Source organism: Neoarius graeffei, chromosome 6, assembly GCF_027579695.1.
Source record: "Neoarius graeffei isolate fNeoGra1 chromosome 6, fNeoGra1.pri, whole genome shotgun sequence".
Classification (NCBI taxonomy): domain Eukaryota; kingdom Metazoa; phylum Chordata; class Actinopteri; order Siluriformes; family Ariidae; genus Neoarius; species Neoarius graeffei.
Genome location: NC_083574.1, coordinates 49,753,063 through 49,825,151, shown reverse-complemented (window position 1 = coordinate 49,825,151; position 72,089 = coordinate 49,753,063). Strand labels below are relative to the sequence as shown.

At 43.0% G+C, this 72,089-nt stretch overlaps 1 protein-coding gene and 1 pseudogene across 2 annotated transcripts; both read left to right on the top strand.

Annotated features, from left to right (window-relative positions):
• Nucleotides 1–6,463: 6,463 nt before the first annotated feature.
• LOC132888286 (uncharacterized protein K02A2.6-like) lies at nucleotides 6,464–7,645 on the top strand (annotated as a pseudogene).
• Nucleotides 7,646–37,182: 29,537 nt separating this feature from the next.
• On the top strand, nucleotides 37,183–61,912 carry mgat4c (mgat4 family member C). 2 transcript variants are annotated; one of them, XM_060922942.1, is made up of 4 exons: nucleotides 37,183–37,203; nucleotides 41,352–41,480; nucleotides 57,910–58,057; nucleotides 60,756–61,912. In XM_060922942.1, the coding sequence occupies exons 2-4, from the start codon at nucleotides 41,352–41,354 to the stop codon at nucleotides 61,910–61,912; spliced, it is 1,434 nt and encodes a 477-aa protein (XP_060778925.1). In that variant the 5' UTR covers nucleotides 37,183–37,203. The 2 variants fall into 2 exon arrangements, with proteins under 2 accessions (XP_060778925.1, XP_060778924.1); XM_060922941.1 differs by lacking the exon at nucleotides 37,183–37,203 and having other exon boundaries at nucleotides 41,337–41,480.
• Nucleotides 61,913–72,089: the final 10,177 nt, after the last annotated feature.

Genomic DNA, 72,089 nt, shown 5'->3' with positions numbered 1-72,089 from the left:
TGGGGAACAGGGAAGGTTGGTAGCCATACACGCAGTGGAATGGGGACAGCCCAGTGGCTGAGCTGGTGAGGGAGTTGTGAGAGTATTCCACCCACAGCAGGTGCTCACACCAGGCCCTAGGGTTGCGTGATGCCATGCACCAAAGTGCCTTCTCCAACTCCTGGTTAGTCCACTCTGACTGGCCGTTGGACTGGGGTCGGAATCCGGAGGTGAGGCTGGCGGTGGCCCCGAGTAGGTGACAGAACTCCTTCCAGAAAGAGGAGGTGAATTGCGGCCCCCGGTCCAAAACGATGTCCTTGGGCAGCCCATGGACGCGGAAGACATGCTGCAGGACGATCTGGGCGGTCTCTTTGGCTGACGGTAGTTTTGGGAGGGGAACAAAGTGTGCCATCTTGCTAAAGCGGTCCACGATGGTGAGTATGACCATCATCCCATTAGAAGGGGGCAGACCCATAACAACATCCAGGGAAATGTGGGACCAGGGTTGCATAGGCACGGGCAGAGGCTGGAGCAAACCGGCAGGAGGCCGGCTGGAGGACTTATTTTGATTACAGGTAGGGCAGGCTCGGATGAAGTCTCGCACATCCCTGCTCATAGTAGGCCACCAGAACCGTTGGGCGAGCAGGTGGTAGGTGCGAGTGGAACCAGGGTGGCAGGCAAGACGGGAGTCGTGTCCCCATTGTATAACCTGGGATCGCAGGTCTTCAGGAACAAAGAGGCGACTTGCGGGGCATGCACTGGGGCTGGGTTGGTCACGGAGGGCTTCCCACACTCGTTCTTCGATGTCCCAGGTCAGAGCAGCAACGATACAGGGGTCAGGTAGGATGGGAGCCAGATCCTTGGAGGGGGCATCATCCTTCTGGAACTGGCGGGAGAGTGTGTCAGGCTTGGTGTTGTGAGATCCAGGCTGGTATGAAAGGGTGAAATTGAATCTGGTGAAAAAGAGAGCCCAGCGGGCCTGTCTGGGGTTGAGTCGTTTGGCGGTGTGGATGTATTCCAGATTCTTATGGTCTGTCCAGACCAGGAATGGGACTATGCACCCCTCCAGCCAGTGACACCATTCCTCCAGGGCGAGCTTGACTGCCAGCAATTCCCGGTTGCCAATGTCGTAATTGCGTTCGGCCGGCGATAGCCGGCGGGAGAAGAACGCACAGGGGTGGAGTTTGTTGTCATCCGCTGACCTCTGTGAGAGCACTGCCCCGACTCCCACATCTGAGGCGTCCACCTCTACGATGAATTGCCGCTCCACATCTGGCATCTGGAGGATGGGAGCAGTGGTGAACCAAGCCTTGAGGGTGGCAAAGGCTTCATTGGCAGCTGGAGTCCAGGCGAAGGGCTGTTTGGTGCTGGTCAAGGCAGTGAGGGGTGACGCAATGGTGCTGTAATTATGAATGAATTTCCTGTAGAAATTTGCGAAGCCCAGGAACTGCTGAAGCTTCTTCCTGCTCTCTGGTACTGGCCATGAAGTCACTGCTGAGACCTTGGCAGGGTCCATCTGGATGCTCCCTTCTGCCACGATGTACCCCAGGAACCCCACAGACTTGGCATGAAACTCACACTTCTCTGCCTTGACGAAGAGGTAGTTTTCAAGGAGACGACGGAGCACTTGCTGGACATGCTGGGAGTGTTCGGACAGGGTTCGGGAGAAGATCAGGATGTTGTTGAGGAAAACAAACACGAACTTGTTCAACATATCTCGCAGGACATCATTCACCAGAGCCTGGACTACTGCTGGCGCGTTGGTAAGGCCAAACGGCATCACCCGGTATTCATAATGACCGGTGGGGGTGTTGAACACGGTCTTCCACTCGTCTCCCTCCCTTATCCGAACCAGGTGGTAGGCATTCCGGAGATCGAGTTTGGTGAAGACCGTGGCTCCCTGGAGCAGCTCGAAGGCAGAGGTAAGCAGTGGGAGAGGGTATTGGTTCTTGATGGTGATGTCGTTGAGACCCCTGTAATCGATGCAGCGCTGGGATCCATCCTTCTTTCCCACGAAGAAGAACCCAGCGCTGGCGGGAGAGGAGGATGGGCGGATGAGGCTGGCAGCCAGAGAGTCACTGATGTAGTACTCCATCGCCTTCCTTTCTGGGGCGGACAAAGAGTAGAGACGGCCCTTGGGTGGTGCAGTGCCTGGGAGGAGATCAATGGCGCAGTCGTAGGGCCGGTGAGGAGGCAAGGAAGTGGCCTTGGCTTTGCTGAATACCTCCCGAAGGCTGTGATAACACACTGGGACATTAGTGAGGTCGGAGGCAGAGCTGGCAGGTGGAGTACGGGGTTTTAGAGTGGCGGCTCGTAAGCAGGTCCGGTGGCAGTCCTTGCCCCATTCTCTTATTGCTCCAGTGGCCCAGTCGAGGTGAGGACTGTGCTGGCGGAGCCATGGATAGCCCAGGATGAGAGGTTGGCCGGGGGAACGGAGCAGGTGAAACTGGATGGTTTCGTGGTGGTTGCCTGACAGTCATCGGAACAGGGGCAGTGGGGTGGGTGACGGTGCCAAGGAGATGGCCATCCAGCGCCCTGGCTGGAACGGGAGAGGATAAGTGATGGCTTTGCAGACCCAACTGGCGCGCAAGCTCAGTGTCCATGATGTTTGCCTCGGCGCCAGAGTCAACCAGGGCAGCCAGGGTGTGGGTGGAATCCAACAGACGAAGACAAACTTGGAGCATAGGTTTCTGGCTGGTGGAGGAATGGATGGTCATTGAGCTCAGCTGGGTCCCTCCTATGTCCGGTGAGCTCGGGCTTTTACTGGGCAGGAGGCAGCACGGTGACTGTCACCCCCACAGTACAGGCACAGATTGGAGGTGATCCGACGCTGGCGCTCTGCCGGGCTGAGGGAAGCACGGCCGATCTCCATGAGCTCTGACTGGTCCAGAAGGCTCGGCGGAGAAACAGCAGGAGACGTAGAAGGGGCTGGGTTACTCCGTGCACTGGTGACTGACTGAGTCTGGCGGGCCCTCTCTCGTCGACGGGTCTGGACCCGGCGGTCAATGCGGACGGCCAGGGCAATGGCCTCATCGAGTGTCGATGGTTGTTCGTACGAGACCGATTCGTCCTTCATGTAGTCGGCCAGGCTGTGCAGAAAGGCGTCCACCAGCGCCTGCACGTTCCACTTGCTGCGCCGGGCCAAGGTCCGGAAATCGATCGAGTAGTCAGCCACTGTTCGTCTGCCTTGGCGAATACTCATCAGTCCTCCGGATGCCTCTACTGACGATGAGCCCAGGTCGAAGACCTTAGTCATCTCCGCTGCAAACAGGGAGAAGGAGGCACACGCCGGTGTCCAGCGTTCATACTCAGCAGTCCCCCACAGGCAGGCGCGGCCAGTCAGACGAGTGATGACGAAGGCCACCTTTGCGAAGGTTCTGGGCTGCAGGTCGAACAGCAACCGGCAGCTGGTCAGGAAAGCACGGACTTGGCATCAAGTGCAGCAGGAGCACCTCCTGGAGCTGGCATGTCAGCGGCAGGTATGACAGGGGCTGATACAACGAGGGGCGGTGGTGGTTGACTCAGAGGAGCAGGCGGTGCTAGGGCGGTGAGCAGCTGGAGTGCTTGGTCCAGTCGTTGTTGCCCAAGCTGGATCAGGGCTGCAATGTCAGCAGACATCCGACTGACATCTCCCTTGGTGCGCTGAAGCCGGTCTAGGGCAGAGGGTTCAGGCACTGACTCCATGTCATGGCCAGATCGTTCTGTCAAGGAACGGACAGGAGAGGAGATCAAATGCACTCGAACCACAGTTTATTAATAACAGGGGAAAAGGGAGTTGGGAGTGTGTGTGAAGTTCAGTGGCAGGAGGACTGAGAGGCAGGGATGGCTGGTGGGAGCATGGTGGTGACATCTGAGATCTCCCATCCAAGTACTGACCAGGCCCGACCCTGCTTAGCTTCTGAGATCAGATGGGATCAGGCATTGTCAGAGAGGTGTGGCTGTAGGCTGATACCACTTGGGTTTCAGGCAGTCTCCCAGCAAGCAGTCCCTCAGCAGGCAGGAGATAGAGAGCAGGCTGGAACACAGAGTCACAAAACAGGTAGCAAGATAGGGGACAGAAATGCAGGGTCAGGTTACCAGGGCAGAAGAGTAGGGCTCCAGGCAGGGCTGCTCACACCAGGCAGATGGAGAGGCAGGCGAGCAGCAGGGCTGAGCGAGCTGGAGATCAGGCGAAGGTACAGGAGAGGCAGGCAAGAGGCAGAGTCGACAGGACAGAAGGCAGATCAGGTTACCGGGGCTGGAGAGCAGACAGAGTCAGACGGAACAGAATATCTTCAGGAGTCAGAGTAGTAGGAACACAGAGCAGGTTATCACGCTGAGAGTTGCAGATGATCTGACACAGAAGCTTGGGAGGACTGCAGTATAAATACACACGGGGGGAAGCAGGTGATCGGCAACAGCCAATGACAGTCACTGAAAGTTAATAAGAGGAAGTGAGTGCGGGCGTGGCCGGTAATGCTGAGTGGAGATGTTACCTGAAGAGAGAAGCCCACAGGTAGGACCATGACAGGTGCAAGAGGGTAGGTCACACGAAAAGGATGTACACGAGCAAGGACCAAAGCAACCAAGACAGATGGAAACACAAAGAAGAAAAATCTGAGCAGAAAGGTAATGCAATCAAACGCAGTGTTAAAAGCAGAAAGAAGAGAACTCATCATGTGGATGCAAGAGTAAATGAAAGTGAAAGCGAGGAAACTAAATCTGATACTTATTCTGATTTGGGACTGTATGCATTGTCTGAAAAGGGGAAATATTCACGAATCTCTGTGCTGCCTATAGTAAATGGAAAGAAGATGGAGATGGAATTGGATACAGGTGCCGCTGTGTCTTTGATTCCTTGGGAACAGTACAAAAGCACGCTCAGCCAACTGCCTTTACAACCCACTGATGTCATGCTAAGGACATACACAGGAGAACCTCTCACACCTGAAGGGGTCATCAAGGTGCAAGTAAAGTTGAACAAGCAGTGTGCTGAGTTACCCTTGTACGTTGTGAAAATAGATGCACCACCACTTTTTGGTAGAGAATGGCTGAGAGCTATTAAATTGAACTGGAGAGATTTAAAGACTGTGTATGCCATTGAGCAAAAAGAGAAAGACACCTTGGAGGCTGTGTTAGAGACACTCCGCTGTTTTCTCTAAAGGGCTTGGAACAATGAAAGGGATTAAAGCCACATTGACACTTAAACCCAATAGTGTTCCAAAATTCCATCCTCCACGCAATGTGCCCTATGCCCTGCTACCACAAGTGGAGGCCGAGTTAAAACGTCTGACAGAACTGGGAGTGATATCACCCATAGATCACAGTGATTGGGGTACACCCATAGTGCCAGTGATTAAACAAGATAATGCAGTGAGTCTGTGTGGGGATTTCAAGGTCACCCTCAACCCAGTCCTCTGTGTGGATAAGTACCCAATTCCACGCATTGAGGACCTCTTTGCATCTCTAGCAGGAGGTCAACGCTTCGGTAAGTTGGACTTATCAAATGCTTATCTACAGATGGAGGTGGAAGAACAATCAAAAGAGCTGTTGACTATCACAACACAGAATGGACTGTTTCATTTCAACCGCTTACCATTTGGCATAGCGTCATTGCTTGCTTTATTCCAAAGGACGGTGAACAAAGTGCTTTGTGGACTGCCATACACTCATTGCTACCTGGACAACATTCTTGTCAGTGGTCCTGATGAGCAGTCTCACCTCAAAACTCTGGATGCAGTCTTGGGCAGGCTAGAAGATCAGGGCCTGCATCTCAAGCAAGAGAAGTGCCTGTTTATCCAGGAGTCTGTGGAATATTTAGGCCACATCATCGATGCAGCTGGGCTCCACAAATCACCAGAGAAGGTATGTGCCATTGTGGAAGCCCCAGCATGTTCATTTCTAAGAATGCTGAACTACTATGGACGTTTCATTCCAAACTTGGCCACTGTTCTGAGACAACTCAATGAACTGCTTATTAAAGCAAAGAAATGGCAGTGGACCTCAACCTGTGAGTCAGCGTTTCAGAAAGCTAAAGCACTCCTTGTATTACAGGAAGTACTCACCCACTACAATCCAGAGCTGCCGCTCTACCTTGCATGCGATACTTCACCGTATGGGGTGGGAGCAGTGCTCTCGCATGTCATGCCTAACAGTGAAGAAAGACCCATCGCCTATGCATCACGCACGCTCAGCAAAGCAGAGCAGAACTATGCTCAGATCCAGAAGGAGGCATTGGCAATAGTCTTTGGAGTACGTAAGTTTCACCAGTACCTCTATGGTAACAAGTTCACCCTACTCACTGACCATCTCCCGCTGACCTCCATCCTGAGTCCAGTGAAAAGTACTCTGTCCATGGCTGCAGCCCGAATGCAGCGTTGGACACTACTCCTGTTTGCACATGATTACACCATTCAATATTGAAAAGGTGCATTACATGTAAATGCTGATGGACTGTCGAGGCTACCACTCACACACACCCATAAGGAGAAGTTGAGTGCAGTAGATGTATTCTGCACCTCGCAGTTGGACACCTTACCAGTTAGTAACACCAAGATCAGACATAACACCATATCTGATCCCATCTTGTCACATGTCCTGGAAATGACCTCCAACTGGTCATTTTCCAGCTGCAAAGGATGCTGGTGAAGAGCTTTCATCCTACCTGCTGTGCTGGCAAGATCTCACTATACAACAGGGATGCCTCATGTGGGGTGTGAGAGTCATTGTGCCGCCCAAACTGTGCCCCCGGGTGCTCAAAGAACTTCACACTGCACACCCAGGTGTAGTGAGGATGAAGAGCCTGGCACACAGTTATGTTTGGTGGCCCGGCATTGATTCTCAAATCAAGCTCCAGGCTAAATCCTGCCACTCCTGTCAGAGGGTACGAAAAGAGCCTGGGCTAGCACCTCTACACCCATGGATGTGGCTCTCCAGTCCTTAGGAAAGGATACATGTGGACTTTGCTGGTCCATTTGAAGGACACATGTACCTGGGCACTGTGGATGCTCATTCAAAGTGGCCTGAGGTACATATTATGGATAGCACCACATCTACTAAGACCATTCAAGTGCTCAAAGGACTGTTTAGTCGCTATGGCATTCCCCATATCCTTGTGAGTGACAATGGACCCCAGTTTTGCTCTGAAGAATTCAGTGCATTTCTGAAGTCCAATGGAGTCCAACACATTTGCTCCGCGACGTACCATTCTTCCACCAGTGGCTTGGTGGAACACTTTGTGCAAACGTTTAAACAAGCTTTAAAGTCCTCGAAAGGCACAGCACAAGTGCAACAATGCCATGATACTTTTCTGTTGACATACAGGAACACTCCCCATGCGACAACTAAAGAAATGCCAGCAATGCTGTTCCTTGGATGCAGGCTGCATTCATGGTTGGATTTCCTGAAACCCAGCGTGACGGAAGCAGTGCAAAGGTCACAGGATGCTCAACGGCAATGCCACCAACTACGCTCTAAGGACAGACAGTTTGATGTTGGAGAGTCAGTCCTTGTGCATGACTATGGAAAGGGGGAGGAGAAGTGGGCACAGGGTGCTGTCATGGAAAAGACTGGACCTGTGTCATACAAAGTAAATGTGGGAACACAAGGCACATGGAAGTGCCATGTGGATCAAATGCTGATGCGTCCGGATCCTTCAGTGTCAGCAGACTGCTGTGAACCCTTGTGACAGTCCTCCAGTGTTACTGAATGAGAGTTGCACCACACTTCCACCTAGTGCACCTCACCAAGAGCAAAAACATGATCGAGTCTCTGACACCATTGAACCATCAAAAACAAAGCAGTCCACTGAACCACCGCAGACTGGACTTACACAAGTGACAGAGACTGAGACGTTATCCCGTGATTATTATCAAACCACCAGTTTGCTACCGTGATGAGTGAACACTTTGCCTAGTTGAAAGAATATGAGACTGTCTGGTTCTGAGACATTGTCTGCAGCATACAAGTTGATTTGACAGAATTAAGATCATTCTCCATTTTGAGCATTGTCTCATCTCATTATCTCTAGCCGCTTTATCCTGTTCTACAGGGTCGCAGGCAAGCTGGAGCCTATCCCAGCTGACTACGGGCGAAAGGCGGGGTACACCCTGGACAAGTCGCCAGGTCATCACAGGGCTGACACATAGACACAGACATCCATTCACACCTACGGTCCATTTAGAGTCACCAGTTAACCTAACCTGCATGTCTTTGGACTGTGGGGGAAACCGGAGCACCTGGAGGAAATCCACGTGGACACGGGGAGAACATGCAAACTCCACACAGAAAGGCCCTTGCTGGCCACAGGGCTCGAACCCGGACCTTCTTGCTGTGAGGCGACAGCGCTAACCACTACACCACTGTGCCGCCCTATTTTGAGCATTGTGTTGCTGTAAAAAAAAAAAAGGAAAAAGAACGTATTGTTGTGCAAAAGAAAAGCAACCTTCATTGTACAAAATAAATACCCATGTGTTGATGGACAACATAGCTTAGTGGTAGGGTTGCCACCATTCAGAAATGAAAATAAGGGACGCCCACCATGGCTTCTTGGGGCCATGACCACCACGGGCACGACTCCCATGGGGTGGGGTGCCCGCAGCAGTGGTATGTTTTATTTTGTAGGTGTTTTTAGTAAAGGGGTGATCAAGAAAGCAATTACTCATACTTAAAGCTTGAAATGCTTTATTGCCAATGCTGTAAAAATGTATAATGTACAAGTGGGCAACAATGAACTTTTATAATATAATCTAAATATATTGAGAACTTAATATCACTGTAAATGTAAGTGCATAACTGTTCTTGGTGTAGGGACTCTTTGTGAACTTTGGGGACATTTTTACTTAGAGAGGAAAAAAGAAAACAAAAAACAACAAAAACACAACAAACATGTATGTCTGCTTATTCAAGAATGCAGAAAACAAGAAAGTGCAAAACATTACTCCTTCCCTCAACAGTCCTGAGTTAATCAGGAACTGCTGTGTTTCTCTTGTCTGTGGAGTAGACCAGATTTAAGCAGTCAACAGATTTCCCTCACTTCTTGGTGGTGGAGTCCCGGGTGCAGCAGACATTTTTAAAAGGCCCGGGTTTTTTGAGCAGCGCCGGTGTGTGTTGTCTGTCTCTAGGCAACCGTGACAGCGCCACACGCAGTGATGCAGGCAGCCAGGCACAGACGCACAGAGCGTGACACAGAGTGGAGGGGTTTGAGTCCTGGGTAGATCCCGCAACGTAGTATTTACTGTTTTATTTTGTTCATTATTGTTGGATTTAGTGTTGATATGTGTGAGACAGACATGTGTATCGGACATTTATGAAAATACGGAACAAATCGCGTCCCGTATCGGTTCAATACGGGACACAAGATTTAATTGCCAAATAAAGGACGATTCCATATTTTACGGGACGGGTGGCAACCCTACTTAGTGGGGAGGAGATGTTATGTATAAGCCAAAGTTTGCACCGTATTAACTGTTACCAGCAGGTGGCGCTGATGTTCTGTACTACTGGTTGGAATGTGCATGTAATAAACATGACGAGAAGATGTGAACCAGCCACAAGTGTGTCCATGTTGCTCTAGCTGAAGTGTAGAATTGTTTGCATATAGAGATATTTGGAAGCAAAATAACATTCACGATTGCTGTTGGATGTTGTAGTCTTCAGTGGCCATGTTTGTAGGCCACTCTGGGTTCTGGGAGTTGTAGTCAGCGGCTATGTTTGTAGGCTGCGCTGTGTGAAACAACACTGATTCCAACATTGATGTGATATTAACATAACTATCTGAAGGTGAGGCTGGAAAAGGCAACTCATCTCCACTGTATATCTATTTCCATATTCCATTGGATGCTCTTTCTTTCAGTATAACAAAATAATAATGTTACATATATATAGCACCTTTCTCATACCCAAGGTCGCTTTACAATTACAGTTAGGTCCATATATATTTGGACACTGACACAAATTTTTTTTTTTACCTGTTTACTGAAACATTCAAGTTATAGTTATATAATGGACATGGACATAAAGTCCAGACTTTCAGCTTTCATTTGAGGGTATCCACATTAAAATTGGATGAAGGGTTTAGGAGTTTCAGCTCCTTAACATGTGCCACCCTGTTTTTAAAGGGACCAAAAGTAATTGGACAATTGACTCAAAGGCTATTTCATGGGCAGGTATGGGAAATTCCTTCGTTATGTCATTCTCAATTAAGCAGATAAAAGGCTGGAGTTGATTTGAGGTGTGGTGCTTGCATTTGGAAGATTTTGCTGTGAAGAAAACATGCGGTCAAAGGAGCTCTCCATGCAGGTGAAACAAGCCATCCTTAAGCTGCGAAAACAGAAAAAAACCCATCTGAGAAATTGCTACAATATTAGGAGTGGCAAAATCTACAGTTTGGTACATCCTGAGAAAGAAAGAATGCACTGGTGAACTCATCAATGCAAAAAGACCTGGACACTCACAGAAGACAACAGTAGTGGATGATCACAGAATAATTTCCATGGTGAAGAGAAACCCCTTCACAACAGCCAACCAAGTGAACAACACTCTCCAGGAGGTAGGCGTATCAATAACCAAATCTACCATAAAGAGAAGACTGCATGAAAGTAAATACAGAGGGTTCACTGCACGGTGCACACCACTCATAAGCCTCAAGAATAAAAAGGCTAGATTGGACTTTGCTAAAAAACATCTAAAAAAGCCAGCACAGTTCTGGAAGAACATTCTTTGGACAGATGAAACCAAGATCAACCTCTACCAGAATGATGGAAAGAAAAAAGTATGGTGAAGGCGTGGTACAGCTCATGATCCAAAGCATACCACATCATCTGTAAAACACAGCGGAGGCAGTGTGATGGCTTGGGCATGCATGGCTGCCAGTGGCACTGGGTCACTAGTGTTTATTGATGATGTGACACAGGACAGAAGCAGCCAGATGAATTCTGAGGTATTCAGAGACATACTGTGTGCTCAAATGCAGCCAAACTGATTGGTTGGCGTTTCATAATACAGATGGACAATGACCCAAAACATAAAGCCAAAGCAACCCAGGAGTTTATTAAAGCAAAGAAGTGGAATATTCTTGAATGGCCAAGTCAGTCACCTGATCTCAACCCAATTGAGCATGCATTTCACTTGTTAAAGACTAAACTTCAGACAGAAAGGCCCACAAACAAACAGCAACTGAAAACCGCTGCAGTAAAGGCCTGGCAGAGCATTAAAAAGGAGGAAACACAGCGTCTGGTGATGTCCATGAGTTCAAGACTTCAGGCAGTCATTGCCAACAAAGGGTTTTCAACCAAGTATTAGAAATGAACATTTTATTTACAATTATTTAATTTGTCCAATTACTTTTGAGCCCCTGAAATGAAGGGATTGTGTTTAAAAAATGCTTTAGTTCCTCACATTCTTATGCAATCATTTTGTTCAACCCACTGAATTAAAGCTGAAAGTCTGAACTTCAAGTGCATCTGAATTGTTTTGTTCACAATTCATTGTGGTAATGTACAGAACCAAAATTAGAAAAATGTTGTCTCTGTCCAAATATTTATGGACCTAACTGTATAAGGAAAAGGGGGAAAAAAGTCCACCAAATAAAGGTCAGGATGTCATTCCAATGGTGTAGCAGCCACAGTCCCACCAAAAGGTGCACAAAAACAATTCCCACACCGCCTGCACAGCCGCCATGCTGCCGCCGGGCAACACTACCCAGAACACCGTGCCATGGAGCCACAAAGCGAGCACAGAAGCACCGCCACGCAGAACACTGGTATGTCCCAAACTGCCTGCAAAGCCACCGCGACGCCACTGAGCAACATCGCTCGGAACACCACACCAAGCACAAAAGCACTGCCGCACAGAGCACTGGAGAACCCTGTTAAAATGACCAACGAGCTCACTGCAGTCCATAGCGAGGAGAACAGGCATCACCCACAGCAAACCAAGGCCTGGAGGGAACCAATGCCCAAAACTGGGTCCTGAACTACACCACAACCAGCAGACAAAACACTCAAACAAAAACAAAAAACAAACATCAAACTACACAAACACAAAAAAGAAAAACAAAAGGGAAAATAAAATAAAAAACTCCAGTGAGAAGTGACAGGCAGAATGTGCACGGTGTACTCTCAACTGGAAACGGAAACAAAAAAACATTATATCACAGAAAATATCACAGTACATACATAAATTAGTGCATGTTTCCGGTAAATTAGATATTTATGAGGTAAATTAGGTATATATGAGTGAAACATCGCACAACTTATGCCTCACTCACTTCTTCCAGCTTGTCCCACTTATGTGTGTGGGGTCATTGTCATGTGGACCCTATTGATCCACGTCATATTAATTAGAGAGTAGTTTTGCATTGGATGCCCTTCCTGCCGTAACCCTCCCATTTCCAGGCTTGGGAAACAACCATTCACGCCTACGTATGGACAATTTAGAGTAGCCGGTTAACCTGACTGCATGTCTTTGGACTGTGGGGAAACCGGAGCACCCAGAGAAAACCCATGCAGACACGGAGAGAACATGCAAACTCCACACCGAAAGGCCCCACCCTTGGCCACTGGGCTCGAACCCAGAACCTTCTTGCTGTGAGGCAACAGTATTAACCACTGCACCACCGTGCCGCCCATAAATCTTATGCCTATAACACATAAATAAGGGATTCCTCATTTTTATCCAAAACGCGATACATTTTGATGTTACATAATTATTTCATAAATCAGATTCTATTTTGGGCGGCACGGTGGTGTAGTGGTTAGCGCTGTCGCCTCACAGCAAGAAGGTCTGGGTTCGAGCCCTGTGGCTGGCGAGGGCCTTTCTGTGCGGAGTTTGCATGTTCTCCCTGTGTCCGCATGGGTTTCCTCCAGGTGCTCCGGTTTCCCCCAAAGTCCCTACTAGCAAATCATGGGTATCTGTGAGGTCATGTATGCAGAAGAGGGTCAATAGCTTTTCCTTTACATTGCTTTGTGATGCAGCACAAACAGCAGTTTGAAAATGTCTGGTAACAGAAACTGAAGGAACACATGGTATTTTTCATCCTCCATTTTTTTTTTTTTTTGCAGGTGTCCAAGGCTGTGCATAGGGATGGTTTACAATGAATGTGTATTGTTCCATGAACAAACTCTTTTAATTTGTGATGCTGTCAGGCTTTTGGGTTGTTGTGTCTGTGGCTCATTTCAACAATCTGAAAAGTGGTCTCTTATGTAATATGCTGCACAGATACAGACATTTTTTTTTCTCTAAGATTTAATTTTGTGCTGGAAAATGAACGTTTGGAACTCTAAAATGTTTTTGTACTGACTCGATCATGTAGAACTCATAAAATAGAAATCTATAACAAAGTTTGTATGAAAAAAGTGACTTTTGCACAGTAGTTTGTGTGTGTGTGTGTGTGTGTGTGTATATGTATGTGATATATACTGTATATATATATATACACACACACACACACACACACACACACACACACATACATATCGCATCTTTGTAGTCAGCATCAAGGCAATGTTTCGTCGAGGCAGCTTTCCCCTGTGCAGCTGGATCTTGCTGCAGGCTGGACTGCACCCAGATCTCCAGCAGCAGGATGGAGTGGCTCATACATCAAAAAAAAAGTTCTTTCTCATAATCACTCACTATCAGAGGGAAAATAGGCTAAGGCCAAGTGCAGACAAAGAAAATCTTCATATTAGTCATCACTGTAAAATAGAGCTTCATTTAAATGTCTATTCAGTCATAAGGCAGATTTTTGGTGAGTGGGCACCATAAAGAAGCTCTTCATTCCTTTCAGCATTGAATTAACAGATACATTGCATCAGGAAAAAAAAAAACATGACGTGGTGTGCCGTTATAGCAAAATAATCAAGTTGAAGTTGATTATTTTCCAATAACAGCATGGCTTGAAAGTGTTTTTTTCCCTCTTATACGGTACCACAACAAATTGCCAATGTTAAACTAAACAAAATTTATTAAATTTTGTTTATTACAGGACAACATGTTTATAGCTGGTGTGAATGTGTGTGTGAATGGTTGTCTGTGTCATCTGTGTTTATGTGTCAGCCCTGTGATGACCTGGCGATTTGTCCAGGGTGTACCCCGCCTTTCGCCCGTAGTCAGCTGGGATAGGCTCCAGCTTGCCTGCGACCCTGTTGAACAGGATAAAGCGGCTAGAGATAATGAGATGAGATGTTTATAGCTATAAAGTAATTCCCCTCAGTAGCCCCTCTGAGAGAGAAAAAATGCACCTTGTCATGTTACTAAAACACTGCCAAGCCCACCATACTGAAGGTTTTTTTTTCCCACGTTAGAAAACTTAACTTTACCTCTAACGGTTACAAAGCACTGACACTGGAGACTCTTTCCAAAAATACTAAATAAAAGTCTCCCCACATGAATCGTCACCATATCAGCAATTACATGTTTCTTTTTTTAAGCTGTTCATATGGAGCATCCACCTTACAATTACCAGGCTAATGTATTATTAATATTAGTACAGTTGCATTAAAATATACCTGTTATTTCCTTGCAGGCAGAACTATTTTCAGAGCTGCTGTTTCAGAAAAACACCTTTGATATTAGGAACACCCATCCACCTGCTGGTTTATGCAGTTCTCTAATCAGCCAATCCCTTGACAGCAGCACAATGCATAAAATCATGCAGATACAAATCAAGAGTTTCAGTTAATTTCCACTTCAAATATCAGAATGTGAAAAATTGTCATCTTTGTGACTTTCACTGGCGCATGGGTGTTGGTGCCAGATGGACTGGTTTGAGACTGAGCTTGAGATCAAACAGTAAATAATAAATAATAAAAATACAGTAAATAGCCCTATTCCACAACTGTAGTAATCCAGATTGTCAAGAACTAATCATCTAAGTAAAGAGAAATGACAGTCCATTACTTTCAGACATGAAGTGTATGTGTTCAGTACATAGCATTTTCCCCATCTAATGCCTTGTTGCTGTGCAGTTGCATGAGGTCAAAGGGAACTAAGGAAGACAACATACATTTAGACAAACAGGCCAGTTGCTATCAGTTTATCACAGTGGTATCTGATATTTGGGGTCATGTTGAAAATTATTAAAACCATTCCATTAAATTTCTTCTCAAAGTGAATAACAACAGTCTTACATACAGTACATTGCATAATTTGGGTGGCATGGCTTGTTGCCTCACAGCAAGAAGGTTCTGGGTTCGAGCCCAGCGGCCAATGGGGACCTTTCTGTGTGGAGTTTGCATGTTCTCCCTGTGTCTGCGTGGGTTTCCTCCGGGTGCTCCGGTTTCCCCCACAGTCCAAAGACATGCGGTTAGGTTAACATGAGGCAGCCTTGGGCTGAAATGCCCTTGAGCAAGGCACCTAACCCCCAACTGCTCCCTGTGCACTGTAGCATGGCTGCCCACTGCTCTGGGTATGTATGTGTGTGCTCATTGCTCACTTGTGTGTGTGCATGCGTGTGTTCACTGCTTCAGACGGGTTAAATGCAGAGGATGAATTTCACTGTGCTTGAGTGTGCACGTGACAAATAAAGGTGGCTTCTTCTTAATTTAAAATGAACAAACATTTCATTCAGATTTGATCACTTTCTTAAAGCGGCTACTCAAGAAATTTACTTCAGGAAAGCTCTTCAGTGTCTCTTATATCCTTATGCTGCTTTTTGCTACATGCTATCAACTGAAACAAGAATTTACAAAACTTTACATAAAAATTTGGTATTAGTTGATGGATACAGTCTCCTCCAAATGTATGGCATGGCCAATTCTTTTTTTTTTTTGCTGTACACTGAAGATAATTAGGAACACATGAACATGAGATGATAGCTCAGCATTTCAGATTTCATTTCCTGATATTTACATCTAAATGCCGTAAGCAAATAGAGGATATTACACAGTTCTGTGAAGATATGAAGTTTATCTTTGAGTGGTGAATGTATCTATCATGAATGAGCGAGCAATCAAAGTGAAAATATTTTCAACATGAGAAAATAAACTTCATATCTTTGCATGTCTATTATATAGACACATCCACAAAAAATATGCAGGTTAATCAAAAGAATTTTAATTTTGAACCAGATCACCATTTTGACAACATGCATCTAGTCACTGGGAAAACACTGGGAGTGACATCATCGGAGTGAAATATCAGAAAGTATGTCACTCAGATCTGTGATGTATTTCTAATGAAAAATGCAAGTTTTTCAATACAAGAAGATAAACTTCATATGGTCAAGCCAACGTATGTATATATATATATATATATATATATATATATATATATATATATATATGTGTGTGTGTGTGTGTGTGTTATATATATATATATATATCTTTTTATTATATAGACACATTCACAAACAAAGTACCCAAATTTATCAAAACAATTCATCGATTTCCTCATGGATGACATATAGAGATTTATGTCATGGTTTTGGTTCTTCATGTCCCGGATGGAGCTCAAAGGAAAAATATGAGTGGTGTATTTTCCAGTAAAATACTCATGTTTGTTTGTTTGTTTATATATATATATATATATATATATATATATATATATATATATATATATATATATATAAAATATGGCACTCAAATTTTAGCTGAGTAAAATCATGTAAGGAAAAAAAAAATAACTGTAGTTCCTACACAGGTGCCATGTCTGTTTTCATCAAATTCTCACCTTTTACCTGAATGAGATTTCTCAGTGTTCTGTGCCTGTGGTTATGAGAATATGCTTTGAACTCACATAATAAAGCATAACTGAAAGCGCATGCAGTTCATACCGCTGCTGGTGCTGTTCAACTCGCTGGCAGTAAGAGTGGGCAGAAGCACTGACACACACACACAGCAAGAGCTGCTGATAATGTTTACATATGTGTGAATGTTTACGTATGTGAGGCACACAGCTCGAGTTGAGTGTATTTCTCCAGAGAATCTATAGAGCATTCTTGTGCCTGAAAATATGACAATGAGTAAAACTCATAGTTCCAGGAGATACAGTGTCAGTACATTGAAACAAACACACACACACACACACACAGAAAGAGAGAGAGAGAAAGCATTTGTGGTGAAATAAAAATCTCTTTATTGGTTTCTGGATTTCTATTGATTTCTTTTCTATTCTATTCTTGCTATCATTTTGAATGCCTTCTGTTGACATCATTATTAATGCAGATAATTAATGCTATAATGAATACAACTACTGTAAATCTAACCCTAACTTTAAACTCAGTAGTCAGACAAAAAGATTTTGTATATGTTTTTTAATCATTGTTTGTAATACATACATACATACATACATACATTTTCCTTGTATCCCTATTATTGCAGGGACATTTCTTCCCCACCAAAAAAAAAGAAAACGTGAAGTTTGAAATGTTTATGGTGAAAGAAAATCAGTTTCTCTATTTCGATTGATTTCTATTTAACTTTTCTGAAAGTTATGGTTCCAGGAGTTTTTGGTTCAAAGAACTTTCAGTCTGTCACATGTTCAGGGTGTTCATGGAATGTTTTAAAATCACATTTACAAATGTTCTTACACATTCCTTCAACATTTTAGTTTTAGCTTCATTAACATTAATGTTTCCATAATGTTTGTGTGTGTCTGCATTTACCATGTGAAGTAAAGCCTTACAGCAAATGTTTTGCAATACAAAGATGACACCTTAGCAAGGTAAATCGCTTGAATACAGTCATATGTATCTAATATTTCATTTTATAAGATTACAATAATCAACATGTATGATTATTAACCCTATTTTATAGCCTGAAATAGTGTTGTCCTAAGTTTAAATATTTATTTCCCAAAATAACTGAAATTACCTGGCTGAACATTCTATAACCCTCACCCACCCCCTGCACCGCCCACCACCAGCTGAGCTTCAACATCTGTGTGGTTAATGGGTTAACAGTAGAAAGCAGTGAAATATAATTAAAGCATGAATAATTAATGGTATTGTTAGTCACTTCCTGAGGTAATTGCAAATGATTAATCAATAGCCTGATATGAGCAATGACTATTATATTACTCACAAATTACAGCATTTTTGTTGTGCCTACAGTGAACGCAATGAATGCCAAACACCACTTTTTCACATCCACTATGCCAGTGGTTTTCAAAGTGGGGGCCGCGGCCCCCTGGGGGGCCACCAGGGGGCACTAGGGGGCCCTCAGAAAGTTGGAGGGACGATAACAAAAAATTGCGAAAATATATATACTTTTTTAAATAATTATTATCAAATATATTGTAATTAGTTTTTTAATCATTATTATAAAATATAATTATTAATAATAATACATCATATCGAAACGTTGTTTGCCATGCTCATCTCTCCGATTACCTGTGACGTTGTGACGTTGCGGTTTGCGCCATTTATCAAGCTGCTTTGCTCCTCAAGCTAGCGTATTGCTAGCGCAAAATGGACAGGTTTTTGAAGAAGAGACCGAAGGAACAAACCAACAGCCCTGCTGTGGAGGACACTGCTGCGAAAAAAACTAAGAAGTCCTGGCCAACTAAAATCCGAAAATATGAGGCAGCATACATGAAGTATGGCTTTACAGCCATACAGAAAAATGGCCATGATTGCCCGAAATGCGTCCTCTGTCTGGAGACCCTGTCAAACGAGTGCTTAAAACCTTCAAAACTTCAGCGTCACTTGGTACAAAAACATCCGACAGATGCCGAAAAAAACGTAGATTTCTTCAGACGCAAAGAAGAGCATTTGGTCAGGCAATCTGCTGCATTCACCCAGCAAGCTACTGTCCCCGAGTGGGCCCTGAAGGCATCATTTTTAGCCTCATACCACATTGCTCGTGCTAAAAAACCTCACTCAATTGGAGAAGATTTGATTTTACCAGCCACCAAAGACATTGTCCGAGAATTGCTTGGTGAGGATGCTGCCAAAAAAATCGATGCTGTCCCAATCTCTGATAACACCGTAAGCCGACGGATTGGTGACATGGCTCAAGACGTATCTGCTCAGCTGTTGGAGAAGGTGAGAGCCAGCGAATACTTCGCACTTCAGCTGGATGAGAGCACAGGTTTATCCAATGAGGCCCAACTGCTTGTGTACATCAGATTTATTTCACAGGAAAGATTTGTGGAGGAAATACTATTTTGTAAAGCACTTGAAAGAAGAACTACTGGGAAAGACATTTTTCAACTTTTGGACGATTACATCGAGTCTAACGGATTGGACTGGACCCGTTGTGTGGGGGTGTGTTTGGACGGAGCCGCGGCAATGACCAGGAAGATCAGTGGAGTGACCACTCTCATTAAGCAGAAGGCCCTGCATGTAGTGGCCACACACTGCATGCTCCATCGCGAGGCACTGGTCGCAAAAAGGATGGATAACGAGTTGAATCAGGTACCACAGGAGGTTATACAGTTTATTGTTCAGTGCGAAAATATTTGTGTTGAAAACATCTCATCTCATCTCATTATCTCAAGCCGCTTTATCCTTCTACAGGGTCGCAGGCAAGCTGGAGCCTATCCCAGCTGACTACGGGCGAAAGGCGGGGTACACCCTGGACAAGTCGCCAGGTCATCACAGGGCTGTGTTGAAAACATGTTAGTTAATAATATTCTTATGCTAAACAAATGTAACAATTATTGACTATTGAATAAAAGTAAGAGAAAACATTCTAAAAGTTGATGTTTCTTTACATATTTTGTAGCATTGTCTGTGGGTTTGCAAAGGGGGTCCCCGGCCAGAAGCTAATGCTGTTTGGGGGGCCTTGGCATGGAAAAGTTTGGGAACCCCTGCACTATGCATCATGATATTGATTGAATTTGACTTTTTTTTATAGACATAATGTATATATCTCCTACTTTTGCTGTATATGACATTTTAATATTTTCTATAAAGGCCACAAGGGAGGTTTTTAATATCCACCAAAAAAAAAAAAAAACCAAAACTTTATTTTCATTATGATTTTTCACATTATTCCTTTCCTTCCAGAATGTTCTCTTATTTCAAATGTAATCAGGTCCATAAATATTTGGACACAACACAGTTTTCATAATTTTGCCCCAGTACACTGCCACAATGGATTTGAAATGAAGCTGTCAATATGTGATTGAAGTGTAGACTATCAGCTTTAATTCAAGGCATTTAACAAAAAATATTGCATTAGGAATTACAGCCATTTTTATATCGTCCCTCCATTTTCACAGGCTCAAAAGTAATTGGACAAATAAATATATTTTATAAATATAAGGATTATTTTTAATATTTGGAAGGAAATCCTTTGTAGTTTATGACTGCATGAAGTCTGGAACCCATGGACATCAACAAATGCTGAGTTTTCACCTTTGGGATGCTTTGCCAGGCCTTTACTGCAAGGGCATTCGGTTACTGCTTGTTTGGGGGTCTTTTTGCCTTCTGTTTTGTCTTCATTATCGTACCGTATGTGAAAAGCATGCTTGACTGGGTTGAGATCAGATGGCTGACTCTACTGTTTAAGAACATTCCATTTCTTTGCCTTAAGAAGCTCTTGGTTTCCTAAATGGTTAATGCAATATTTTTTGCATTGAAACCCCTTGAATTAAAGCTGAAAGTCTACACGTCAATAACTTGCTTCATTTCAAATCCGTTGTGGTGGTGTACAGAGACTAAATTACAGAAATTGTGTCGCTGTCCAAATACTTATGGACACAACTGGATATTTCTGTGTTGAAACATTCTTATCTCATACACCACACAGCATTTATTGCTATTTTTCAGCTCTTTTTTTTTTGGTGAAGAAAACCCTATTTAACTGGCAGGAGCTGTGATACAAAGAGAGTGAGGGCTGCAGGCTTAATTGATTATTTGCGCAGAGCTGTGTATCAGCGAGGTGCAGCACACCCAGGGGAAATAATGTAAAACAGATAACAAGATCAAATGCTGGAGAATTGCTTTCTCTTGCCAGCTTTATTAATCTCTTTCTTTCTTTCTCAGTCATACTGGGTTTTTTCCCTCTCACTCTCTCCAGGTTTTTATATTAAGGCACAGTATGCCTTTGTATCCTAATTAATAGAACCTCTCACCTGACACAGGTTTCATCAGTCACCTTAGAGAGAAAGTGTGTGACACAAGATTTTTTGAAATGCCTAAAAGTTAATATAATAATCTTCAGAAGTTTCTTTAAAAATCCATTTCTATGCTGATTTGTATCTTAGAAACATTGATTACAATCACTTACAATTTATTTGCTTGTAAAGCCTTATGCTGGGCGGCATGGTGGTGTAGTGGTTAGCGCTGTCGCCTCACAGCAAGAAGGTCCGGGTTCGAGCCCCGTGGCCGATGAGGGCCTTTCTGTGCGGAGTTTGCATGTTCTCTCCGTGTCCGTGTGGGTTTCCTCCAGGTGGTCCGGTTTCCCCCACAGTCCAAAGACATGCAGGTTAGGCTAACTGGTGACTCTAAATTAACCGTAGGTGTGAGTGTGAATGGTTGTCTGTGTCTATGTGTCAGCCCTGTGATGACCTAGCGACTTGTCCAGGGTGTACCCCGCCTTTCGCCCGTAGTCAGCTGGGATAGGCTCCAGCTTGCCTGCGACCCTGTAGAACAAGATAAAGCGGCTAGAGATAATGAGATGAGATGAGCCTTAAGCTTGTAAAGTTTTATGCTGTTTTATTAATAGTTTGTTAGTTGAAATGAGGAAAGGTTAAAGTAATAATAATTTCAACTTATATAGTGCCTTTTTCACACCCAAGGTCACTTTACAATTACAAAAAAAAAAGAAGAAGAAGAAAAAATCCACCAAAAGAGATCAGGATGTAACTCCAGTGGTGTAGCTGGCCACAATCCCACCAAAAGGTGCACGAAGGTAAATGCCACACTACCTGCACAGCTGCCACGACGCCACCGGGCTATGCCTCTAGACTAGGAATTACATTGGTTTCATACACACAGCATGAACTTTTTTTTTTTTTACCTTACAGTAAGATATAGAATTTCTTTTAGTCAACTGTAATGGGACTCCAAGAACAATGGTGATGATGGTGTATCAAGTGAGGCAAGATAGCTATTTATTCTTACACTTGAGGTCAAAACTTTTACAGACACCTAGGCTGCACGTTTTATGTTACTAAAAATTTCCTGTCTTAAGTCAGTTAGGGTATATGCTTTATTTCCATAAGAGGTCATTTCCAGAGGTGGACAATAACGAAGTACATTTACTTGAGTACTGTACTTAAGTACACTTTTTGAGTATCTGAACTTTACTTGAGTATTATTTTTTTGGCAACTTATGACTTTAACTTCACTACATTTGAAAGACAAATATCGTACTTTTTACTCCACTACATTTCTGTCAAGGTCCTCGTTACTTGTTACTATGAAGCAGCTTTGAAAGTGGATGTTTTTCCTTTCTTTTCTAAAACATGATGGTTTTATCGCAGGTGACACTGAGACAGCCGATCAGTAATCATAGGGTCATGTCATGTCCATAGACTGTATAAAATCAAGTTCAGTGATTTCTCCATGGCATTATTTGAACACGATCAGTTGATGGCAAAATGGAAGGAGGCAGTTCTTCTGGGGAATGCACGCACCTATGGCTTTACCTAGAACCCATGTTTCAGTTTTCTGAAAGGATTAAAGAATCGTTTAGTTTTAAATGTTTGCTTTGTTTGCCTAAAACGAACCACATCACGGCCTACAAAAACTCGCTGTCCAATCTGCGGAAGCATATTGAGGTATATAAACATTTTATTCCAAGAGAAAGCTTGTAATGAAGTTGTCTGTGCTTTTAGAGCTAGCAATAACATTGCAATAGCGATGCAGTCTGGTTAGTCAAATGACTTTCTATGGATTTGCCCGCCAAGTTGCCATAGCCTTGTTCACAGCTAACATTAACACATAGCCAGTTAACTTGGACACTGTTAGTTAGCATGTAAAAATGGAGTTACGCTAACATGAATAATGTTAACTTATCTGAAGTACTTTCAGAATGTTTTAGCATGATCTTGCCAAATAAACAAAATGTAAATATCTTTCTGTTCTAGTAAAATTAGCTACCCAATATGATTTCGAGTTTGAAAAGATTTTGCTAGCATGTCAGGTGGAATGTTACTGACTAGCTAGCTTAATGTTAAACCACCATGATTCCACAGGCAGATTCATATGTGCATGCATGCACACACATGCGCACGTGAGACCTGTGAGATGGACAGTATTGTACCAGTCAGTCACAACAAATTGTTGGTGTTTTTTGTTTTGATGTCAGATGATGGTCTTGATTTTTTTGTCTTGCTTAAAGCAGTGTTGCTGTTGGGCATTTATTAAGCTGGAGGTGTGGACCTGGGTTTTGAGCAGGTTGGATTGTCATTTTTATTTTCTGAGCAAGCTGCATTTACAGCTATTCCACTGTCTTCCTGATTAACATACACATACATGTGTGCACGCACTGCTAGAGCTGGATCAGAACACTACCATGCTGCTTTGTGGGGGTGGGGAGGAGTGTTACAATTTAAAAAAAATGAAAATGACAATGGTTCTTTTTCAGTTCAGTTGTGTTTCATTTTGTAACATTCTACCAGGTGTTTATTCTACAGGTTCTACAAGCGAGTCAGTAAATCCAGTTGGTTGCTTCAGAGGCATGAGGTATTATAGAGATCTTGCAGTCACGTGACCGGAAAGTGCACAACCCCCATCTTGTCGGTCAAAAACACCGCTGAATACTGCTGCACTCGTGTACAGAATGGATCAATTTCAACCGACGGACTACACGGCTCATTTTTCTAATGAACAGATAACTAGATATATGTCTAAAATAAACGATCTACAGATTTGTGACCCTTATGGCTTTCCGGACGGAGTTTTCACGACCGGATTTTGAACTGCCAGCGGAATACCCGGACGTGTATGATTACCTCATTAACTTTCCCTCGCTGTTCAGTGGTGAAGCACTGCGTGCTTATAAATCTCTGGACAGTTTTCTTTACAGAAATTCAGGATTTGTCAGCGACTCAGATGTGGCATCTTGTAAACAAGAAAATAATCCTCATTGGATGGGTAAGTCACTTAAGTATTGAGTATAGCACTGACCAGCCGATTATAGAATAGAATAAGGTCATTCCAAATCGTCCGTCTTGTTTACATGGATCTGGCGTTGGAGAGGTAGAGGCTTGGCAGTGGAGGTTTGAGTAGCTGTTTTCTGAGCTTAGTCAACAGGCTGGCTCTGCCTGTAGCCTCGCTTTTGCTTCTGCTCCCGGCGCCGCCTCCTTCACTTTGCTTCCAATAACAATCCACGGAGACCCCGCTGGTCTTGCTGTCTCGTCCGGAATTTTTTTTTTTTCTCGTCCGGAATGTTGTGCATGCGATGGAAATCGCTACAAACCGTCATTTTCTGCTGGAAACCCATGTCCAGTAAGTCCATACGGTTGTAGTGGATATTGAAGTCCGGTACAGACGAACAACACGCAAAAATACACACAAAAAACATAAAAAACGTGCACAGGTAGGGAGAGCTTGTAGCCGCAGCCGTTGTAGTAGAATTGTATATAGTAGGGTTTTCCAGAAGAAAAGGTAGAAGTAAAAGCAGAAGTAGAACCAGAAGTAGAAGTAGAAGGCGGAATATGGCGTTTGACCGACACGATGGCGTCTGTCACAATCTGGATCGGCTGTGACGTCACATGTAAGTGCTCCATACTGTAAGTGTTGTGACAATAATACAACAACGTGTTGACAGAAAATGTACTTTTAATATTTAAGTATTTTTAAAAGCAAATACTTCAGTACTTTAACTTGAGTAAAAATTTGACTGTACAACTTTCACATGTATTGGAGTAACATTTGACCAGTGGGGTCTGTACTTTGACTTAAGTAATGAACTTGGGTACTTTGTCCACCTCTGGTCATTTCACTATAGATAATAGACAAAAAGGGACTGAAGCTCATTCATGGCTGAGTGTTCATTTGTGTTCTTTCCTGAACAATGCAATGTCTGCGTGATCCTAAGATTTTTATATTTCCATAAAGTTGTTTGCACAGATGCTCATGGTACCTTCAGTTGTTGGGAAATTACTCCTGAAGGAATCAGATTTTTTTTTCTTCCTGATGTATAGGCAGAGTTACTTTGATTGATCCCAAAATATCAAGGGCAAAAAGACATTGAATACAAAGTTCAACTGTTTTACCACCACAGGTACACTGTCAGTTAATTCCTAATTATGACAGTTGGCCAATCAGAAGATTCTGAAAGTCATTACATCAATTTCTAGAATCTTCCAGACTGTTTAATGGAGACAGTCAACTTGGGGTATATAAACTTTTAACCCACTTGAATTCTGATATAGTGAATTAAAACTAGAACTGTAATTGATTGTTTTAAAATTACAAGTAGCTTTGATGTGAAAAGTAGGTGCCGTAATTGATTTGCCAAAAGCAATGTATAATAACATGAAATGTATGGCATTGTAAAAAACTGAGACTGAATATCTTTAGCTGAGGCATAGGTAAACCTTTGGCATCAACTGTATACCACAGTGCTGTTGAATTCTTGATTCTGATTGGGCAGAAGGTTTGCTCTAATTTTCATAACATTATGTACAAACATATATTATTAAACTTTGAATATACTTGTGTAAATTGGTTCATGTCTAAAAGTATCAAAAAATGAAGTCTGCACACATTTAGCTTAGTGATTTTATATAACAGTATTAACTGGAAAACACCATATGCTGTGCTTAACAGGGCACTCTTTTGCTACTTAACAAGACTGCAAAACACCATATGACAAGCTCAGCAGAACAGTAAACAGCAGTGGGCTTTTCTGAAGATATATACAATGTGAATCAATGTTAATCATATTGAACACATAGGTAAATACAACCCTGATTCCAAAAAAGTTGGGACAAAGTACAAATTGTAAATAAAAACGAAATGCAATAATTTACAATCTCAAAAACTGATATTGTATTCACAATAGAACACAGACAACATATCAAATGTCGAAAGTGAGACATTTTGAAATTTCATGCCAAATATTGGCTCATTTGAAATTTCATGACAGCAACACATCTCAAAAAAGTTGGGACAGGGGCAATAAGAGGCTGGAAAAGTTAAAGGTACAAAAAAGGAACAGCTGGAGGACCAAATTGCAACTCATTAGGTCAATTGGCAATAGGTCATTAACATGACTGGGTATAAAAAAAAGCATCTTGGAGTGGCAGCGGCTCTCAGAAGTAAAGATGGGAAGAGGATCACCAATCCCCCTAATTCTGTGCCGACAAATAGTGGAGCAATATCAGAAAGGAGTTCGACAGTGTAAAATTGCAAAGAGTTTGAACATATCATCATCTACAGTGCATAATATCATCAAAAGATTCAGAGAATCTGGAAGAATAGGACAATAAAATGTTTCAGGATGTGCTGTTGGGCAGCACGGTGGTGTAGTGGTTAGCGCTGTCGCCTCACAGCAAGAAGGTCTGGGTTCGAGCCCCGTGGCTGGCGAGGGCCTTTCTGTGCGGGGTTTGCATGTTCTCCCCGTGTCCGCGTGGGTTTCCTCCGGGTGCTCCGGTTTCCCCCACAGTCCAAAGACATGCAGGGTAGGTTAACTGGTGACTCTAAATTGACCGTAGGTGTGAATGCGAGTGTGAATGGTTGTCTGTGTCTATGTGTCGGCCCTGTGATGACCTGGCGACTTGTCCAGGGTGTACCCTGCATTTCGCCCGTAGTCAGCTGGGATAGGCTCCAGCTTGCCTGCGACCCTGTAGAAGAGGATAAAGCGGCTAATGAGAATGAGATGAGGATGTGCTGTTTTAGGAAAATAATTAGCTTCATGTTGTCATTGATTTTTTTATTTTTAGAACAGCACACCCTGTCATGTTTTATTCCTTTAATTATTTATACAGGCTTGTTGCAGTTGTTTTTTCATGTCATAAAAATGAAGATGAGCATGAAAATTGTTCTGTCACCTGTATACGAGTTCAGATTAATGCCATAATGTGCAGATGAGGCAGTACTTGAACAAGCCATGTGGATTTACTATGATCTTGTGTGATTTAAATGAACAGTGTCCAGATGAGTTAACTCTCTCTGTAGTGTACATGCTTAATTTACCATTGTAATGTTTCATCTGTGGTAGGTGATGAGTGGTTGAGTGGTCATTACCATCAAAACACCTCTTCAGAAGAAGTGAGGTCCTTGGCAGACAACAAGGAGATGTAAGCAGGGCTTTCCTCCTCAATCTGGCCCCTGTCAGAATCAATTAACTGTTTAATTGTACAATATCTTTTAAAAAAAGCTTGTATCAGAGGATTTATTTGTTCAAAATTGTTGTATTTATGGGTAGTAGAGTTCAGCTCTTTTGAGTTTAGTGATGGGTGATATCAGCACAGCTTAATACATTTCTAATAGACATTTTGCAGTCAGCCAGAGGGCAAGTCTAATGAGGATGGAGTTTGTAAAAGGCGATCTGAGGGGGTGAGAAAGCTTGACACGCATAATGTATTTAAAAATGATCTCCTTTCAAAAATAAAGAAATGCCTTTCTTTCTGAAATTAACAAACCATTTATCTCCCTTGCTCATGATCTATTGCAGTTCTACATGCTGGATCTCTGTGTTATTCAGGAGTATGTCACCCTGTTGTATTCTCTGCTGTATGCATCATATTCTGAAAGGTCTGTGTAGATTCCTGCCCCAGTTTCTCTCACTGCATCAGCAGTAAAGTGTGAAGTAGCTTCCCTGAGTGACCTCCCATGGCAAAGCCGAGTCCACCTGCAGCCTAAACAGCTGAAAGGATCCAGACCCACCATTAATCTGCATTATCATGACATAACCTCAGTGCCACTCAGATGCAAAACAGCATGAACTAGAAAATTTAAAAACCATCCAATTGTGTAATTGTACAGTAAACCTCCACTGGTCTGGCAAAGTGATTTTTTTTCTCTATTTATTAACAATAGTGCAGTTGGGGCAAGGAGGGAAAGACAAGTTCAAGGGCATAGCACTCAAGAATGTGTCCATACATCCATAAGGCACTGGGTTGTAGAAATTTTCTGAAGATTTAATATTGTAATCTGAATACATTCATGTGGAGTCTATACTGAAGTACACATTCGAAATAAAGTTGAATTTGTACCTATTTTTGCAATCATCCATCCATTATCTGTAGCCGCATATCCTGTACAGGGTCACAGGCAAGCTGGAGCCTATCCCAGTTGACTATGGGCGAGAGGTGGGGTACACCCTGGACAAGTCGCCAGATCATCGCAGCGCTGACACATAGAGACAAACAACCATTCACACTCACACTTACGGTCAATTTAGAGCCACCAATTAGCCTAACCTGCATGTCTTTGGACTGTGGAGGAAACCGGAGCACCTGGAGGAATGGGGAGAACATGCAAACTCCACACAGAAAGGCCCTCATCAGCTGCTGGGCTCAAACCCAGAACCTTCTTGCTGTGAGACGACAGTGCTAACCACTATACCATCGTGCCGCCATTTTTGCAATCAGTGATGAGGAATTTTAAAATGGCATGCTGGTATAGTAAAATAATCAAGGGTGGTGTGAAACAGCCCGACTTCTTCTTTTGGCTGCTCCTGATTAGGGGTCGCCACAGCGGATCTTTTGTCTCCATTGCTCCTTGTCTTCCGCATCCTTCTCTACCACACCTGCCACTTTCATGTCCTCTCTCACCACATCCATGTATCTCCTCTTTGGCCTTCCTTGTTTTTGTTTGCCTGGCAGCTCCATCCTCAACATTCCCCTTCCCACATGCTCTGCATCTCTTCTCAGGATGTGCCCATACCATCTCAGTCTCATCTCTCTTAGCTTAATTCCCAAGCTCTCCACATGTGCTGTCCCTCTGATGTGCTCGTTCCTTATCCTGTCCAACCTTGTCACTCCCATCGCAAACCTTAACATCCTCAACTCCGCCACCTCCAACTTTGCCTCCTGTCTCTTCGTTAAGGGTACTGTTAGGACTGGGACTGTTTTGGCCTCTAGAGGCCGCTGTTATTTCCTTTTCTGGTCATGTTTGTTTTTGGCCTCTAGAGGTCACCACTGTGTTCTATGTTTTCTTTTTGTCTTATTGCCTGTTTCCTGCCCCGCCCTGTCCTTAATTAGTTTGTGTATTTATACCCCTGAGTTCAGTCCTCTTGTCACGGAATCTTTGTGCTGTTATGTTTAGCTCCAGTTTCCTCTGTACCGTGTTCCTTGCCTTTGTCTTTTTGGTTTTGCACTTTGCTTTGGTTTTTGGACTTTTTGGACCTAGTATTTACTGTTTTTTGGATCTTCTGAGCATTGGTATTTTTGCCTTTTCTTTTCTGTTTTTTTTGGCTTTTGTTTTGACTTTTGTACTTTGGATAGTTCTTATTTTTCCCTTCATCTTCTGAGCGTTTTTGATTATTTCTTTTGGACTGTATATATTGTAAATAAACCTTTTGATACTTTTTCTACTTCCGCCTCACGCCTCTGCATTTGAGTCATCCCCCTGGTGGCCTAGTGGGGGTTTGCTGGATTATCACACTAGCGAACCAGGTTCGAATCCCAGCAAAACCCTAACAGAAAGACTCCGTCATGACCAACTCAGCAGAGGCTTCTTCAACTGTCTACCCGGCCAACCTTCAGGGAATTATGGCAGCTTTGACATGCTTCAGAGCGACCATGGACGCTCATGGACGAACGCTCACCAGCCAACGTGAGGCCCTTGCTCGCCACGAGGTACTGCTTCAGCAAATTGGGAAAACCCTGGCACAGCTGACACCTCTGCCTGCATCTCCTGATCCGGCTCCTGCTCCTGCTCCAGTGCCTCCTGCCACACTGTCTCCTTCACCTCGCGAACCCAGCCTTCCTGCACCACAGAGGTATGACGGCAAGCACGGTGAGTGCTGGGAGTTCCTTACCCAGTGCCAACTCACCTTTGAGCTCCAGCCTACCACCTACACTATGGATCGCCACAAGATTGCCTTTGTGATAACCTTGTTAGCTGGTAAGGCACGAGCTTGGGCAACGGCCATCTGACAAAGACAGGGACCCGAGTGTTCTGACTTCAAGCTATTTATGGAGGCGATGCTTCGGGTCTTCGATCAGGCAGACATCAGTAAAGATGCAGCCAGGAAGCTCATGTCTGTCCAACAGGAGGGAAGCGTTGCAGACTACGCCATCTCGTTCCGGACCCTCGCAGCAGTAAGTGGATGGAACGAGACTGCCCTGGTGTCAGCCTTCCACCATGGTCTGTCTGACCCCATCAAGGATGGTCTGGCTTCTATCGGATGCCCAAGTGACCTCGAAACTCTGATCTCACATTCTACTCACCTTGACAACAGGATGAGAGAACGCCGCCAAGTCCTGAGCCTCCCCGGCCTCCCTGCCTCCACCTGGAGCCCGTCTACCTCCTCCAGTAACTGTCCAGAGCCCATGCAAGTTGGCCGTACTCGTCTCTCCATAGCCGAGAGGGAGCGCAGAAGGAGGGACAAGTGCTGCATCTACTGTGGCAAGCCTGGTCACTTCCGAGCATCATGTCCCGAGCTCTTGGGAAAAGGACCGCCCCGTCCAGCCGAGGGAGGGTTGTGACGGGGCCTTCCCGGACTCCCTGGCCAAGGTATCTACATCCCGGTCTCCATCTCCTGGGGTGAGTCCGTTCACTCTTGTCAAGCCTTGTTAGACTCAGGGGCGGCTGGAAACTTTATGGATATCCACTTTGCCCAAAGCATCAATGTCCCGACTGCACCTCTTGAAGTCCCACTGTCTGTGTCTGCCCTCGATGGCCAAGCGTTAGGTGATGGAAGAGTCACCCAAGTTACTTCTCCAGTCTTCCTCCAGTCTCAAGGTCACAAGGAAGAAATATCCCTGCACCTGATTCCTTCACCTGAGTTCCCAGTTATTCTAGGTCTCCCTTGGCTTACCCACCACAACCCTCATATAGACTGGGTCACTAGTCAGATTGTGGAGTGGGGTCCTGCTTGCTATGCCTCTTGTCTGCTCTCTAGCTCTCCTGTGTCTCCTGCCAAGCCTCCTGATCTCACCGAGTTATCTCAAGTTCCCACAGAGTACTGGGATCTCAAGGAAGTTTTCAGTAAGAGCAGGGCCACTGTTCTCCCTCTGCACCGTGCCTACGACTGTGCCATCGACTTGCTCCCTGGGACTACCCCTCCTCGTGGCAGACTGTTTTCCCTCTCTGAGCCAGAACGCAAGGCCACGGAGGAGTACATCAAGGAGGCCTTGGCCTCTGGGTTCATTCGACCCTCCACCTCACCCGCTGGTGCCGGCTTCTTCTTTGTCGGCAAGAAGGATGGGGGGCTCCGGCCATGTATTGATTATAGGGGCCTGAACAAGATCACCGTGCGCAACTGCTATCCCCTTCCGCTGATGTCCACAGCATTCGACCTGCTCCAAGGCGCCACCATCTTCACCAAGTTGGACTTATGGAACGCATACCATCTCGTCCATATCCGACAGGGAGACGAGTGGAAGACTGCCTTTAACACCCCGTCAGGGCACTACGAGTACCAGGTGATGCCCTTCGGACTCACCAATGCACCAGCTGTTTTTCAGGCCCTTATCAACGACATCTTGAGGGATATGATTAATTAATACGTTTTCGTCTACCTCGACGACATCCTGATATTCTCCAAGACCTTACAGGAGCACCGCCACCATGTCCGCCAAGTCCTCCAGAGACTTTTACAGAATAATCTGTTTGCTAAAGCCCAGAAATGCGAGTTTCATGTCCCTGAGGTCTCCTTCTTGGGATTTATCGTACGAACGGGACAACTCCAAATGGACCCAGCCAAGACCCTGGCCGTCCGGGACTGGCCTACTCCCAAGTCTGTTAAGGAGGTTCAGCGGTTCTTAGGATTTGCTAACTTCTACCGCAAGTTCATCAGGAACTTCAGCTCCGTAGCAGCACCTATGTCGGACCTCACCAAAAGGACTGGTGGTTCCTATGTCTGGTCCCCTCAGGTGGAAAAGGCGTTTAATGACCTCAAACACCGCTTTTGCACGGCACCTATTCTGGTTCTCCTGGACACCTCCCAACCATTCATCGTGGAGGTGGACGCCTCGGACAGTGGTGTTGGCGCGGTGCTCTCTCAATGCTCGGAAAGGAAGCTGCACCCCTGCGCTTACTGCTCCCACCACCTGAGCCCTGCGGAGTCCCACTATGATGTGGGGGATCGGGAACTGCTAGCGGTTAAACGAGCCCTTGAGGAGTGGAGGCACTGGCTGGAGGGAGCACAACATCCATTCCTGGTGTGGACAGACCATAAGAACCTGGAGTACCTCCAGCAAGCCAAGAGGCTGAACCCACGACAGGCTAGGTGGGCTTTGTTTTTCAGCCGTTTCAATTTCACCCTATCATACCACCCGGGCTCTAAGAACACCAAACCGGACGCGTTCTCCAGGTTGTTCTCACCCAACAACAGGGAGAGTGAAGTTGGGCCTATCATCCCTGTATCCCAGATTGTGGCTCCTGTCCGCTGGGGTATTGAGGATACCATTGGACAAGCTCAACGCCGGGACCCTGATCCTGGGACGGGGCCACCGGGCCTCCTGTACGTCACTTGTCAAGCCTGGGCCAAGGTTCTCCAGTGGGGTCACTCTTCCCCTCTCACCGCCCACCCGGGAGCTCAGAGGACCCTGGACTTCCTGAAAAGACACTTCTGGTGGCCTAACATGGAGAAGGAAGTAAGGTCATTTGTCCTGTCCTGTGAGGTCTGCACCAGAACCAAGAACCTGCGACAGCATCCCCAGGGTCTCCTGCATCCTCTGCCTATTACCCGGCGTCCCTGGTCCCATGTGGCGGTCGACTTCATCACGGGTCTCCCTGAGTCTCAAGGTAACACTGTCATTTTGGTCATTGTGGACAGATTCTCCAAGGCCTGCCACTTTATACCACTGTGCAAACTCCCTTCTGCCCTTGACACTGCTAAATTGCTATTTAATCACGTCTTCTGAGTCTTTGGTCTTCCACAGGACATCGTCTCTGACCGGGGGCCCCAGTTCTCCTCCCGAGTGTGGCACGGCTTCTGCAAGCTCATCGGGGCCACTGCCAGCCTCTCCTCTGGGTTCCACCCTCAGTCCAATGGCCAGACGGAGAGGCTCAACCAAGACCTGGAAACCACCCTGTGAGGCCTGGCTATGGATAACCCGACATCGTGGAGCACCTGGCTGCCATGGGCTGAGTATGCCCACAACACCCTGCAGTCATTGGCCACCAAGATGTTGCCGTTCCAGTGCCAATTCGGGTTCCAGCCACCTCTGTTCCCGGACCAGGAGGAGGACGCTGGAGTGCCCTCGGTCAACCAATACGTGAGACGGTGTCGCAAGACCTGGAGCAAGGTCAGGAGGACACTCATCCAGATCTCCAGTACCAACCAGACTCAGGCCAACCGCCATAGGAGACCTGCCCACACTTTCCGCCCTGGGCAGCGGGTTTGGATGTCCACCAAGGACCTTCCGCTGCAGGTGGAGAACCGCAAGCTTGCTCCTCGCTACATTGGCCCCTTCAAGGTTGTACGCAGAGTTAACCCTGTCTCCTACCGGCTCCAGTTACCACGTACACTAAGGATTAACCCCACATTCCATGTTTCCCTGTTGCAGCCCGTACTGACGTCCACGTATGCCCCTGCCCCTAGGAACCCCCCGCCCCCCCGCATCTTCCAGGGTCAGACTGTTTTCACCATGCGCCGCCTGCTGGACTCCCGCTGGGTTCGCGGGGGTCTCCAATATCTTGTGGACTGGGAGAGCTATGGCCCTGAGGAGCGCTGCTGGGTCCCAGCTCGGGACATACTAAACAAAGAACTTTGTCGGGACTTCCATTCGGCCCATCCTGATCGTCCTAGGAACGTCAGGAGACGCTCCTAGAGGGGGGGGTCCTGTTAAGACTGGGACTGTTTTGGCCTCTAGAGGCCACTGTTATTTCCTTTTCTGGTCATGTTTGTTTTGGCCTCTAGAGATCACCACTTTGTTCTGTGTTTTGTTTTTGTCTTATTGCCTGTTTCCTGCCCCGCCCTGTCCTTAATTAGTTTGTGTATTTATACCCCTGAGTTCAGTCCTCTTGTCACGGAGTCTTTGTGCTGTTATGTTTAGCTCCAGTTTCCTCTGTACCGTGTTCCTTGCCTTTGTCTTTTTGGTTTTGCACTTTGTTTTGGTTTTTGGACTTTTTGGACCTAGTATTTACTGTTTTTTGGATCTTCTGAGCGTTGGTATTTTTGCCTTTTCTTTTCTGGTTTTCTGGCTTTTGTTTTGACTTTTGTACTTTGGATATTTCTTATTTTTCCCTTCATCTTCTGAGCGTTTTTGATTATTTCTTTTGGACTGTATATATTGTAAATAAACCTTTTGATACTTTTTCTACTTCCGCCTCACGCCTCTGCATTTGAGTCATCCCCCTGGTGGCCTAGTGGGGGTTTGCTGGATTATCACACTAACGAACCAGGTTTGAATCCCAGCAAAACCCTAACAGGGATAGTCTCCAATCCATACATCACAGCTGGTCTCACTACTCTCTTATACATCTTACCTTTCACTTTTGCTGGGACTTTCCTATCACAAATGACTCCTGAAATCCTTCTCCAACTGCTCCACCCTGCCTGCACTTTCTTTCTCACCTCACTATCGCAGCCCCCATTTTCCTGCACAGTTGACCCCAGGTACTTGAATTCACCAACTTTCTTTATTCAAGTACCTGGGGTCAACTGTGCAGGAAAATGGGGGCTGCGATAGTGAGGTGAGAAAGAGAGTGCAGGAAGGGTGGAGCAGTTGGAGAAGGATTTCGGGAGTCATTTGTGATAGGAAAGTCCCAGCCACTGGGGGTGCATAAGTGTATTCTTGGTGCCGGTCCCAAGGCTGGATAAATTGGAGAGGGTTGTGTCAGGAAGGGCATCCGGCATAAAACTGTGCCAAATTTAACATGCGGAATGGTGTGAAATAGCCCGACACAAAGCGGAATTACTGCTAACACCCCAAAGTTGATTATTTTCTTATAATAGTGCGCCCTAAAGTGTGTTATTCCTCTTATAGCAAAGCAATTTTTTAACAATTATCAATATTCATTTAAAGAGCAGTACATCGTTCTGTTTTATAGTTATGTTTAATGTTGTGGAGCAGCTGTGAAACAAATGTTTATTAATATCCCTGCTTGGGGGAGGAGGACAGTTAGACAGAGTTGCTAGATTGGGTTGCAAAGGCTTTCCACTAGTATTTATAGTAAACAATAAATTAACTCTAATAAATTTCAAAAAACCAAACCAAACAAACAAACAAACAAAAAACCACTTGCAAAGTGTAAGTGCAGACACTGTGTCTGTAATGTACATAACTATTTAAGATGTAAGATATATTGCAAAAATTGGGAGAAGGAGTGGGGATTATGGAATGGATAAAGTCTGTCCATCAGGAATGCATGAGCATCAGATTGACCTTGTTTCTTGCACAAAGGCTGAGGAAAAAAAATAAAGCTCTACTTCATTTGCTTTATTTTTAATTTTGGGGCTACAGCTTAAAGTCTTTTGTGTGTTTTTTGAAATATAGTTTGGTTGTAAATTTTGTGAAAACTGGTGACCCTTGTTAATTATATTATCTCTTCTGTTCTCTTCTAGACATAAACAAAATTATGTTTAAAGCTGCTCAAGATTAGCTGTTAGAATGTATGTTGCATGTTTTGGGGCGCCGAAGTTTGCATGATTTAAAGTGTGTGTGCGTGTATTCAAAGTAGCCGCCGTTCACCTTGATAACGCTTTACACACTATTGGCATTATCTTAACCTTAACGGCACGGTGGTGTAGTGGTTAGCGCTGTCGCCTCACAGCAAGAAGGTCTGGGTTCGAGCCCCGTGGCCAGCAAGGGCCTTTCTGTGTGGAGTTTGCATGTTCTCCCCGTGTCTGCGTGGGTTTCCTCCGGGTGCTCCGGTTTCCCCCACAGTCCAAAGACATGCAGGTTAGGTTAACTGGTGACTCTAAATTGACCGTGAGTGTGAATGGTTGTCTGTGTCTATGTGTCAGCCCTGTGATGACCTGGCGGCTTGTCCAGGGTGTACCCCGCCTTTTGCCCGTAGTCAGCTGGGATAGGCTCCAGCTTGCCTGCGACCCTGTAGAACAAGATAAAGCGGCTAGAGATAATGAGATGAGATGAGATGAGATGAGCTTCATGAGGTAGTCACCTGGGATGCTTTTCAGTTAACAGGTTTGTCTCGTCAAAAGTTAATTAGTGCAATTTCTTGCCTTCTTAATGTATTTGAAATCAAACAGTAAATAATAAATTTAAAAATATAGTAAATAGTCCTATTCCACAACTGTAGCAATGCATATTTCATCAAGAACTGCTCAGCTACGCAAAGAGAAACGACATCCATCATTACTTCAAGACATGAAGTACCTTTTAATTAATAAAAATAAAGAAAAACCACTGAATTAGGTGTGTCCAAATGTTTGACTGGTACTGCATGTGTGTGTGTGTGTGTGTGTGTGTGTGTGTGTGTGTGTGTGTGTGTGTAAAAGGATACTCATTCCACCACCACAGTGTGACGTATACAATACACTTAGTGTTACCTGTTATTACCAAGCCTTTATTTTGCCATCGTGTTTTCTGGTTACGATTCCTGTTCTGGTTATGTGATTTATGTCTTTTGTCTTTTGCGCTGGTTACTCTGATTGCACATTACCTGACTACTGCCTGTATCCGGACTTTGATCTTGCCTTATGTTTTGGATTTGTTTGCCTGTTGTTTTAAGAAAACTCTGAACCTGTCAACATTTCCACTGCCTGACAACTAATATGACTGAGGTTGGGCTGGGAGCAGTAAAGTCTGGCATAGGACCTCCAAAGGTTCAGAAACACCCTCGATTGTGATTCCACCCAGCAGACATTTGTTTTGATGACAGATGACAATGTCTGTCTTGCCCTGTGAATATTTAATGCCTAATTCACACCATCTATAAAAATTTAAAAGTATAATGCGAGCAAGAGCAAAGGGCAAAGGAGCAGGGATAATGGAATGGGTGCTGGTAATAGAATATCCTGTTGTAGTAATAACAGGTATCCAATATCTTTTCAAGTAAAAAAAGCTCCATAAAAGATCATGAACCAGTGATTTGTGATATTTCTATAGCTGTTGAAATGGACAGTTCTTTGGGCTGAGCATGTTAACTGCTGTTAGTGCAGGCAGCAAATGACTGTCCTATTCCCTGGTGAAGCAGACTGGTGCTCAGCCAGATCAATACCTATCTGGTCATGGAATCGAGCATAGAGCTGTTTTGTATTCCATTAGTGGTCCCTGGTGGTTAACAAGAGTCATAGAAAAAGGCTATACTGACGCTTTCACAAGACTTCAATAGGTCCTTTTAATATATATATATATATATATATATATATATATATATATATATATATATAAAACACATACACACAGGGTGTTTCAAAACATTTGATATCATTTCCCAACCTAATAATTTTGCCAATTCTTGTTCAATTGACCTCAAATTTTAACAGCATGTGTGGAAACAGGTCAAAATTTTATGTTTAATGTTTTTTGTTTGTATCTTTTTACAAACAAGATACAAACTAATGTATTATGATTACTTTCACCTGGTTACAGTTTGCCCCTTCATTAGTCTTTGTATTTAAACTCTTGTATTTCTTTGTCCTGTGTGAATTAATGCTCAGTGTGCATTACATGAACTTTCCAAGCCTCTGAGTCTGTGTGTTTATATTCTGGTTTTGATCTTTCCTTACTATCTGGCTTTTGCATTTTTTTTGGATTTAGCCCTTATATTATTGTTTGCAGATTGCCTGACCTTTTGCCTGTCCCTGACTACAAGACATGCTTCACATTTAAGATTTGTACTGTATGCCAATTTTTGAATACAATTTTAAACCTGCATTTGCATCTATCTCTGACTTTGCTGCATGACAACCTTGCACTGTTACAGGCAATATGGACCACATTAAACTATGTGTGTGTAAAAAAACAGATCCGAATAAGAAGCTATTCTAAATGCTAAAATAAATATGATGTTTTTAAATCCAGAATGCTAACAAGTGTTAGCTTGTGAACCTGTGTAAGATTGCACATAATATGCTAGATACAGTATTAGTCTTGCATGTGTCAGTGCAAAGTATTGGAAGATTCTGTAAAGTTTATTAAGACTAAAGTCTTTGGTATGTTGTTCATGCTGAACATTAAATTCCTTAAAGTGGACTTTAATGTTCATTTTTATTGACATTTGAGGGGGTATATCAATTTTCTGATGACTGGGGCTGATGACATATTTACATTGTTCTGTCTCAGAGGTGTTCATGGGTATGCTGGGTTTGGACTGACCTTGTACCAGTATATTCAAAAGTTTCTGTCATGACTTGGGCTTGAACAGCATGTTTTCTGGCTGTAATCAGGGCACATGCAATATTTCAAACCCAGTTAGCCCTGGAATGATCTTATGTAAATCACCAAAAAGTGTTTCTTAAATGAAATGAGGTGGACAATCTCTCCTGATCTAGTTAATGTTGTCATTTAATGTAAAAGCTTCCTCTATTTTGAGCTACATTATATCGGCAAAAGTATGTGGACACCTGACTATCACAGCCATATGTCAGCTTCCCCAAACTGTTACCACAAAGATGGAAGCACACATTTGTCTAGAATATATTTGTATCCTGTAGCATTACAGTTTTCCTTCATTGGATCTACATGGCCCAGAAAGGTTTATAAAGACATGATTTGCCACGGTTGTAGTGGAAGAACTCAAGTGGCCTACACAAAGACCTAACCTCAATCCCACTGAACAACTTTGGGAAGCGGGGCCAGGCCTTTTTGCCAGACATCAACACCCAACCTCACTAATGCTGTTGGGGCTGAAGAGGTACAAATCCCCACAGCCATGCTCCAACATCTACAACCCCGATTCCAAAAAAGTTGGGACAAAGTACAAATTGTAAATAAAAATGGAATGCAATGATGTGGAAGTTTCAAAATTCCATATTTTATTCAGAATAGAACATAGATGGCATATCAAATGTTTAAACTGAGAAAATGTATCATTTAAAGAGAAAAATTAGGTGATTTTAAATTTCATGACAACAACACATCTCAAAAAAGTTGGGACAAGGCCATGTTTACCACTGTGAGACATCCCCTTTTTTCTTTACAACAGTCTGTAAACGTCTGGGGACTGAGGAGACAAGTTGCTCATGTTTAGGGATAGGAATGTTAACCCATTCTTGTCTAATGTAGGATTCTAGTTGCTCAACTGTCTTAGGTCTTTTTTGTCCTATCTTCTGTTTTATGATGCGCCAAATGTTTTCTATGGATGAAAGATCTGGACTGCAGGCTGGCCAGTTTAGTATCTGGACCCTTCTTCTATGCAGCCATGATGCTGTAATCGATGCAGTATGTGGTTTGGCATTGTCATGTTGGAAAATGCAAGGTCTTCCCTGAAAGAGACATCATCTTGATGGGAGCATATGTTGTTCTAGAACCTGGATATACCTTTCAGCATTGATGGTGTCTTTCCAGCTGTGTAAGCTGCCCATGCCACACGCACTAATGCAACCCCATACCATCAGAGATGCAGGCTTCTGAAGTGAGTGCTGATAACAACTTGGGTCATCCTTCTCCTCTTTAGTCCGAATGACACGGCGTCCCTGATTTCCATAAAGAACTTCAAATTTTGATTCGTCTGACCACAGAACAGTTTTCCACTTTGCCACAGTCCATTTTAAATGAGCCTTGGCCCAGAGAAGACGTCTGCGCTTCTGGATTATGTTTAGATACGGCTTCTTCTTTGAACTATAGAGTTTTAGCTGGCAACGGCGGATGGCACGGTGAATTGTGTTCACAGATAATGTTCTCTGGAAATATTCCTGAGCCCATTTTGTGATTTCCAATACAGAAGCATGACTGTATGTGATACAGTGCCATCTAAGGGCCCGAAGATTACGGGCACCCAGTATGGTTTTCCGGCCTTGACCCTTACGCACAGAGATTCTTCCAGATTCTCTGAATCTTTTGATGATATTATGCACTGTAGATGATATGTTCAAACTCTTTGCAATTTTACACTGTCGAACTCCTTTCTGATATTGTTCCACTATTTGTCGGCACAGAATTAGGGGGATTGGTGATCCTCTTCCCATCTTTACTTCTGAGAGCCGCTGCCACTCCAAGATGCTTTTTTATACCCAGTCATGTTAATGACCTATTGCCAGTTGACCTAATGAGTTGCAATTTGGTCCTCCAGCTGTTCCTTTTTTGTACCTTTAACTTTTCCAGCCTTTTATTGCCCTTGTCCCAACTTTTTTGAGATGTGTTGCTGTCATGAAATTTCAAATGAGCCCATATTTGGCATGAAATTTCAAAATGTCTCACTTTCGACATTTGATATGTTGTCTATGTTCTATTGTGAATACAATATCAGTTTTTGATATTTGTAAATTATTGCATTCTGTTTTTATTTACAATTTGTACTTTGTCCCAACTTTTTTGGAATCGGGGTTGTATGTATGTATGTATGTATGTATGTATGTATGTGTATAGATAGATAGATTTTTTTTAATTTCTATTTCTGGCTTGTTTAGTGTAATTTAATATTGGAAAGGACATCCCAAGCCTGCATATTGCAAATAATGGAGTACTTTTAGGGGGGTTTTTTTCAAGCAAAAAGATGATAATGATTGCATCCACGCTTCCTCAGATGAAGGCTACTGAGAACAAAATGGCCTTCTGCTGCTCGGGAAATAACCAGGCATTTTATCCTATCTTAGTTCATTGTCAACCTATTTTGCCATTTCTTCCTGTCCTGGATGGATATAAACGCTTTTCTTTTTATGGATTTTCAGGAAAATACTTTGTAAATACTTAGTCGGTGCACAGGCTATAATAAGCATGAATAATAGATGCTTAGTGTCAAGTTTGTTAATACTAACTGGGTCTTAATATTAATCCCATCATTTTTTCTCTTTTAAAATCAGTAAACATTGTTGTCAGGTTAATTCCTGAATGTAGTGCCTGGGAAAGTGGCTTTATATTCAGACTGAACTTCTAACTGGTGCATTGCATTACAAACAAATAGATTATACTCTGTTTTCTGTACAGATATGCAGTTTGAGCCTGGGGATAATTCTCTGAAGACATGATTGTACAAGTGTTCTGCAACAATGAGCTAAGCCGCTTTTCATGACAGAATTTGCTTCTGCCATTCCCATCTTAGACCTTTCTTAGCCAAGACAGCATTGGGCAATCCACTTTTCAGAGAACTGCTGATTAACACAGAGCCTGATTTTTTCACCCAGAACTAATCAGTATTATTCAACGCCAAGTTTCATACTGGTGTAAAGCAAGAATTTAGTCGATGCCATTTTCCTACACTTAAAATGTGACATTCTAGAGGCATGTTATCTTCAGTATTATGGTAATTCAGCACTGATGTAGCTTTGTCTCTCTGTCTTTTGGCAGGTCTGAGTGATAGTGTCTCCATCATGAGGCTTCTACTGAAGAACCTGGATAAAATGAGATGCTTACGTAAGCGCTCCACCATCCCCTTTTTGGTGATTCTCATCACCTTTCTGCTCTTCATGAACCTTTACATGGAGGATGGCTATGTGCTGGTGAGTGATCTAACCTTTTTTAAACACAAGCTAATACCAAAAAGGTTGTGAAAATGTCTTTGTGGTTTTGTGAGATAATTAGTTTTATCTCACATGGAAAATATGAAAAATTGTAGATACTTCATAGATTAAATATAGAAATCTAAACTTTAGTTGAATTTCATTTTATTGTCAGGAAAATAATTAAAAATCTCTTTCTCTCTCTCACACACACACACGCATATATATATATATATATATATATATATATATATATATATATATATATATATATATATATGAGAGACAGACAGACAGATAGACAAAACAATGTCAAAATCAGAAAGGCGATGCACTGATACAAGGCTTGATAATGTGAGATACTAGGTACAGTGTGTATACTTCACCAAGTCTCTGTGTTTAGAGGGTCTTTATATGTGTATGCTATGACTGCGCTGTAACCTGGAACAGGTGCATCGTACTGTAATTAGTCCTTATGGTGTTGCACACTGTGCACTTCGACCATCAATGTGCTTGGACATGACACAGTGATTTTTTTTAAGACTCTGACTCATTGCCATTAAACGTGGGGAACACAAACTTTGTTCATTATATGTGAAATTTTGTAGTAAAAGAGTTCGTTATAGTGAGGTTGCAGTGAATAGATAATAGTTTTTATTTTATTAGAATAAATATATTTCAGTGATGGGTTTAAGATAACTAACCACAAGGCCATTTTTCGTTAACTTTTTATTCTTCTTTACCAAGGGTGCCAGTAATTCTGGAGCTGACCATACATTTTTCAGTACAAAGCTAACTTGATATGTCATGTTTTCTAAATATTGTGTGTGACACAATTACTGAATGATTGTGCCATTTTTAAAGGGCAATTCTGTCATTTATAAATTATGACCTCCAGTGTAGTAGTAGTCAGAAAAGTTAGAGTCAGCTCCAGGATTATTGAAAAGAAAATGGGCAGAAGTGGTTGTATAAAATTAATAGTACACAGAAGCAGCTACTTTGCTGTAATTACAGTGGTGCTTGAAAGTTTGTGAACCCTTTCTATATTTCTGCATAAATATGACCTAAAACATCATCAGATTTTCACACAAGTCCTAAAAGTAGATAAAGAGAACCCAGTTAAACAAATGAAACAAAAATATTATACTTAGTCATTTATTTATTGAGGAAAATGATCCAATATTACATATCTGTGAGTGGCAAAAGTATGTGAACCTTTGCTTTCAGTATCTGGTGTGACACCCCCCGTGCAGCAATAACTGCAACTAAACGTTTCCGGTAACCGTTAATCAGTCCTGCACACCAGCTTGGAGGAATTTTAGCCCATTCCTCCGTACAGAACAACTTCAACTCTGGGATGTTGGTGGGTTTCCTCACATGAACTGCTCGCTTTGGGTCCTTCCACAACATTTCGATTGGATTAAGGTCAGGACTTTGGCTTGGCCATTCCAAAACATTAACTTTATTCTTCTTTAACCATTTTTTGGTAGAACGACTTGTGTGCTTAGGGTCGTTGTCTTGCTGCATGGCCCACCTTCTCTTGAGATTCAGTTCATGGACAGATGTCCTGACATTTTCCTTTAGAATTTGCTGGTATAATTCAGAATTCATTGTTCCATCAATGATGGCAAGCTGTCCTGGCCCAGATGCAGCAAAACAGGCCAAAACCATGACACTACCACCACCATGTTTCACAGATGGGATAAGGTTCTTATGCTGGAATGCAGTGTTTCCTTTCTCCAAACATAACACTTCTCATTTAAACCAATAAGTTCTATTTTGGTCTCATCCATCCACAAAACATTTTTCCAATAGCCTTCTGGCTTGTCCACATGATCTTTAGCAAACTGCAGACGAGCAGCAATGTTCTTTTTGGAGAGCAGTGGCTTTCTCCTTGCAACCCTGCCATGCACACACCATTGTTGTTCCGTGTTCTCCAGATGGTGGATTCATGAACATTAGCATTTGCCAATGTGAGAAAGGCCTTCAGTTGCTTAGAAGTTTCCCTGGGGTCCTTTGTGACCTCGCCAACTATTACACGCCTTGCTCTTGGAGTGATCTTTGTTGGTTGACCACTCCTGGGGAGGGTAACAATAGTCTTGAATTTCCTCCATTGGTACACAATCTGTCTGACTGTGGATTGGTGGAGTCCAAACTCTTTAGAGATGGTTTTGTAACCTTTTTCAGCCTGATGAGCATCAACAATGCTTTTTCTGAGGTCCTAAGAAATCTTCTTTGTTCGTGCCATGATACACTTCCACAAACATGTGTTGTAAAGATCAGACTTTGATAGATCCCTGTTCTTTAAATAAAACAGGGTGCCCACTCACACCTGATTGTCATCCCATTGATTGAAAACACCTGACTCTAATTTCACCTTCAAATGAACTGCTAATCCTAGAGGTTCACATACTTTTGCCACTCACAGATATGTAATATTGGATCATTTTCCTCAATAAATAAATGACCAAGTATAATATTGTCACAGCCCGGTCCAGTCAATCCATGCCTGAGTTTGTGGGACTTCCATGCCAGCTCCAGGCCGGATCCGGGACAGGAATTCAGTCCTGCCCTCCTGCAGGCCATCTTCCCTGAAGCGGCACTACCACACCTGCTACCACTCCTCTCCCATCAGCCAGGGCCTACTTAAGACTTGTTTGGAGCTACTCCTGTTGCCAGACTGTCTCTTGCAGACTTTCCTCGCCTCACTACAGCCCTTTGGTATTGTGACTGCTAGAGTCCCCCTGCCTGTATTGTCTTGTGTTTTTGTCTAGTTTTCTGTCCAGTTTTTTGCTCCTGTTTTACCTGCCTGTTCCTCTGGATTGTGTTTTTGTTCCCTTTGCCTGGGTTTTCCTTGTCCCTGTTTTCTTCAGTTTTTGTGAAGATTTTTCTGTCCTGTTTTTGTCCCTGACAAAGCCTGCCTGCTCTTCTGTGTTTTGACCTCTTGGCCTGTTCTTTGACCACTGATTTTGCCTGAGCCCTATTGTACCTCTGCCCTGCACTTCATTAAAGAAGTTTCTTTTGTACACTGCCTGTCTTGAGTCTGCTCTTGGGTCCTCACTTCCTCAGCTCGCCACTTCTGACAAATATTTTTGTCCCATTTGTTTAACTGGGTTCTCTTTATCTACTTGTGTGAAAATCTGATGTTTTAGATCATATTTATGCAGAAATATAGAAAATTCTAAAGGGTTCACAAACTTTCAAGCACCACTGTAAATATATTGCATTTAAGAAGTTCTTTTTAAATAACTTATATTTTCTCTCAAAAACATTTGTGGTAAAACAAGACAGCTCTATTTCCCCCACCCTATATACCAACTATATATCAAGTTTCAAGATATTATTTGTCACATTTTTCAAGTTCTGCTGCAGGAAACCAACCCTACCTCTTTACACTGACCTCAGCAGCCCATAGCATAAGCCCACCAGACCTTTGGTCCAGGTGAGCTAAAGATTAAAATTTTCCACATTTTCTTAGTATCAAAAGGCACATATACAGTACTTAACACATATACCAACTTTCAAGACCATACCACTCATAGTTTTCAAGTTCTGCTCTGGAAACAAAACCTACCCCAAGACTAACCTGAGAGACTAAGTCTGAAATTGTTTCCATGGAAACATGAAAAATTAAAATTTCTCAAATTTCTTAGTATGAAGAGGCACATCTACATCACCTTGTTAACATGTATACCAAGTTTCAAATCTGTATCATGAATAGTTTTGGGTATATGCTCCGGAAACGAACATTACTAAGAAACTAAGTCAAAATCTATTTTTTTGGTGAAAATTTGAAAAATACTTTTTTCAAAAATCCAAAATAACAAAAGGCACCATTTCACATACTGCTTGATATGTATACAGAGTTTCATGAAAATATCTTCAGTAGTTTTAAAGATATGTCCCGGAAACGAAAACGTGACTGAATGGACGGACAGCTGGATGGATAGACGGACAGAACCTGTTTTTATATCCACTGCCAAACTTCATTTGGGTGGGGGATAATTATTGACATAATATTTAACGCTTTAAAATAATTCTTTATTTTGTAAGCTACTCTCAGACTCCAGAAACTGCATTAAATAAATGGTTGCCTCTGTCATGAAGATAAGGTCATGACTTATCCAAATCAACTCGGACAAGGTTGACATAAAATCACTATATTGCAATGGTAATTGTAGTTTCTAGATTTGAACTTTATCTGATTTTTTTTATTTAGGGTTTTTTTTTTTTTTTTGAGGACAGTGCACATACGTACACAAACCTAAAAAATATCAAGGAGCTAGAAATAATCTGCATGGAACAGAGCCCAAGAGCCATCTAAAAGGGTAATCCAATATGTTTAGATTGTACACAGAGATTTACGTTTGGATCACCTTCAGAGGAAGCCTCACAAAAATATTAATTGTAAAGGGGATGAATAATTTTAAAATCAGTGCTGGCATGTGCATTTGAATTTTCACCATCCAAAGTTTCTAGATTTACTTGTTGTTTATGGGTTAGGTGTTTAATTTCTTATCATTCGAAGCATTGATATTGATGTGTTGTACACATAATTATGGGGCTCAAAATGCATCATGGTTAAATTTTCATGATGCATTCCAAATGCAAGAGACCTATTTACTATTTATGAGACTGAGTTAATGATCAAAACTTTGTGGTCATAACATGTCATGTGTATTTGTCTTTTGATTTATTTAAGAGATGTTTATAACGTTTTTGACAAAACGGGGTTTCTGAATTTTATGAGCTATCATATATGGGCTGTCTCACAGTCATGGGTGTCTTTTTGATTAACACCAAATATATATATATATATATATATATATATATATATATATATATATATATACGGTATATATGCTGGAGTTTCTTATACCTTATTTTACCGGGACACACTAGCCCTACCCACAGTAGTAATGTCTCTTATAAGTTCAGATAACCCCTTTGGATATAATGTGTACAGTTGTACACATGAAGTTCCATAATATTTTTCCTTGTGGTCAAAGGGGATAAATATGTTTGTAAGAGTCAAATGCGGCCTCAGTTTTGACCTTGTGGTCATTTAATTTAATTCTACCCTAGTTATTGCACTGAGATTTTACGAGTTAAATTCCATGTAGAACCAGAGCAGGTGGGTGGAGCACAGAAGCAAGGCAGGCCAGAACTGAGTTCTCAGAAACTTTAATTTTTTCCGTTGTATGTGTGGCTTTTCAGCTCATTCACTCTCTCACACGCGCACACACACATGCATTCTGGTTGGGAGAGAGCTCCCTTTCTCTGCTCTCTCTCTCTCCTTTTATAGGGCACGGTCACTGGGGAAGACACACAAACACAGGTTAATTCACGTCAGATGCAGCGATTCTGCCACTTACCTTCCCTGACTCTGCCCTCCATTCACAGACTGACGCTTGACCACTCCCCCGCTGCCACATACCCCCACCGCCCGACTCAGGCTGGGGAGCTGTCCAGCCTGCAGCTGACTCCCCCCCCCCCCCCCCCCCCCCCCTTGACAGGAGAGGAATTCCGCCACGACCATCTGCACCCCCGGCCTGTGGACCACCTCGAACTTAAACGGCTGGAGTGCCAGATACCAACGGGTAATCCACGCGTTGGCATCCTTCATGCGGTGGAGCCACTGGAGGGGCGCATGGTCCGAACAGAGGGTGAAAGGGCATCCCAGTAGGTAGTAGCGGAGGACCGCCCACTTGATGGCGAGGCACTCCTTTTCTATGGTGCTGTACCAGCCCTCATGCACCGACAGCTTCCGGCTGATGTACAGCACTGGACGGTCCTCCCCCTCCACCTCCTGGGACAGAACAGCCCCCAGCCCTCTATCCGACGTGTCCGTCTGCAAAATAAAGGGGAGAGAAAAGTCAGGGAAGTGTAACAGTGGCCCCCCATACAGTGCAGCCTTTACCTCAGAGAAAGCCCGCTGGCATTGCTCCGTCCACTGGACTGGATCTGGTGCCCCCATTTTAGTGAGATCAGTCAGCGGGCTGGTGACATCCGAATAATTAGGTATAAGCCTACGATAGTAGCCAGCCAGCCCCAGGAACTGTCTCACCCCCTCTTTGGTCTTGGGCCTCGGACAGGCCGCAATCGCTGCTGTCTTATTGATTTGGGGATGCACCTGCCCATTGCCCAAGTGGAAGCCCAGATACCATACTTCTACCCACCCAATCGCACACTTCTTCGGGTTGGCTGTGAGACCCGCTCGCCTCAGTGACCTAAGGACGGCCCTTAGGTGTTTTAGGTGTCGCGGCCAGTCATTACTATAAATAATGATGTCGTCCAAGTATGCAGCCGCATAGGTGGCGTGGGGGCGGAGGACCCTATCCATAAGCCGCTGGAATGTAGCGGGTGCCCCAAACAGCCCAAAAGGAAGTGTGATGAACTGGTGTAAGCCAAACGGTGTGGAAAAGGCCGTTTTCTCTCGGGATAGCAGAGTCAATGGGATCTGTCAATATCCCTTTGTCAAATCCAGTGTCGAATAAAAATGAGCCGTGCCTAGTCGATCAAGCAACTCGTCAATATGAGGCATTGGGTACGCATCGAATTTAGACACCGTGTTGACTTTTCTTTTGTCCACACAGAACCGGACCGACCCGTCGGCCTTGGGAACCAAGACCATCAGGCTGCTCCAGTCATTGTGGGACTCCTCAACGATGCCCATTTCGAGCATGGCCTCGAGTTCTTCCCGAACCACCATTTTTTTGTGTTCAGGCAGTCTGTAAGGGTGGCTGCGCACTACCACCCCCGAGGGCGTCTCAATGTGGTGTTCTGTGAGGTGGGTGCAGCCAGGCAGGGGCGAGAATACGTCAGAAAATTCTGTCTGCATCTGAGCAACCTCCGTGAGTTGGGTCGGGGAGAGGTGGTCTCCACAGGGGACCAGAGCGGTGGGCGATGTCAATTTTCCTTTTTGAACCTCCGGCCCCAGCTCCGCCTTCTCTGGAACCACCGACACCAACGCCACGGGGACCTCCTCATTCCAAAGTTTTAACAGATTGAGGTGGTAAATCTGTAACGCCCCACCCCTGTCCATTTGGCACACCTCATAGTCGACATCCCCGATTCGCCGTGTGACCTCAAAGGGTCCTTGCCACCTAGCGATCAATTTGGAGCTCGACGTGGGCAACAACACGAGTACTTTATTTCCCAGTGTGAATTCCCTAAGGCGTGTGCCCCTGTTGTACAGACGGACTTAACGTTCTTGGGCCTGCCGCAAATTCTCCTGGGTTAGGTGTGTGAGTGTGTGGAGTTTGGCGTGCAGGTCAATAACATATTGAATTTCATTTTTACTTGTTGAAGGTCCCTCCTCCCAATTTTCATGCAGCACATCTAGAATGCCACACAGCTTACGCCCATATAATAATTAGAATGGGGAGAACCCCGTGGAGGCTTGTGGGACCTCTCGCACTGCGAATAACAGGGGCTTGAGACATTTATCCCAGTTGCGTTGGTCCTCACTTACAAATTTCTGAATTATGTTCTTGAGGGTGCGATTGAACCATTCAACTAAGCCATCTGTCTGTGGATGATACACGCTGGTGCAGATAGGCTTAATTCCCAGTAGCCCGTACAGTTCGCGCAGTGTGCGTGACATAAACGTAGTGCCTTGATCAGTCAAAATCTCTTTGGGGATTCCAACTCAGGAGATGACGCGGAAGAGTGCTTCTGCAACACTATGTGCTGAGATATTGCGAAGAGGCACTGCTTCCAGATATTGCGTTGCATAGTCCACCAGAACTAAAATAAAGCGATATCCTCGTGTTGACTGATCTAATGGCCTGATGAGATCCATCCCAATTTTTTCAAACGGGGTCTCGATTAATGACAGAGGGCACAAAGGCGCTTTTGGAATGGCCGCGGGATTTACTAACTGGCATTCACGGCACGCCGTATACCACCGACGGACATCTCCGCAAATCCCTGGCCAATAGAACCGGGCCATTATTCTGGCTAGTGTCTTATCCTGCCCCAAGTGTCCGGCCATGGGATTAAAGTGAGCTGCCTGGAATATAAATTCCCGGCAGCTCTTTGGGATTAAAAGCTGTGTTATCAGTTCCTTAGTCTGAGTGTCCTGCATTACTCGGTATAATCTATCCTTAATAATGGAAAAATAGGGGAAGGACGGGGTGGCGTTTGGCTGGAGCGTTTGACCATCGATTACTCTCACTTGGTCAAATGCACGCCACAGAGTCTCATCTTGCGACTGCTCTAATGGGAAATCCACGAGGGATTCCCCGAGAGAGGGAGGAGGAGCATGCTGCTCCTCACTCTGACGCGGTGATGATGTAGACGGCTTTGTGACAGCTGCTCCCGCCAATGCCACACCAGGACTTCCCTCTGCTAAATTATGGCAGGCCCCACTCTTCACTAAAAGTGCCATTAATTCCCTAAATCCCAGCCAATCAGTCCCCAAAATTATCGAGTGGGTAAGGCGAGGATTAACCGCCACCTTTACTCTAAATTTCTCCCCTCGAAATAGAATGTGGACCGACACTAAAGGGTAGTTGTGAACATCCCCATGCACACACAACACCTTCACCAACTGTGCTCTCCCCCATGCCTCATCTTGCACCAGGCTTTGGTGGATTGAGGTCTGATTACAGCTGGAGTCCACCAAAGCCTGATACGTATCCCCTTGGATACTCACCGGTATGCGATATGCTCCGGCCTGATCGAGGGCGGTCCCTGGCGCGTCGGGGAGCCAGACCACCATGCCCACCTCCATCACCGAGCACTGATGCTGGAGGTGCCCCGGCTCCCCCCAGCGCCAGCATACCGGCCCAGGCTCTCTCCCTCTGCACAAGTGTTTTGGAGCTCACTCACCTGAGGGGGGGAAGACACAGATATGGAAGTAGGAAATGGTAGGGCACCGCGGGTGCTGCGGGCCAGCTGGGGTGGAGCTGGCCCCTGCCTCCGCGGTGGGGGAATGGGGTGAGGACAAGAAACAGAAGGGGAGAGAGAGAGAAGAGAGGGGAGAAGAGGAGACACACTGTCCTGCCATCGGAACAGCCGCCATATGGTCCTCAGCCAGCTCGATGGCCTGATCCAGCAACGCCGGGCGATGGCATTGGACCCACTCCGCTGTTCCTTCCGGAAGTCGGGCGATGAATTGTTCCAGCGCCACCAGGTCGATGATTCCCTCGGCGTTGTGGTTGTTGGCCCTCAGCCACCGCCGGCAGGCATCCCGGAGTTGCTGGCCAAATGTGAATGGCCGGCCAACCTCCTCCAGGTGCAGCGCGTGGAAGCGCTGCTGTTGCTGCTCCAGGGTGCACCCCACACATTGGAGCACAGCCTTGCGGAGGTCGGCGTAGACCAGCCGGCTGTCAGCAGGAAGCTGCAGCACAGCCAGCTGCGCCTCGCCCGTTAGCAGGGGGAGGAGGCGCACCGCGCGCTGTTCCACCGGCCAACCCCCCATGCCTCTGCTGCCTGCTCAAAAAGAGTGAGGAAGGCTTCGGGGTTGTCATGTGGACCCATCTTCATTAGGGTGAGGTGGGGAGGGTCCGCAGCGGTGGTGATGGTGGACCCCGCCGACGCGAGCAGGTGCCGGAACGCCTGGCAATCTTCCTGCTGTGCCAGCACCAGGGCTTTGAACCATTGTTCCTGCTCCTTCCGGAGGGCGACCAGCGCCTGGTGCTGGCTCTGTTGGGCTGAGGCGAGGGCATGGATCAGGTCCTTGAAGGGGGAGGACTCCATGGGGCTGTCTCCTTCTGTGCTCTGTTCCTGGGTTTCGGCACCACTGTAGAACCAGAGCAGGTGGGTGGAGCACAGAAGCATGGCAGGCCAGAACTGAGTTCTCAGAAACTTTTATTTTTTCCATTGTATGTGTGGCTTTTCAGCTCATTCACTCTCTCACACGTGCACACACGCATTCTGGTCAGGAGAGAGCTCCCTTTCTCTGCTCTCTCTGTCCTTTTATAGGGCATGGTCACTGGGGAAGACAGACAAACACAGGTTAATTCACGTCAGGTGCAGTGATTCTGCCACTTACCTTCCCTGACTCTGCCCTCCATTCACGGACCGACGCTTGACCATGCCCCCGCTGCCACATTCCGATTTGCATTTTTTAACACTATGTAGGTTTTACTTTGTGATGTATACTTTCATTCACAATAGAAAGCTATTGAAGTGGAAGTTACGTTTTTGTAAACTAAATGCTTCTAACAGTATCCTTTGTCCTTCAAAAACGTCCTCTCTGTAAAACAGTCACCATATTATGAGATTGTAAATTATTTTTCAGACAACATCAGTCTCTTTTGAAGCAGAATACTCTATTGTTGCAGAGTAAAAAAAAAACAGGACTTGAAACAGATGCGAGACACATTTGCAGCAGAGCTTCACATGTGCTTGAAATGTGAGTCTGTCAAAAAGTGTCCTGTCCAGAAAACCGCAAGGATCATCACCACTTCAGTTGTTATTACAGTTACCACCATGTACAAACATTGCTGCACACTTGAAAATTTGTACTTAAAATCACATACGGTACATTTCAACAGTTTTTCACTTTGTATCCCTTAGTCTTGTGGACTATAAGAAAGTGGGTCAATTTTAGAAATAGGCTATATGTCGTCTTCTCACCACAAGTAACATGCCCAGTATATGGCCTGTAGCTCTGAAGTTCTGCGCAGTTAATTTCTATCTCAAAAGGTAATTTTTGGCAGCAGAGAGACACAAAAATCTGATGTTTGATTTTTGGACTATTGTGGACCCAAAAAGTAAGCAGCACAGATAGGCATAAATACATATGTTATTTACCAGCTGGGAGGTCCGTATCATGAAATACCATGACCGAGGTCTTGAAAGTACTGACCGAGGCCCTCTGGGCTGAGGTCAGTATTCAAGGCCGAGGTCACGGTATTTCACCATACGGACCGACCTTAAGGTGGTAAATAATATATTTATTTTTTTCTTTACCAAATTCTAACAGAAAATGAGAGCGCCCGAAAGGGAAAACTGAGCCGAGCTGCCATTTTGAATCCTCATTCATGGCTGTAATGCAAATTGCTTCCTCCTCGGTATACAAGTGCACTTCCACGGCAGGAAATAACTACGTTTTGCCCCATATGTAGTCCCCTATTTATACAAAATTGAGTCATTCAGGATTCAGCCATGTTTTTGCTCGATGTTAGCAAGTTACAGGTTTTTAGCTTTCTCCTGAAATGGTTTCTTTTATTTTGTCTTCCTCAGGGTAGTAAAACTCGCTTTCACTGTGAACACTGTCGTTATCGCTATCCATGATGTAAAATTAATGCTATTTTGAATCCTCATTCACGGCTGTAATGCAAATGGCTTCCTCCTCGGTATACAAGTGCACTTCCATGGCAGGAAAAAAAAATACATTTTGCCGCCTATGTAGTCCCCTATTTATAAAATTGAGTCATTCAGGATTCAGCCATGTTTTTGCTCGGCATGAGCAACAGTTACAGGTTTTTAGCTTTCTCCTGAAATGTTTTCTTTTATTTCTTCTTCCTCAGGGTAGTAAAACTCGCTTTCACTGTGAAGACTGTCGTTATCGCATTAATTTTACATGCTGTAAAATTAATGCTATTCTCCTGAGAAATGCGAAAATAAATGTTGACAAAAATTGCTATTATGTTTGTTGTTGTTGTGAATGAGCGAGTCACCAGAGGTCTGTAACTGGGGTCCGTATAGTAGGATACGGACCCGCTCGCCAGCCAGTCAGAGCTCAGGATTTGATGGAAACCGGACCACGAAAAAAAATACATTTATTTTGCATACAGTACTAGTCTAGTCTAAAGTTTGGACACACCTACTCATTCATAGGTTTGTCTGTATTTTGACTATTCTCTACATTGGATAACAACACTGAAGACATCAAAACTATAAAATAACATTTGGAACACAAATATATAAACTCCAAAAGGCTTTTATATATATAGGAACAAGCAGAACAGATGGTGTGACACTTTGACCACTAATCCACTCAGGTGACACTAAGTTAGGATGGGATTCAAACCAGGGCACTTTGACTCCCTATTCATCTGACTTAGCTTAGTGAGCTGCTCATGCCAGGGTGTTAGTGCTTGTGAACACTAGAATACAGCTGCCTAATGGTCACCTATCTGGCAGGGTGGATATGTGAAAGGGCAAGAGGAAGCTTTGTTTCTCAGTGGAAGTCTCCTATAGACTTTCATCCTCCAATATATAGTCTCTCTCCCGAAAACAGCTCTTTCTTTACATTTTCCTTCTTCAAAATAACTCCTTTTCCCAAGTATATCTTGTTTCTCCAAGATAACTTTTTAAAATGCCCTCTTCTTTCTTTTCAAATATATATTCTTTCTTCAAAATAACCTATTTTCTTTTCTTTCTTTCTCAAACAAACCTCAGAGCAGTGCCACGGATGTCTTATTGCCACGGATGTCAGCAGGCAGAGTGAGAAGTGTGAAGGGCTTAGAAAGAGGCATGGGCAGGTGTTGCGGACCTCGCCTGATTGTGTGCACGTGACCGTTGCATGGCAACCGGGTCTGTGCCTGCTTTAAAAGCCCTTTTAACCCTCCTAGGTTTCCCTGCGGGGAAGCCCGTGGCATTACAAAAGTGTTTTTTTATTTAATAAAAATAAAACATTACATTCAAAGGAAACTTTTGACTGGTACTGTATATAGATAAACAAAGCATTTTTCCAACCTTTAACTGTTAGTCTGGGTGAGCTTGTGCCCACTGTAGCCTCAGATTGCTGTTCTTTGGCTGACGAGAGTGGAAATCATTTGGTTTTCTGTGGTTGTAGAAGTCTGTTGTTGTGTATCAAGGTTCTATGTGTTATGCAGTCTGAGATGCTTTTCTGCTCACCGCTTATAAAGAGTGCTTATTTGAGTTACCATAGCATTCCTGTGAGCTGGAATTAGTTTGGCCATTCTCCTCTGATCTTTCTCATCAACAAGTTGATTCTACCTGCAGAACGGCTGCTTGCTGGATGTTATTGTTTGTTTGTCTTTTGCACTATCCTGTGCAAAATCAACCATTCTGTCCAAATCAGCAGTTTCTGAAATACTCAGACCAGCCTGTCAGGAACCAACAATCATACCGTGTTCAAAGACACTGAGATAAAATTTTTATTTTCTTCATTCCGATGTTTGATGTGAACATTGACTGAAGCGCTTGACCTGCATCTGCATGAATTTGTGCATTGCATTGCTGTAGCTATATTGGTGTTCCGAATATACAGTACCAGACAAAAGTTTGGACACACCTTCTAATGCAATGGTTTTTCTTTCATTTTATTAATTAAAAGACACTCCATGGCTTAAAGTAATGATGGACTGTCATTACTCTTTACTTACTTGAGCAGTTCTTGACATAATATGGATTACTGCAGTTGTGGAATAGGGCTACTTAATGTATTTTTATTATTTACTATTTACTGTTTGATCTCAAACACATTAAGAAGGCAAGAAATTGTACTAATTAACTACTGACGAGACAAACCTGTGAATTGAAAATTATTCCAGGTGACTACCTCATGAAGCTGGTTAAGATAATGCTAATAGTGTGCAAAATGCCATCAAGGTAAATGGTGGTTACTTTGAAGATCTAAAATATGAAACATTTTTAAACACTTTGTTTAATCTAAAATCAAAAACACATTTTTTTAACACTTTTTGTTTACCACATAATTCCATATATGTTCAAGTTCTGTTTCAGGAGTGGCTTGATATCAGGAATGCGACAGTTGTCGCCCCTTTCCTGAAGATGTCTGTACATGGTGGCACTTGATGCACTGACACCAGCCTCAGTCCTCTCTTTGTGAAGCTCTCCCAAGTTCTTGAATTGACTTTTCTTGACAATTCTTTCAAGGCTACGGTCATCCCTATTGCTTGTGCACCTTTTCCAGTCAGCCTCTTCAGCAGTTAGCTTCTGTGGCTTACCCTCCTTGTCGAGGGTGTCGATGACCATCTTCTAGATAACTGTCAAGTCAGCAGTCTTCCCCATGATTGTGGTTGTGTGTTCTGAACTTGACCGAGAGATAGACGGCATTTATGTTGTTTGAATAGTAATTTACTCAAACTCAAAATGAAATATTCTCATATTTTGAGATTTTTTTTCTGCTGTAGGCCATAATTATCAAAATTAAAATAGAAAAATGCTTGAAACATTTTAGTTTATGTGTAATGAGTCTAGAATACATTAAATATTCACTTTCTTAAATAACTGATGGAAAATATTGAACTTTTTCATGATGCACTAATTTTTTGAGATGCACTAGTATATCATTTGAAATATATACCATATATTAGTTTGTATTACAATGCCATTCTATAAATGGAAATATTTGGGCTTGTTTGTTTGTTGCTGATAGTCTGGTTTTGTGAAACTAGGCATTCTTTTATATAATGCCCAAAATAAACAAGCAGAAAGTTATTGTCAAAGAAAATCTGCAGAATTATTAGTTGCACTGTAAAAAGAGAAATGGCGCCTTATGCTACACAGCAACAGCACCAGGAGTAGCCTGCTGCTGAAGAATTGATGTTTGAGCTTGGCTAACATGGCATCTGTTTAAGTAAAACTAACCATTTATCAAACTCAGCCCTCAAGCTGTTGGATATACATCGTGTGTCTGGAGAAAACCCCATAACAAGAGAAAAAAAACATCAAGACCTCCTTCTTCCTTCTGTTTAGCAATAGGTGCACTCATTATTTTTTTCACCTTTCATATTAATGTCCTGACAGACGGGTACAGTGTGAATATGAAACATTTCACTGCAGCAGGTCACTTGTGGTTTATGAAACATTTACTGTAGATGAGCTCTGTTTGTTATTATTTTTGTGTGTGCGTGTGTGTGTGTGTGTGTGTGTGTGTGTGTGTGTGTGTGTGTATATATATATATATATATATATACTGTGTATATATATACAGTGCTCAGCGTAAATGAGTACACCCCCTTTGAAAAGTAACATTTTAAACAATATCTCAATGAACACAAACAATTTCGAAACTGTTGACAAGACAAAGTTTAATATAACATCTGTTTAACTTATAACGTGAAAGTAAGGTTAATAATATAACTTAGATTACACATTTTTCAGTTTTACTCAAATTAGGGTGGTGCAAAAATGAGTACACCCCACAACAAAAACTACTACATCTAGTACTTTGTATGGCCTCCGTGATTTTTAATGACAGCACCAAGTCTTCTAGGCATGGAATGAACAAGTTGGTGACATTTTGCAGCATCAATCTTTTTCCATTCTTCAACAATGACCTCTTTTAGTGACTGGATGCTGGATGGAGAGTGATGCTCAACTTGTCTCTTCAGAATTCCCCAAAGAAAATAATTTCTTTCCACCACAAAGGTGAAGGCTACAAGAAGGTCAGCAAAGCTTTACTTATCAGTCAGAATACTGCAGCAAAAGTGGTACAAAAATTTAAGAAAGATGGAACTGCAACCATCTCACAGAGACGTCCAGGTCGTCCACGGAAGTTAACAGCTCGACAGGAGCATCTTCTGACGAGAAGAGTTGAAGAAAATTGGCATACAAGAGTGATGAGACCAAGATAAATGTTTTTGGAACTGATGGCTTCAAAACTGTATGGCGTCGCAAAGGTGAGGAATACAAAGAAAAATGCACGGTGCCTACAGTGAAACATGGTGGTGGCAGTGTCCTTATGTGGGGCTGCATGAGTGCTGCTGGTGTCGGGGAGCTGCATTTCATTGATGGCATCATGAATTCACAGATGTATTGCTCTACAGTGAAAGAGAAGATGCTACCATCACTCTGTGCCCTTGGTCGTCATGCATTTTTCCAACATGACTAAACACACATCTAAGGCCACTGTTGGATTTCTGAAGAAGAACAGGGTGAAAGTGATTCAGTGGCCAAGTATGTCTCCTGATCTGAACCCAATCGAACACCTTTGGGGAATTCTGAAGAGACAAGTTGAGCATCACTCTCCATCCAGCATCCAGTCACTAAAAGAGGTCATTGTTGAAGAATGGAAAAAGATTGATGTAAAATGTTGCCAAACTTGTTCATTCCATGCCTAGAAGACTTGGTGCTGTCATTAAAAATCATGGAGGCCATACAAACTACTAGATGTAGTAGTTTTTGTTGTGGGGTGTACTCATTTTTGCACCACCCTAATTTGAGTAAAACTGAAAAATGTGTAATCTAAGTTATATTATTAACCTTACATTTTCCTGTTCTAAGTTAAACAGATGTTATATTAAACTTTGTCTTGTCAATATTTTGGAAATTGTTTGCGTTCATTAAGATATTGCTTAAAATGTTACTTTTCAAAGGGGGTGTACTCATTTACGCTGAGCACTGTGTGTGTGTGTGTGTGTGTGTGTGTGTGTGTGTGTGTGTGTGTGTGTGTATGTATATATATATATATATATATATATATATATAAAATCTCACACACACACTATCAATCTGTATTAATACATCTGTATGTCCACAGGAGGAGGATAAACGGCAGCTGAGAGAGGTCTCAATGCACCCTCTAAATTCTGAGCGATATGTTCACACCTTCAAAGACATCACCAATTTTTCTGGAACCATTAATGTGACATATCGTTACCTTGCTGGGACACCTTTACCTCGAAAAAGTATAATTATTTATTTATTTCAATATGGTCTAACGTGGCATTCTATCATTTTTGATGTAGTTGTAATTTAACATAACTCCAGCATGCAGAATTATGTGCAGCATAATGAGTTACTTACATTCAGTGCTATGACACATTACCTTTTTTAAATAATGTAACTTTCATGTTTTGGGCAGAACTGTTTTCAGTCATTAGTACAGTAAGATAGCAACCTGTCCTTCAAGCCTCACTAACTATTATTCCTGTATTTACAGTATATAACATACAATATATAGTGCCTTGCAAAAGTATTCATCCCCCTTGGTGTCCGTCCTGTTTTGTCACATTACAAGCTGGAAATAAAATGGATTTTAGGAGGGTTAGCACCATTTGATTTACACAACATGCCTACCACTTTAAAGGTGCACATTGTTTTTTATTGTGACACAAACAATAATTAAGATGAAAAAAACAGAAATCTGGAGTGTGCATAAGTATTCACTCCCCCCCAAATCACTTTTGTAGAGCCACCTTTTGCTACAATTACAACTGCAAGTCTCTTGGGGTATGTCTCTATTAGCTTAGCACATCTAGCCATTGGGATTTTTGCCCATTCCTCAAGGCAAAACTGCTTCAACTCCTTCAAGTTAGATGGGTTGCGTTGGTGTACAGCAATCTTCAAGTTATGCCACAGATTCTCAATTGGATTGAGGTCTGGGCTTTGATTAGGTCATTCCAAGACATTTAAATGTTTCCCTTTAAACCACTCCAGTGTAGCAGTATGTTTAGGGTCATTGTCCTGCTGGACCATGAACCTTCATCCCAGTCTGAAACCTCTGGCTGACTCAAACAGGTTTTCCTCCAGAATTGCCCTGTATTTCGTGCCATCCATCTTTCCTTCAGTTCTGACCAGCTTTCCTGTCCCTGCAGATGAAAAACATCCCCACAGCATGATGCTGCCACCACCATGCTTCATTGTAGGGATGGTTTTCGCAGGGTGTTGGGTTTGCACCACACATGGCATTTCCCATGATGGCCAAAAAGTTACATTTTTGTCTCATTTGACCAGAGAATGCTCTTCTATGTGTTTGGGGAGTCTGCCACATGCTGTTGGGCAAACTCCAAACGTGTTTTCTTAAGCAATGGCTTTTTTCTGGCCACTCTTCCATCAAGCCCTGCTCTGTGGGATGTACAGCTTAAAGTGGTCCTATGGACAGATACTCCCATCTCCACTGTGGATCTTTGCAGCTCCTTCAGTGTTATCTTTGGTGTCTTTGTTGCATCTCTGATTAATGCCCTCTTTGCCCTGTCTGTGAGTTTTGGTGGGCAGCCTTCTCTTGTCAGGTTTGTAGTGGTGCCATGTTCTTTCCATTTTGCTATAATGGATTTAATGGCACTCCCTGGGATATTCAAAATTTGGGATTTTTTTTTAGAACCCAACCCTGATCTGTACTTCTCCACAACTTTGACCTGTTTGGAGTGCTCCTTGGTTCTCATGTTGCTTGCTTAGTAGTGTTGCAGAGTCAGGGTCCTTCCAGAACAGGTTGATTTTTACAGACATCATATGACAGATCATGTGACACTTTGATTGCACACAGGTGGATCTTAATCAACTAATTATATGACTTATGAAGTGAATTGTTTGGACCAGCTCTTATTTAGCGGTTTAATACGAAAGGGGGTTAATACTTATGCACACTCCAGATTTCTGTTTTTTTTATCTTAATTATTGATTGTGTCACAATCAAAAACAATGTGCACCTTTAAATTGGTAGGCATGTCGTGTAAATCAAATGGCGCTAACCCTCCAAAAATCCATTTTAATTTCAGCTTGTAATGCGACAAATCAGGACAAACACCAAGGGGGATGAATACTTTTGCAAGGCACTGTATGTACAACAGTATTTGGACACCTGATCCTCACAGCCATATGTGTTGCTTCCCCAAATTGTTGCCACAAAGAGCCAGGAACCAGGCAATTGTCTGGAAAGTCTTTGTATGCAGTAGCATTATGGTTTCCTTTCACTGGAACTAAGGGGCCCAGACCTGTTCCAACATGACAATGCCCCTGTGCACAGGGAGATCCATGATGATGTGGTTTATGTGGAAGAACTCAAGTATCCTGCACAGAGCTATGATCTGAACCCCACTGAACACCTTTGGGATGAATTGGAATGATGGCTGTGCACCAGGCTTTCTTGCCTGACATCAGTGCCCAGCCTCACTAATGCTCTTGTGGCTGAATAAGCACAAATCTCCCAAGCCAAACTTTGTGAAGAGCCTTCCCAAAAGATGAGAGGTTGTTATAGCAGCACATGAGGAACAACTCAGTGCCCTGATTTTGGATTGGGATAGTTAATATTCAGGTGTCTACATACCTTTGGCTATATAGTGTATATACAGTATATAAGTAATATATAAAATAGGTATTTTCTAACCATCATATCTCTGTATGCATGACGACGCATACATTCTGAACCCTTTCTCCAGCTTGCTGGAAGGGGCTTTGTAAATATTCTTACATATCTGGCAAACATCAATTGCATTCAGCTTTAGGAGCTATTGCAGACATAGACTGTGAAATACCACTATTGCGAGTGTAGTGAATGAACCAGAAATGCAGGACCAGTATAAAGAAGAAAGTAGAAGTGTTTGTGCAATGAACCCATTATGAATGTGTTGGGTTTTTTTTAACATTTTTAAATCTATCTTTACACAGAGTACCTCACAATTGGATTGTCATCAGTGAAAAGAAAACGAGGAAATTATCTTTTGGAAACCATCAAGTCAATTTTTGATCAGTCCAGCTATGAAGAGCTCAAAGAGATTGTAGTTGTGGTCCATTTAGCAGATTTTGACCTGGCTTGGTGTGAGAGTTTGGTTCAGGAGATCACCCGCAAATTTGGGCATCACATCATTGCAGGACGTCTACTGGTCATTCACGCACCTGAGGAATATTACCCGTCTCTTGACGGGCTGAAGCGAAACTACAATGACCCTGAGGATAGAGTTCGGTTCCGTTCCAAGCAGAATGTAGACTATGCTTTCCTCCTCAACTTCTGCACCAACCTCTCCCACTTCTATATGATGCTGGAGGATGATGTGCGATGCTCACGGAATTTCCTCACTGCTCTAAAGAAGGTAGTCACTTCCAGAGAGGGGTCATACTGGGTCACTCTGGAGTTCTCTAAGCTGGGCTACATCGGGAAGCTTTACCACTCTAGAGATCTTCCCAGACTTGCACATTTTCTGCTCATGTTCTATCAGGAGATGCCTTGTGATTGGCTGCTGATTCATTTCCGAGGCCTGTTGGCCCAGAAGGAAGTAATCCGCTTCAAGCCATCGCTTTTCCAACACATGGGCTACTACTCGTCATACAAGGGGGCCGAAAATAAACTGAAGGATGATGACTTTGAGGAGGACTCACTTGATATCCCAGACAACCCCCCTGCCACGCTATACACTAACATTAATGTGTTTGAGAGCTATGACGCTGCCAAAGCTTATAGCAGTGTGGATGAGTACTTCTGGGGCAAGGCTCCTTCCACTGGGGACTTTTATGTCATAGTGTTCAACAAGCCAACGAAAATTAGCAAAATTAAGATCAGCACTGGAACAGATGACCGTCAGAATGACATTTTGCATCATGGAGCCTTAGAAGTTGGAGAGAAACTGGTGGGAACAAAAAAAGGCAGGCAGTGCTCCTCCTATATCACATTAGGAGAGTTTAAACATGGGAACATTGAGGTTCACAATGTGGACCATAAAATTGCTTTTGATATTGAGTGCGTTCGCATTGTGGTCACAGCAAACCAGAAGGAATGGCTGATCATCAGAAGTATAAGCCTGTGGACTACTCAACCTCCAAATCAGTGAGAACTGCTGTGGATCATTACAACAACTATCACACAAAAGGCACAACAATCAGTCATTCAGTTTCTTTCATATATTTATCTATTTTTTTTATTTATTATCTATTTATTATGTTTAATATTTATTTATTATTTATTCATTTTTATAAAAGATCCCTTTGGTTTTGCTTCATACCTTAAGTATGTATTAAAAAGTATGTGATGAACTGATTGATTGATTTTTTTTTTAATCTTCAGTAATAAGAACACTGTAGGCATATGCTGTTTTTTTATGTGATTATGCCATAATCTCAGCAATCTGACTGTTGGTTCTGCCATTTGGCAGTGGCATTTTCACTCATAGCCTTGGGATGCTCATGATATGATAAAGCTGCTTGTTAAACTGGAAACATACAAAGATTTGTCATTTGATATTTCCATTTTTTCTGATTTTTAAACAATTTCCTTTCATTATATCATCCAATCAGCAAGCATATGGTCATTGAGTATATGTGGCATTGAGTATACAATGTATTGTGGCATTGTATACAATGTATTGTGGCATTGAGTATACATTGTATAATGTGGCATTGAGTATACAATGTATTGTGGCATGAATTTAGTCAACTGCACTTCACATTGTCTCCCCACTAAATGGTAAAAGGAATGTCATTTGTTCAATCGACCTTGGGCCTGAAGGGTCATCTTTAGTCTAGTGTTTTAAAATTGCAGTGTGTAATTTGTTGGTGTGTTCCTTCAGAAGCATGGACCACAGCACAGTGTTTCTATTCACCCATCTTTGAAGGCTTGTGATTGAACAGTACAGTGACAAATGAGGCAGACCTGTTCTACCTTCCACTCATTCTTTTTGCCCCTCTTTTGCCTCAGCACAATTTTGCTCAAGTAAATTGAATTTTTTTTCTTGCTGTATCCAAAGATATAACACCTTCAGATGGGCTCTGTATTCTGTAAAATTAATCCATATAAAGGAAAATGACCAAGTAGCAAAGCAAATACAGCATGATTATCTAAAAATTATTAATGTTATGCTCAAAAATAGGAGTACTATGGTACGGTATAGTGTTAGGGGAAAATCTCTTCACTCACACCTCACCAATGTGCATATCAGGGTTTTTTTTAATATTATTTTTTCCCTTCTGGATAAACTGATTTTTATCCTAGATACAAGGCAAGTATTATTACAAAACAATCCCCCCCCCCCCCCCCCCCCCCCCAATTGCTGTGTTTCTCCAAAGAAAAGCACAGGTCCTGTTTCAGAGAGCCACCTGAGGAATTGATGGTTTGGGTTTCCAATTGAATTATAGGATTACTGGAAGGTGTTTGTTGACTCAATAACGAAACACTTGAAAACACATCACTCAACAGTGCATGAGCCAGGGAAGAATATTGCATTGAGTATTCCTGTTATTTGTTTTAAGGTTTTATTACTTGTCTCCAAACTGTCTGTTTTGAATTTGATCAGCAATGTACTGTACTTGGTTTGGTATAATTGGTCCAAATATGTACATCCAAATATTACCACAATGTACATCTCTTTCAGTGTACTGCATAGGTCTTTAAGTGAAGAGAATGCTTGATGATGTATATTTATGTTGTATTTTATCACCACATCATTTGTCATATGGTACTGTATGTATATTGTAAAATGACGTATATTTTTTTACATGTATCATTAGAATTGTTTGCCTTGTATATTGTATCTGAAGTGTTGAAACAAAACTGAATGCCATTTGATCTGGGGAAAAAAAAGTGAACCTATTTGTGTGTCTAGTGTCTTTTCACACTGTTTACAGAGAGGCACACATCCAGGCTTCATATAGGCTGAACCCACAAACATGCCCTAAAAACTCTAAATAGTACACACATAATGGCACATAATACATTTATAATGCATGTATTAATTTGTAATATTACATAATACATCTATTAGCCATGTATTAACTTTATCTGCTCCCTGAGCTTATTTTCTTTTGATATACAAAACTTCACAGCACTCAACTTCAAACACTCCGTCCTATTTGGAATTTTCTATCCCTTCTTCACTGTCAATTAAAGGTCCCATGGCATGGTGGTTTGTTGATGCTTTAAACGGGCTCATGGAGGCTTCCGGATGTTATATCCGCAGCCTTTCTCGAAATGAACCCTCGGCACGTAAATATAGCCTCCTGGGAGAAAGCCCCATTTCAGCGCTTTTCCCAGTGCATCGTTTTGCTAATGAGAAGCAGGAGGCGGGGAAGGGTAGAGGGTGGGGGTGGGCCATGGGGGGAGGGGGAGGGGCTTGACCAAGCTGCGGCCATGCTAGCTGTGTGTGAACAGTAGCAATGGCAATACTGATACTGATCTACATACTGACAGAAAATTATGGACACACAAAAATAAATATGAGAAATACATAACATAAGAAGAAATGACCACTAATCAGGTTCCTTCACAAGTCTAAATAAGGGAGTGGGAAAATGTGTGTACAACACTAGTAGTATAGTAGTATAGTGTTTGCGTGCACACACATACTCGCTGCTATCAGCGCCTGTAGCCACGCTGCTAAAACAAAACCCCATTCTCCCTCGGACTCCTTTCGTAAACTCAACGTGACACAGAGAACAGAGAGTGAGAGTGTTCAGAGTGGTAGTTTACAAACGTATAATACCCTAGGCTTGAACACGCACTCCATAACCAAAGAGGATAGAAGCAGCAACTACAGCAACATATCGCTTATCCAACAGAAGACATGCATTGCGGAGCAATAGTCAAACATAAGCTTATAAGTTACAGTCAATTTCCAGACTAAACTCAGTTTAACAGAGCATGATGCATGCTCTTTAGTTTTGTAGCGCAGATTACCTGGCTAACTGCAGGAAGCGGTTAGCTGCACAGCTAATGTAGCCATTGCTAGGCTAACGCACCGATTTTAAAACATGGCAAAACGACCAGTTATACACTTACTTGTTTGGTGTTTGTTGCTGATGCGGCAGGGATGCTTGGTACGGACCCAGGCTTCAGTGACAGTTGATGTGCAAAACCTGCCCTGTACTGTCCCAAGTTGTGGAAACATTCCTCAGGAAAATGCTTCCGACAAACATACACCGTCTTAGGTAGACTCGACGGCGTATTATTGAAGTAAATAAAATTAAGCCACTGCGTCTTCAGGGGCTCTCCCGTCGGCAGTAAAAACAGACTCTTTTCTGTATTGTCACATCCATGTACAGCGCAATTTCCATGTTTCGCTCGCTTAGGTGATGCCATGTTGTTGTGTCCTCTATGGTCTCCTCACTACAACTGGGCGGGCAATCCATACAGTGGGTGGGAATCCAGAGGGGGGGCGTGGGGATCATCTCCCTTGCTGACGTAGTAAAGGGAAGAGCTTATCAATGCGCCGTTTTGACGCGCCATTCTCAAATGTTGGGCGTAGTTTGGTTTACACATTATGAAATTTCTAGCCACTGGGGTGACTTAAGAAGGTCAGAGGAACTCATTTTAACGTTAAAAAACCTCAGAAAGTGAAAATTTCATGCCATGGGACCTTTAACATTACCTAATAGGACTCAAAACAGCATTCATGAACATTATTAAAATTATTCACCTTAATATGTTAATATGCTTCCCTGTACCTATGTGGATTTCTTCTGGGTGCTCCGGTTTCCTCCCACAGTCCAGATGCATGCAGATTCTGTGAACTGGCTACTCTAAATTGCCCACAGAGGCTTTGCACCATCACGTGACCCACATAGCAATGGTAACTACACCACCATGACAGGAGCCATGCTTGTAGTGCTTCATTCAGATGAGTTAGTTGTTATTGATCAGTATGGGAAGGTTTTTGCTGTGTTTTTGGATGTGCAAATAGTTCTGAGTGAAACAGACATCAGATTTTTCAATTTACCAAAAGTAATTTATCAGGGGGAAAAAAAAAACTTGATACATTTCTAAACATAGAAGGGAAATATGGCTCGCAAACATACAAAGTGCAGCAAGGTGCTCCTTCTTATACAGAGAGACAAACATGAGTATAAGAGACAAAGTGCAATGAGGTGCTCATTCTTATATAATGAAGTGAACATGACTGTAAGCTACAATCCCACTACAACCAGCGATGCTTTATCGATGTATATGAGGCGATATGCAGGTGAGTTAAAAATTGTGGTCACGCAGCAGGCGAACACTTGACTGTCATGCCTTCACATGCTGAAGTGGCCACACTCACTCAAAGGACCCAGTTGTTATGGAAAACACCTGATGCTGATTTGAGCACAATCAGCACATTCACATAAGGGGACAGAGGCTTTGTGAAGTATTATCATTATCACTGTCACATTTGTTTCTAGCCATGTTTATGACTCTGCTTTCTGTTTCATTTGTGTTTTGTTTTTGTAAATATCACACCTGCTAATTAACACTCTTCCTGCACTTCGATCTGTCTACTGCCACATACCTGACAGAGTACTTCACAAAGTCTCTATGAAAACAGTATCCTTCAATGCATGTGCTGATTGTGCTCAAATCAACATCAGGCGTTTCACATAACAACTGGGTCCCAAGCACCTGCACAACACGCTCTGAAAGATCCTTGAATGTAACTGCACTTTTTAAATCTCGGCGAAGGTTAGGCTGTGCTGAGCCGCTGTGTTGACACTCATGTTCACTTAAGTGTATAAGAATGAACACCTTGTGTGTCTTACACTCATGTTCACTTCACTGGATAAGAATGAGCACCTTGCTGCAGTTTTGATTTTATTTTTTTAATTCTTACCTTTATGGAAATGAAGTGAGCATACCATAGGGTTTTTTACCTCTCCATTCAACACAGAGTCCCGCCAAAGGTTTGCGAGATATTTTTCCCTTCTGTGTTTTGAAATGTCTCTAGTTTTTTCCCCTGATGATGAATTACTTTTGGTAAATTAAAAAATCTGATGTCTTTGTTTTTTTCAGAATGATTTGCACATCCAAAAATGCAGCAAAACCTTCCCATACCGATCAATAACAATTAACTTGTCTGAATGAAGTGCTACAAGCATGCCTCCTGTCATGGCGGCATAGTTACCATTGCTATGGGGGTCACGTGATGATGCAAAGCCTCTATAGGTTCAAATGTGAGTTCGAACAGTTGCCTATTTCTGTGTTAGCTCTGCAATAGATTGGTGACCTGCCCAGGGTGTACCCTGCCTCTCACCTGAAGTCCAGCTTCCCCCATAACCCTGATGAATATGTGGTATGAATAATGGATGGATGTTAATATGCCTATTGCCGTTTTAATACATACACAATGAATTTTCAGTTAATTTACTGTGCACTGACCTTTACTTGAAATCCATTTGTGCCTTTGCTTAGGTGAATTTCGCTTTGTTCCTTTGTGTTGCACACACACAGTACATTATACACCAATCAGCCATAAAATTAAAAACACTGACAGGTAAAGTGGTTAGCGCTGTCACCTCACAGCAAGAAGGTCCAGGTTCGAGGCATGGCCGGCGAGGGCCTTTCTGTGCAGAGTTTGCATGTTCTCCCCGTGTCCGCATGGGTTTCCTCTGGGTGCTCCGGTTTCCCCCACAGTCCAAAGACATGCAGGTTAGGTTAACTGGTAACTCTAAATTGACTGTAGGTGTGAATGTGAGTGTGAATGGTTGTCTGTGTCTATGTGTCAGCCCTGTGATGACCTGGTGACTTGTCCAGCGTGTACCCCGCCTTTCATCCGTAGTCAGCTGGGATAGGCTCCAGCTTGCCTGCGACCCTGTAGAACAGGATAAAGCGGCTAGAGATGATGAGATGAGATGTTGTTACAGTGGTACCTGTTAAGGGGTAGGATATATTAGGCAGCAAGAGAACAGCCAGTTCTCAAAGTTGATGTGTTGGAAGCAGGAAAAATGGGCAAGTGTAAGGATCTGAGCAGCTTTGACAAGGGCCAGATTGTGATGGCTAGATGACTGGGTCTGAGCATCTCCAAAATGGCACATTGTGTGGGGTGTTCCTGGTATGCAGTGGTTAGTACCTACTAAAAGTGGTCCAAGGAAGAACAACTGGTGAACCAGCAACAGGGTCATGGTGTGGAAGGCTTGTTGATTCACGTGGGGCATGAAGGCTAGCCCATATGTTCCAATCCCACAGAAGAGCTACTGTAGCACAAACTGCTGAAAAAGTTAATGCTTGCTAAAACTGAAAAGGTGTCAGCATTAACTTTTTCAGCAATTTGTGCTACAGTAGCTCTTCTGTGAGATTGGACCATATGGGCTTAGCCTTCATGTCCCATGCAAATCAGTGAGCCTTGGCCGTCCATGACCCTGCCATCGGTTCACCAGTTGTGGTCCAGTTACATAAAATTCCTTGATTACAAAGGTCAGAATAAGCAACTAACTTAACAGTATGGTGACAACAGTTACCTTTTATTGGTTAACCACTGCTGATTAGTTTATGGCTATAAATAAAAAGACAATACGCAGTGGTCATGTTTTGTTTCATACTGGGACTTCATGTTGCCACTTTTGACTAGCACCATGGTGTTTAAGACATTTCAGTTTGAATTTCAAGTGGAGAATAAATGCACGCCTTTCTGTTCTTTCATCTGTTTTCATCATCAATTTTTTAAGCAAGCCATCATGTCAGTTTGCTCAAAGTGTTTAGAAAGTTCTGCTCAGTTCAGATAATTGGCTTTCTATCTATCCGAGAGGATACATGAAATGAAAAATCTATGAAAATCTGAGAAGCCTCCCCTTTTCCAAGCTAACATCTATGACTAATTTCTGGTCTAATAAACTGCCTTCAGCTAAATAATTTATATAAATGCACATGACTGAATAAATGGAAACAAAAGATCTGCTACATAAATGTACTAAAAAAAATCTAATTTTCTGTCCCACTACTTCACCTAAAATTCCACATTTTTTCAAGTTGCCAACTGAAGTAACATTTCTGACACCCTCAACAGACTGTTCACAACCATCATTGTCAAAACTGCACTAACACCTCCAACGTTGTAAAAGATACCACAGATAGAAAGTCAATTATCTGAACTGAGCAGAACTTTCTAAACACAGCACTCTCACATCCAAGAATGATATTCTCATCATGACACAATCCTCATCACAGAAACTAACAAGAAAGACAATCTGAGCTGAATTTAATTGTAGCTTTAAAGGGCAAACATTGTCACAACCACAAAGGGTCATCACCTGGAATCATCAAAGCTCTTTGGATTTTAAAGTTTAACACAAATTTACCTGCGATTTACCCATATTACAAATCTGTTATGCAGACAGGTGTGACAACATAGCTTTGAGTTATTTGTTTTTCAAAAGAACAGCAATTTTCAGAGCTTACTCTTAATAAAGAAAGTATTTGCTTTATGTACTTTTGACAGGTCAAATGCAATTGTCATCTTTTCTGGTGCACCCCCATACTCAGGGTGTTGTGTTTGAAATGTTAATTAAAGTAGACGTAACTATGGTTGTGGAAATGACATGGACATATCTGTTCCTTTGGCTCAAAACACCAAATTAGCATCTTGTACTTTCCAGCTCAGAATCTGAAACCTGGTGCTGTTTTCTCTTCCTCAGCAGGAGCTCGGGGAGTTGAGGCTACATGGCACTTAAAGGTAGAACAAAGCTAACACTTGGGTGGGTCAATACGGCAAGCAAGATGTGTGGAAATCGCCGCTAATGTCCATTTTAAAGGGTGTCAGAGCAATCCACAAAAAAAACAATACTGTGTAATAACTTCTGGACGAGGCTGTGTGTGAAACACCACCCAATCGATTCTGAGTTACCATGGCAGCAGTGCTGCATAAATATAGGAGAGAAACACAATATCAGCTGAAGGGATCCTAAGGTGGTGCGTGCATCATTCTGCACATTCCCTGCTGATCAGCTACATTGCCAGTGGCTCTGTCTCTCTGCATCCACCACGATAATCAGATTTATAGAAGTTTTTCTTTTTTTTGTTATTTTCTCCCAAGTTCTAAAAAGGTATATAAAGGTAAAATTGATAAGGAGTCCTTTTACTCAATAAATCCATTCAGACTCTATAGAATAAATATTAAAATCACCAGCTGTAAAGTATTTTTGATTTGTTTATTCAATATTAAAATGTTAGTACAAATAATATAATATATGGATGACACAAGAAAGTACATGTCCTTATTTCCATTGTGGTCCATTATAAAAAAGTACACATAACATAGTTCACTAGCACCAATAAAAATAGTTATCAATAGGTAAGTAGAGAGATATATTAAAAGTTGAAAATTATGTTTAATAAAATACAAAATGACTGGATTCTTGTCTGTTAAGCCTTTCAAATTAAAACTTTTTAATGAGAAATCTGAACTGAGATTTACTCCTAGCATCTTTGACATTTGATGGTAAACCATTCCATAACTAGAAAAGCACTCGGAGAGCGCAGACCTCCGCAAAGAATCCTTTAAAAAAATCTGGGATCCAGAAGGTGATCCGGATCACCGCCAAAATTTAATGGATTGTTACTTGTGCCCAGTCACACCTCTGGAAAAAATTTCAGAGCAATCCGTTCATTACTTTTTCCGTAATGTTGCTAACAGACAAATCAACCAACAAACAAACAAACGCTGCCGAAAACATAACCTCCTTGGCGGAGGTAATAAAATACTAAGAACGATGTTTTACCATGAGAATTTACTCTAAGGATCTGGAAGGATTTAGCACTACATCTTGTGGTAACGTTGTGGAGATTATGTGTTAATTTGTATGGTGTCATCAAATAGCTTGGTGCAGTTTCGTTGTAGATGTTATACACCATATTTAATTTTAGCTGTTTTACATGTAATTTCACTGGCAACATACCTATGGAATCAATTTTGTGCCAAAATGTTCATACAATACTTTTGAAATATCAAACAAAAACGACAAATCTCATCTCATCTCCTCTAGCCGCTTTATCCTGTTCTACAGGGTCGCAGGCAAGCTGGAGCCTATCCCAGCTGACTATGGGCGAAAGGCGGGGTACACCCTGGACAAGTCACCAGGTCATCACAGGGCTGACACATAGACACAGACAACCACTCACACTCACACCTACGGTCAATTTAGAGTCACCAGTTAACCTAACCTGCATGTCTTTGGACTGTGGGGGAAACCGGAGCACCCGGAGGAAACCCACACGGACACAGGGAGAACATGCAAACTCCGCACAGAAAGGCCCTCGCCGGCCACGGGGCTCAAACCCGGACCTTCTTGCTGTGAGGCGACAGTGCTAACCACTACACCACCGTGCTGCCCAAAACGACAAATTAAAATACAAAAAAAGAAAAAACATTTTGGCACAAAATTGATTCCATACATACCAACCACCTCAAACTCCTGAGCACCAATATGTTTTCTGGCCGATGCGTTCAATAGGAACCGAATAATTTTGTTTTGGGTACACTGTAACCAGAGGTGGAAAGTAACAAATTACATTTACTCATGTTACTGTAATTAAGTAGATTTTTTGTGTAATTTGTATTTTTAAGTAGTTTTTGAAATGGGTAATTTTACTTTTACTCAAGTACATTTCGAACCAAGTATTTTACTTCGCTACATTCGAAAACCACCCGTTACGGAGTAAAAAAATTAAATGCAGGGAAAAAAAAAACAATTGGCCTGAACTGAAAGGAAACTGGCGCAGGCACGCGTACGGAATATCCATATTAGCCTACATGTATCGTTGGATGATGGCTGGTGCCGAGGTAGCCGAGCAAGAGATAGAGGAGGTCATGGAGGAGGTTGAGGATTGCCAAGAAGAGAATTCCCGTGGAACAGATGCGTCGGACAGCGAGGGAAATCCTTGGCCGTATCTCAGCCAGTACTTTGCATTCAAACGCAAACGAGGCAATAACATATTAATGCAATGCAAAACGTGCCTGCCCCGCCGCACAGAGCTATCAGTCTACAAAACTTCCACATCAAATCTGCGGAAGCATGTGGTGGTAAGTAGATATGTGCATTTACCTGTGTATCCCAAATGTTATATTTATTGTTTGGTTAAAACCTTCCACTGTTAAGTAAAATGTGCCTTCATTATCAATTCTTTTAGCCGCCTAGCATCCACACTGATCACTAACATTTCAAGTGAAGTAGCCTGAATTAAATGAATCACCTCACGTTTACAAATTTGTTTTATCAGAACGACAGTCAGAAATAATACGAGTGCATGGTTTTAGTTGCAATTGGTCTCTTATG

Bases quoted from the DNA above. Each gene is read 5' to 3' on its own strand.
- mgat4c (XM_060922942.1), top strand. From the start codon at position 41,352: ATGAGGCTTCTACTGAAGAACCTGGATAAAATGAGATGCTTACGTAAG. The intron at 41,481-57,909 runs GTGAGTGATCTA...GTATGTCCACAG, and splicing joins TGGAGGATGGCTATGTGCTG to GAGGAGGATAAACGGCAGCT. The intron at 58,058-60,755 runs GTATAATTATTT...ATCTTTACACAG, and splicing joins GACACCTTTACCTCGAAAAA to AGTACCTCACAATTGGATTG.